The sequence below is a fragment of the Bolinopsis microptera genome, chromosome 5, assembly GCF_026151205.1.
Source record: "Bolinopsis microptera isolate Bmic1 chromosome 5, MBARI_Bmic_1.0, whole genome shotgun sequence".
NCBI lineage: Eukaryota > Metazoa > Ctenophora > Tentaculata > Lobata > Bolinopsidae > Bolinopsis > Bolinopsis microptera.
Window position 1 is genome coordinate 15,114,677 of NC_087076.1, and position 70,382 is coordinate 15,185,058.

General features: G+C 37.7%; 9 protein-coding genes and 2 long non-coding RNA genes across 11 annotated transcripts in view; 6 read left to right on the forward strand and 5 right to left on the reverse strand.

Annotated features, from left to right (window-relative positions):
* Window positions 1–1,660: 1,660 nt before the first annotated feature.
* Window positions 1,661–8,795, reverse strand: LOC134815476 (low-density lipoprotein receptor-related protein 2-like). The gene is made up of 6 exons (XM_063824011.1): window positions 8,747–8,795; window positions 6,640–8,538; window positions 3,567–3,774; window positions 2,366–3,174; window positions 1,863–2,128; window positions 1,661–1,684 (listed from the first exon to the last, which is right to left on the reverse strand). Exons 1-6 carry the CDS (start codon window positions 8,793–8,795, stop codon window positions 1,661–1,663), a joined length of 3,255 nt encoding a protein of 1,084 aa, XP_063680081.1.
* Window positions 8,796–21,160: 12,365 nt separating this feature from the next.
* On the forward strand, window positions 21,161–22,411 carry LOC134816127 (uncharacterized). The gene is made up of 2 exons (XR_010160356.1): window positions 21,161–21,239; window positions 21,366–22,411. It is a non-coding gene; the product is annotated as an uncharacterized LOC134816127 (long non-coding RNA).
* Window positions 22,412–22,434: 23 nt separating this feature from the next.
* LOC134816102 (uncharacterized) lies at window positions 22,435–24,818 on the forward strand. The gene is made up of 3 exons (XM_063824849.1): window positions 22,435–22,632; window positions 22,757–22,858; window positions 23,003–24,818. Exons 1-3 carry the CDS (start codon window positions 22,515–22,517, stop codon window positions 24,331–24,333), a joined length of 1,551 nt encoding a protein of 516 aa, XP_063680919.1. The 5' UTR covers window positions 22,435–22,514; the 3' UTR covers window positions 24,334–24,818.
* A 635-nt stretch (window positions 24,819–25,453) lies between these two features.
* LOC134815477 (uncharacterized) lies at window positions 25,454–26,116 on the forward strand. The gene has a single exon (XM_063824012.1). It carries the CDS (start codon window positions 25,454–25,456, stop codon window positions 26,114–26,116), a length of 663 nt encoding a protein of 220 aa, XP_063680082.1.
* A 338-nt stretch (window positions 26,117–26,454) lies between these two features.
* On the forward strand, window positions 26,455–28,396 carry LOC134816101 (GATOR1 complex protein NPRL3-like). Its single transcript, XM_063824848.1, has one exon. The coding sequence runs from the start codon at window positions 26,473–26,475 to the stop codon at window positions 28,108–28,110; it is 1,638 nt and encodes a 545-aa protein (XP_063680918.1). The 5' UTR covers window positions 26,455–26,472; the 3' UTR covers window positions 28,111–28,396.
* A 154-nt stretch (window positions 28,397–28,550) lies between these two features.
* On the forward strand, window positions 28,551–41,024 carry LOC134815600 (lipase maturation factor 2-like). The gene is made up of 12 exons (XM_063824153.1): window positions 28,551–28,683; window positions 28,889–29,109; window positions 29,321–29,418; window positions 29,603–29,744; window positions 29,864–30,016; window positions 30,169–30,422; window positions 30,555–30,788; window positions 31,230–31,376; window positions 35,020–35,092; window positions 38,265–38,354; window positions 38,501–38,691; window positions 40,270–41,024. Exons 1-12 carry the CDS (start codon window positions 28,551–28,553, stop codon window positions 40,568–40,570), a joined length of 2,037 nt encoding a protein of 678 aa, XP_063680223.1. The 3' UTR covers window positions 40,571–41,024.
* On the reverse strand, window positions 33,095–33,975 carry LOC134815601 (uncharacterized). The gene is made up of 3 exons (XR_010160254.1): window positions 33,897–33,975; window positions 33,415–33,548; window positions 33,095–33,217 (listed from the first exon to the last, which is right to left on the reverse strand). It is a non-coding gene; the product is annotated as an uncharacterized LOC134815601 (long non-coding RNA).
* A 1,808-nt stretch (window positions 41,025–42,832) lies between the features above and the next one.
* LOC134814984 (Golgi-associated plant pathogenesis-related protein 1-like) lies at window positions 42,833–45,804 on the reverse strand. The gene is made up of 5 exons (XM_063823378.1): window positions 45,535–45,804; window positions 44,963–45,073; window positions 44,682–44,781; window positions 44,324–44,462; window positions 42,833–43,199 (listed from the first exon to the last, which is right to left on the reverse strand). Exons 1-5 carry the CDS (start codon window positions 45,738–45,740, stop codon window positions 43,081–43,083), a joined length of 675 nt encoding a protein of 224 aa, XP_063679448.1. The 5' UTR covers window positions 45,741–45,804; the 3' UTR covers window positions 42,833–43,080.
* A 3,637-nt stretch (window positions 45,805–49,441) lies between these two features.
* LOC134815227 (uncharacterized) lies at window positions 49,442–52,655 on the reverse strand. Its single transcript, XM_063823742.1, has 5 exons — window positions 52,372–52,655; window positions 52,049–52,159; window positions 51,729–51,828; window positions 51,398–51,536; window positions 49,442–50,620 (listed from the first exon to the last, which is right to left on the reverse strand). The coding sequence occupies exons 1-5, from the start codon at window positions 52,575–52,577 to the stop codon at window positions 50,502–50,504; spliced, it is 675 nt and encodes a 224-aa protein (XP_063679812.1). The 5' UTR covers window positions 52,578–52,655; the 3' UTR covers window positions 49,442–50,501.
* Window positions 52,656–59,601: 6,946 nt separating this feature from the next.
* On the reverse strand, window positions 59,602–61,253 carry LOC134815478 (uncharacterized). The gene is given in 2 exon segments (XM_063824013.1): window positions 59,602–60,464; window positions 60,467–61,253. Coding segments are annotated over 2 exon segments (1,650 nt in total).
* A 7,212-nt stretch (window positions 61,254–68,465) lies between these two features.
* The window catches only part of LOC134815479 (sushi, von Willebrand factor type A, EGF and pentraxin domain-containing protein 1-like), an 11,847-nt gene continuing 9,930 nt past the window's right edge, over window positions 68,466–70,382 (forward strand). Inside the window, exons 1-3 of the mRNA XM_063824015.1 lie at window positions 68,466–68,493; window positions 68,720–68,905; window positions 69,270–69,485. Coding sequence (XP_063680085.1) covers window positions 68,466–68,493; window positions 68,720–68,905; window positions 69,270–69,485 — 430 coding nt within the window. The remainder of the gene's footprint in view (window positions 68,494–68,719; window positions 68,906–69,269; window positions 69,486–70,382) is intronic.

The following is a 70,382-nucleotide window of genomic DNA, read 5'->3' on the forward strand; positions in this document are numbered from 1 at the left end:
AACATGATGCTGGTACTCAGCACAAGCCCCGGATCGTATGAGAATTAATTTCTCATATTTAAGGCAGTTTTCCTTTTATGGCATAATGTCTCGTAACATCGGCATAGTCATGCTTATCATACAAACGTTATATTGGCTACCAACCAGGGATATTATAGCTAAGAGCAAGCTGTTGAACAATGAGGACATGCACACTTCAGATTCTTAGATATATGTAGTTCTTCTCTTTGAATCAGTAAATAGGGAAACAAAACAGCAGTGGTGATGTGTGTGATGGAGGTCAGGGTAGACTTTTAAAAGTTTAGTCAAGTTGTTGTAACCCGTTAAGGTGCGAAATTTGACAGAATTAAATTTCAGTTCCGCTGATTAAAAATTACACAAGATCCAGCATGTGTTCACAACTGTTGATCTAAATCCAGACTCATTTAAGAAAATTCTATGACCATTTAACTGCACCAGTTGTTTCGGACGACTTTGAGTTAAATGCATATATATAGAGTAAAACTAATAAATTACAAAAATTGTAATAGCATACTGCTAATATATAACTATTAAAACATAACAATGTTTCTGGAGTGTAGTCCGGGGATTAACGTCTCCAACTCTCTAACATCACATCTGGCTAACCTGTGATGCAATGGGGAACTGAGTGCGAAACTAGTTAGAGTTTGAACTTTCGACAAAGTCTTTAACTCTAGTTCTTCCTCTGTACTTGCTTCATTGTTCCGTTGAGTTTTACAGAGCAGATCGGTCAGAGTTCTCACCTTGGCCTTGGTCTTTCGGAAAATGTTTGTTATGTTTCGAGTAATAACACGATCGTATATAAGTGGATTTATCATTGAGTTTATGGGAAGGACTATTGTTGAAAACAGTGCATAGTATGGTGTTGCATCAATCAATTCAAGGTAGTTCAATAGAGATACAATGGCAAATGGGGTCCAACAAATGAAATCAGTTCCGATGATTATTGTTATCTTCCTCTGAAGCTTGCTGTTACTTCGTGTTGCATTTGAGGCTGATGATAAGGATCTTGCAACAGCTGTGACAAGACCATATGACACCAAAACTGTAAAGAAGCAAACAGAATTTGTAATCAAAATCACCGCCGAGAATCCTTTTTGAGGATCTGTGTTGTGGACAAAATACTTGAAAAGACACACTCCATCGTTTCCATAGAATCCAAGATTTTTCCCACCGATTGGTGCCTGATCACTTGTGAACATGCCCGTTATTAGTCGCCGGATCCTCTCCCAGGATGATTTGTCTCTAAGCTTGGTGAAGTAATAAGCCTCTATGATGTGCTCATGCTTTTTCATATCAGGAGAACCAGTGAAGAGTGGTATTTCTGTTCCATAATAAATTCCATTGATAAAGTAGTCTTCGAATACAGGCATAAGTGGAATGCATGACACTAGAAGAGCCACTATCATCATTGCAAAGAAAGTAAAGAAGATCCGAAGCTTTTCGGTAGTGGTGGGTGAACGGGGGACGGATAGTTTAGTGAGATTGTAAGCTCGAACAACACTTAAGAGGGTCATGGAATAGAGAGATAACAAAGATCCTAATGTGCTTATCACCCCTAAGAATGAGCAACTGCTACTTGTTAACCACTCATATCTTTCTTTACAATAGTTGTCCCTATTGATTTGATTTGCAATGCTTAAGAGAAGGAGGTAAAGTCCGACTAAGAAGTCACCAAGTGCTATGAAACAGACAAAAACAGCGTTAAAAAGAGCGATTGTTGTCGCTGAACTGAATGCTGCCCCTAATTGTTTGGCAAATATAAAACTGTTTGTCAACGTTGCTGTTATTCCAATGATCCAAGAGCTGGCCTCTAAATATGACCGGGATATTATGTGAACATTCCTATCAGAGTCACACTCATCACTTTGGTCTCTACAGTCAACATTACCATCTGCTTGACTTGAAAGAGGGATGAATTCTCCCGAACCACATCGGAAATGGTTGGCACAGTCCAATTCGTCTGAATCATCGCCACAATCGTTGGCAAGGTTGCAGACCTTTTCATATGGCACACAATTACCGTTATTACATGGGAACATCTCCTGGTGACTGTACTTTGTTTTAGAGTTCCCATCCTTCTTGACTAGAATCAAATCCTTTTTATCTTTGGAAAGTGTAAATACTTTGTGAGATAGTCCTGTCAAACAGCTCTTTGGGCTTATAGGTCTCAGGATGCAAGATATTCCAGGACATAAGCCAAGACAAGTTAGGTAAACGTAGAGTTCTCCGAAGGAATGTTCACAAAACGTGTTTGACAGTAAAGAAGTGGGTTTTTCAATTTGCACCTGCTCTACACCAAATGCTGGAACGAGTTGTTTAAACTCAGAAACTTTGCAGGTACCACTTATCTTTTGCAAATTGTCCAACCCTGGAAGACACTGAAGAATTCGTTTGATTCCATCAACATGAATGACTGCTGTTGACAGTTTTGGGATTCCTCTGGATTCTTTGCACACATCGTCTTCGTTCTCACACAAAGAAATGCCGTCACAAAGATGTTTGAGTTCAACAAATGCTGTTGAGCTAGTAATGTCGCATCTATACATTTCTTGGCAAGGCTTGCCTTTCTCAATACATCGTTCACGTGTCTGTGGGCTTCCACATACATTCCAGTTGTTTTTATCCTCATCTATACCATTTTCACAGTCAACTAGTCCATCACATAGCCAATCTACTGGTATTTGCTTCGGGGCTACGTATCCGTAGTTGACTCTCCGAACACATGTTGTATCATTGCTAACCATGAAATAACACACCCTCCCCTCATCGCTTCCATAGGGACAATCTTGAACTCCATCACAAAATGTATGTTTGTGAGTGTTACATCCATACTCTGGTATCTCACATACCTCATCCATGCGATCGTCACAGATATCAAAGCCCGTACACAAGCCAAGATGTGTAATACTTGTGGTGTAATTATCAACAGTGCAAGTTAGTGAGGTTGCAGATCCTGCAGTGCAATTGAGTTGGTCTCTACCATCTATACAAGGTCCAGTTATCCCTGGTTTAAGAGGTGTGCACATGTGGTTTTGTGTAAGGTTTCTCTTTTCAATGCTGTGTTCACTTGCAAAGTTAGCCTGCCAGTAGCACCATCCGATTACCCGGTCTTCACACAGCTCCTTAGTAAGATCTATCTCATCTTTACATCTGAAGTGCCATGATCTATACGGTTGTTGCAGACATATCTCGGAGTTTGCCACCTAGGATAGTCAGGATAGTAATATGAGTAACAATCCATTCCGTAGGAGTGGCCACAACCATACTCATCATCCGCCCAGTCAGAGAGACAATCAACAATGCCATCACACCTCTTTTCTTTGGGGATACGCTTCCGCGAGTTAAAACACACATAGGGATCCTCAATAATGTCACAAATCTTCTCATCGATGCCTTCATTTTCAGGGTTGATACAATTGACCTTTCCATTGCAGTCAAAAAACCATTCAATCGATCTTCCACTCCAGTACTTCGTATTATTTTTGGACGGAAATTGACAAACATGAAACCTGCACAGTGCATGTATCTGATTAAAATCCTACTGATTCTCGCAGACTGTGGCATTGATCGCACCACAAGCCTGGTAGAACACAGGATCATCCGTACACAAGGCTGAGTACTGTTGGTTTAGGCAGTATTCATTTTCTGGCCTGAAGATGGTGTAAGTTACATTTGACCCCCAGCATTGTATCTGATCTTGGTTGCCGACTAGTTTTAGGTATCCTTGAACTTCCCTCACTGCAAACGTATCTGGAATTTTGTTTAAGATTAGAAAAGCTTAGTGTTATATTTATGTTTGCGTTAGTATTAGATTATTAGAAAAGAAATTAATTTGCGGAGCACTTAGCAGCAAGGTTTGTATAAATTACCGGACATTTTAGAGATCAATTATTTAAAACCCTTTAGAAGAGATCATTGGGTACCTGTTGAAATAGCTGTAAATATTAATACTATGATGAATATAGATAGGTTCGCTGCGTTAGTCATCCAGTCAGAGCAGCAGTAGATTAGGAATATCTTGGCTAAAAATAGTACATGTCATCATTTCATCTTTGTAAAATATAGAAAAAAAAACAAGCAAGCAATTGTATTAACATGGGAAAACACCATGCAGCTAGACCTAGGTTGGAACAACCTTATTTACAACTACAAGATGAGCCCTGCTCTTCTTAAGTTCCACCTCAATGCAACCCATGACGTTGCAAATACTCCAGCAAACATGAGCCTGTGGAACTATGCTGACACAGGACACTGTCCACTTTGCGGATGGAGACACTGCAACATTAAGCACATTTTGGTAGCTTGCAACTTCTCGTTGAACAACAAACGATACAATTGGAGGCATGACAACGTGCTGCGGGTCATTGCGAAATCCCTACTGGATCAAATCGAGAAGTTCAACAACAAAGATTTTAAACTTGAAGTTCAGGACTGGACAGGCTTCAAGTCATCTAGCAGCTGTTACCAAAAACCGAAGACGAAGATGAAAAGAGAGAGCCCTTTTGAGAAAGACCAAGATTGGCAGATTATCTGGGACGAAGATGACCTCCAGCTCCCAGCACAGTTCCCCCAGCACATCTACGGAACTGCAGAACGTCCCGATATTGTAGTCTGGTCTGATAAAGGAAAGGTGGTCATATTAGTAGAGTTGACAGTTGGTGACGAGAGTAACTTTAGTGACCAAGTAGAACGTAAACAAGCACGTTACAACAGAGAGCTTATTCCTGGGCTGCATGGCAGTGGGTGGAAAGCTCAGCTTTTTACGGTAGAGGTTGGGTGTAGAGGCTTCTGGCATCATACCTTACCAGCCCTACTAAACTACTTTGGTGTTACAAAGAGAGTAAAGAAAGCAGTGTTCCAAGAGGCGGCTTTGGTTGCTCTCAGATGTTCCTATGCAATCTGGTTAGCAAGAGAAAACAAGAAGTGGAGTCCCTGCTACAACATCGCACAAAGACCCACTGTTCTACCATCAACTGAGTGAGCTGAGTGTTGGGCCCTTAAAACATTGTTTAAAGCCACACCTGGAATCTCAAGTACCAGGATCAGTGATGGAAGCTAAGCAGATACATAGATGGAGTTGCTATCGAAAGATATAGAACTCAGGTATCCAACATCGTACCTTGATTATATTGTAGTATTTTCTCATTAAATATCAAACAATTAATTTATGATCAAGCATCAAAGATATGATAATTTTAAAAAGTAGGAGATATTAAACAGAGACAAATATACTGAAGTAAGTTTCGATCATATCGGGAATTGATATTGTACAATAAATCTATAAATTTTTAGCTGCATTAAGCTGACTTATTAGATACCCAAATCTCCAAAATCACATTTGGCTGACCTGTGATGGCGAATTAAGAGCAAAACTGGATTGTGTTTTTATTTTAAACAACGTCCTCAGCTGTATCCCTTGCTCTACAATTCCGTCAGTGTTGCATTGAGCATGACTTTGAAAGCGGCTGGGAAGATGGACCAAAGTTCTCACCTTGACCTTGGATCTTCGGAAAAGTTTCGTTATGTTTCGAGTAATAACACGATCATATATGAGAGGATTTATCATCGAATTCATCGGAAGGACTATAGTTGAAAAGAAGGCATAGTATGGTGTTGCATCAATCAATTCAACGTAGTTCAACAGAGATACGATGGCAAATGGGGTCCAACATATGAAATCAGTTCCAATGATTATTGTTATCTTCCTCTGCAGCTTACTGTTACTTCGTGTTGCATTTGAGGCTGATGATAAGGATCTTGCAACAGCTGTGACAAGGCCATATGACACCAAAACTGTAAAGAAGCAAACAGAATTTGTGATCAAAATTACCGCCGAGAATCCTTTTTGAGGATCTGTGTCGTGGACAAAATATTTGAAAAGACACACTCCATCGTTTCCATAGAATCCAAGATCTCTCCAACAATTGGTGCCTGATCACTTGTGAACATGCCCGCTATTAAGCGCCGGATTCGTTCCCAGGATGATTTGTCTCTAAGCTTGGTAAAGTAATAAGCCTCTATGATGTGCTCATGCGTTTTCATATCAGGAGAACCAGTGAAGAGTGGTATTTCTGTCCCATAATAAATTCCATTGATAAAGTAGTCTTCGAATACAGGCATGAGCGGAATGCATGACACTAGAAGAGCCACGATCATCATTGCAAAGAAAGTAAAGAAAGATCCGAAGCTTTTCGGTAGTGGTGGGTGAACGGGGGACGGATAGTTTAGTGAGATTGTAAGCTCGAACAACACTTAGGAGGGTCATGGAATAGAGAGATAACAAAGATCCTAACGTACTTATCACCCCTAAGAATGAGCAACTGCTACTTGTTAACCACTCATATCTTTCTTTACAATAGTTGTCCCTATTGATTTGATTTGCAATGCTTAAGAGAAGGAGATAAAGTCCGACTAAGAAGTCACCAAGTGCTATAAAACAGACGAAAACAGCGTTAAAAAGAGCGATTGTTGTCGCTGAATTGAATGCTGCCTTTAATTGTTTAGCAAATATAAAACTGTTTGTCAACGTTGCTGTTATTCCAATGATCCAAGAGCTGGCCTCTAAATATGATTGTGATATTATGTGAACGTTGCTATCAGAGTCACACTCATCACTTTGATCCCTACAGTCAATTTTTCCGTCCCCCAGATTTTTAAGAGGGATGAATTCTCCCGAACCACATCGGAAATGGTTAGCACAGTCCAATTCGTCTGAATCATCGCCACAATCGTTGGCAAGGTTGCAGACCTTTTCATATGGCACACAATTACCGTTATTACATGGGAACATCTCCTGGTGACTGTACTTTGTTTTAGAATTCCCATCCTTCTTAACTAGAATCAAACTCTTCTTGTCTTTGGAAAGTGTAAAGACTTTTTGAGACAGTCCCGTCAAACAGCTCTTTGGGCTGATAGGTCTCAGGATGCAAGATAATCCAGGACATAAGCCAAGACAAGTTAGGTAAACGTAGAGTTCTCCGAAGGAATGTTCACAAAATGTGTTTGATGATAAAGAGGAGGGCGTTACAACTCGAAGTTGATCTATTCCAAATGCTGGCACAAGTTGTGCTACTTCAGAAACATTACAGGTACCACTTATCTTTTGCAAATCTTCTAATCCAGGAAGGCACTGTAGAATTCGTTTAATACCGTCAAGCTGAATTACTTTTGTGAATAATTTGGAGAATTTTCTGGATTCTGCGCAAACATCTTGTTCGTTCTCACAAGAAAGGACACTATCACAAAGATGCTTCAATTCAATAAATTGTGTTGACTCAGTGATATCACATCTATACATTTCTTGACAAGGCCTGCCTTTTTCAATACATCTTTCACGTGTAGAAGGGCTTCCACAGACGGTCCAGTGGTTCTTATCTTCATCGATACCGTTTTCACAGTCCTCAAATCCATCGCATAACCAGTCCATAGGAATTTTCTTTAAAACTTTTGCTCCATAATTCACTTTCCGAACACAAGATGTTTTATTACTTACCAGAAAGTCACATAGCCTTCCTTCATCGCTTCCAAAGGGACAATCTTTTACACCATCGCAAAAAGTGTGTTTATGTGTTTTGCACCCAAACTCTGGTACCTCACAAATCTCATCCAAACCATCATCGCAAGTATCAAAACCAGTACAGAGACCCAATTTAGTGATGGTTGATGGACCATAATGATTTACATTACAAGTAAGAGCAGCACCTGACGAGCAGTTGAGTTGGTCTCTGCCATCAATACAGGGTCCTGCCAACCCAGGCTCCAGCAATGTGCACATGTGGTTCTTTGTCAGTGTTCTGTTAGCTATCTTAATGTCACCGTCTATCCTTGCATAGCTGGGTCTCCAACGGCACCAGCCAATCTTTTGATCTTCACATAAGGTTTTGTTGACGTCAATGTCGTCCTTACATCTAAACGAGCTTTTGCTTTCAGCTGGGATGCAGACATATCGCGGAGGCTGCCATCTGTGGTGATCAGGGTAATCGTAATAGTTACAGTCCATTCCGTAGGTGTGGCCGCAGCCATATTCGTCATCAGCCGAGTCAGCTAGGCAGTCTACGATTCCATCACATCTCTTTTCCTTTGCAATGCGCTTCTTTGACCAATTGCAAATATAAGGGTCCTCCAATTTCTTACAAATTTTCTCGTCAATTCCCAAATTTTCTGGATTAAAACAGTTTATCTTGCCGTTGCAGTCATAATGCCATTCGATTGATCTACCGCTTAGGTAGACATTCCTTCCGGGAACAGATGAGGGATATTGGCAAACATGGTAGCCACAGAGAGAATAATCCTTATCAAAAACGTACTGATTCTCGCATGCAGTGGCATTAACAGCCCCACAAACTTGGTAGAAGAAGGGATCATGTGTACAGAGAGCAGAGTACTGTTGGCTATAACAGTACTCTTGTTCCGGTCTAGCAACAAAGTAAGTCACGTTGGAGCCCCAGCACTGGGTGTAACCGCGGTCGTTTACCAGTTTTAGATACCCCTGCACATCTTTCACTTGAAACGTGTCTGAAATAGGGATTACGTCATGAGTGGTTATAAACCATGCCTGAGATTACCATCATAAAGTCATTATTTTTTAAAACTATAGACTTGTAAAATATTCTATTCTTAATAGTTAACCGTGTGATGATTCTGTTTTGAATTGCGATTGAAATTCAATATTTCAAAGCTTGAAAAATCATAACTGGATACAAATTTGTACTTTTCGTTTTACCTGTTGCCAATGCAGTAACTGCCAAACTGATAAGAAGAACGAGGAACATTCTTTATTGTACATTAACATAGAAACAGTCAGTGTTGACGAATTTTCCGTTTCATCCGTCATGCTGAACTAAGATTTATTTATTTAGTCTACATTATTTCACCGGAGTCTAATCCTGATCACATTAAACTAGAAGAAACAACGAAAAGAGCAAACTAGAATAAGACCTAAATCACACAATTTTCATTGAATGAAAGCGGAAATTTAGCCGGACCAGCTGTGACACCTGGCTTCCATTATATCACGAGATTTATGAAGCTGCAATACGTTAAAACAATATAGCAGCTGCTGATTCGATTTAAATTGATTCTCGGTTAGGTTTAACGTATAGGTCACAAAAACGTTCCAAATCGTAAATATTTAAAAAAGCTTCAACAATTTCTTTGAACAAATGGTCTTTGTCGCGCTCTAATGCAAAAAGAAATTGAAACCATTCAGAACCGTTGTACCATGAAGCACTCACGGTAATGAGATCCCATCTCATATCAGCTAAACAGTAAAAAAAGGTCTAACCACACAGTTTGGTGTTACCAAATCGTGTAAACGACTGCACAGTACCAGGTGCATAGGTTATTGTCGCCGAAACTTCTTTGTGTTGGCTCCTAAAGTCCTAAAGTCATGGCCCCAAATAAAACTCGACCCTCAGCTTTACCAGGCATGTTATGACTTTGGTTATATTGGCTTGAATTAAAGTCACGTGGATCAATCGAATTCTTTGAGGTCTAGAAATATGTGCCAATTCGAGCTCGATCATCTGTAAAGGTATCAATAATCGGTGGCGTATGTCACGCTCGTTAGGTTTTACGATAAATGACAGGATATGTCATATACACATCATGGTCTGTTGCGTCAGACCACGCTAGAGTAATCATATGTGGGCTCATAGTTAATCGGTAATATCGGAAATTACTGAAGTACTAGACTGACAGTGTAAATATTATAGGTTTTCTAATAAAAGTGGCAAATGGAGCACGGTTAGTGATGTTGGGGAAAAACTATAATATTTATGATACACCTGTTCCTATAATTACTAGTAAACATTGTAATAAAATAAAAGTTTTGGACATCCTGTGATCGGAAAAGTTATGGGGAGGAAAATTAACAACATTATAAATTGGTTCGTGATATTGTAAGTTAACCATATTTTGGTTCCCAGTCTCCAAACAACTGCAAATCTTGTGATGAGCGTTAATGAGTCCGCCATGTCACCTACCAGGCTCCAAATAGTGAGATGTTGTAGGTCATAATTGCTTAAATTTATGCATTATGCAATCATAGAGTTAACCAACCATCTGTCTACGAGACTTGTGGTAAATGTAAGCTGGTCGTGTCATAACGCAGCTGAAGCCGAATCATTTGAACAAAATGCAGGAAAAATGTTTTCAATTCATGAGATAAAACCAGGCTCATGGCAAGTATTGTTCTCGAGATAACATAACACTTTTTTCAATAATCACGATTAAATATATAACCTAAATTAAAGATAACCTAATATCTGACTCAAAGTGTACTACTGTAGAATTAGGACGGTTGTACTGAGAGCATGATTGGTCCACGTTTCGCTCTCTGATTTTAAGAGAGCCACTTTCTTCTTACTGCTGACTCTTAGGTTTCCTTTTAAATTACAGTGTCCGTTATGTTAAGGAGAACAATTACAATAAACTAGAACATACAACATCTTAACCAGTGACTGAATTCAATGGTTGGAACAAGAAATGTCGTGGTAAATATTATCACTGAATATTCGTTTATTTAAGTAGCAAATACTTAGGCTCATGTCATCGGAGGCAGATGAACAAACTCGGAAGGTAAAAGAAAGATGGGAACAGAGAACAAAAACAAGTATGCTAATTTAAAATAGTTCCATTTTCTTATTCAGTAAATAAGTACACACAACTCTCCTGTCAGCTGGTGTGCAAAATGAATTTAGGGAAATTATCGCTGGAAATTATAATAACGTGAAAATGGCCCAGGTGAACTTGATAAGCTATTTGATGGAACAGGGTACATAACCATCGGTTACTACAGAACGGAGTCCGACACTCTGGCTCAAAGTGTCCGCAACATGACAGCTCGACTTGCTGAGATTTCTGAGATGAGATCAGATTCTCACGTGTTAGATTTAGGGTGTGGCCGAGGTATTCCTGTGTTGGATATTGCAGCTAATATAGGCTGTTCTATTGTAGGAGTGGACTTAGCTGAGGGTCACATAAACATGGCCAAAGAATCAGTTGAACAATACAGACGAGAGAAAATACCTGATCTAAGTGCAGAGTTCTATGCAGCTTCATACTTTGAACTTCCCGAAGCTGTTACAAAGCAAAGTTTTAGCCATGTCATGATGCAAACATCACTGCATTATTCTCACCATCGTATAAATGATATCCTTGGTAATATTTCTAGGGTTCTACGTCCAGGAGGTGTCTCGTTGTTACTGATTTTAATAGAATTTCTGATCTGGCTGATGTTAAAAGGTTCATGGAAATGAATTATATGCCTTTTATTCTCTCGTTGGATGAGTTGAAAGCCGCATTGGTCAGAAATGGGATGGAGTATTTTGGAGGAGAAGATTTGTATGATCACTGTATTAAGTGCAACGCTATGAAAGCAGTGAAAGTAGTTGAAGATTATATTCAGGGTTTGTCTGTAGAGATATTTAAATTGAAAGAAGAGTTTGTTAGAGATAGGAAGGTTTCATTTCAGATCTTAATGGCTAAAAAGATTTAGACGCCACTTTTTTGATATCCTTAATGAGTTTTAATTTAATTAGAATCGCCCATTATATAAATTCCCAGTTCTGAGTTCTGACCATATTCAGACCGTTTGGAAGAATAGATAATAGATATGCTTTTATTTTCGTTTCGTAATGTAAGATTTAGTTTCATGGTTTTAACGCTTGTATATTTTTTTGCCAGTGAAATTATTATGAGATGTTTGTACAAATCTTATACATTATATGTTATTCAGTTCGTAGGTTTCTTGTTAAATATTGATTCGATTAACGAAATCTGTCATATGCACTAATTTTCTTATAAAAATTCCAAAGAATGAAAATGTGACTGCATTTAGATTAAACTATATTTATTATTGTCTATTGCATTTGTGATATTTGTTCATTACGATACTTAGCTAATCTATCAAACCCAGGAAGTCGAATTCAAAACCATGGCTCCAAAAGTTCAAGTTCCAATGGATTTTGGGGTGAAGTACCTCGGATCTCCGTCCCACAGTAACCTAAAGTTTCGTCTTCAAGACGGCGAAGAGATTCCTGCTAACTCTGTTATTATATCCTACAACAGTCCTGTTATAGACTCTCTTACCACGGACCTGCTTCAAACTTCAATTGATGTTGATGACTTTGGTAAAGAGGTTGTGCAGGATTTTGTGACTTCTTGTTATTCGGGGGAACTTAAGAATATTTCAAAGGGCACTTTACGGGAAATGAACAAGATGTCCAACGTATTTGAGGTATCCTGGATAGCTGATAAATGTGTTACATTCTTCAGGACACTTGTTGATAAACTTGATGCTGAAAAGTATGAAGACCAACTGTACGTTTTCGAGGAGGCTATGTATATGCTCTTGACTATCAAAAAGAAGCATTTCATGGAGTTGGTTGTTGAGAAGTTCTCGACTGAGATAGCAAAATGTGATCGGTTTTTCGTCCCCCAATATTTGAGCGACTTCACTTCTCGAAGTCCAAAACAACTGAGTGTTATCATTGAGATGATCCAAAAACAGAAACATGTCTTGATGGGAGTTCTTATCGACAATTTTGAACGCAACCCATCTAATATCGATGCCAATAGTAGATTCTTGCTGACAAATGTTAGCTATTCTGTTTGTAGTAAGACACACAAACCATTGTACCTGAAATTACTTGACAGTTTAGCTGCCATTGGTTCACCATCAAAGGAAGACTACATGTTGATGGTGGAATTATTTCGACGTTCTGAGCTGACACGATCTGCGCTAGAAATTCAAGATTTTTGTAAAGTTCCTAATCTCTTCCTTGGATTTAAACCAATTAAAGATCACAAAAACTTTACAGAGTTACTTGACTTTTTACTTGATTCTCCAGTTGTAACAAATAGTTTAATTTTCTTCGATGCCGTATATTGTTGGTTATTCGAATATCGAAAAGAAACTCAAACTAACGAATCATATGATGTAGATAATTTTACTGAGACACTCGCCAAAGGAATTTCAGAAAAAGGTTGGTCTCCGCTACCTGTGAACTACATACAAAATTTCGTTAAAAAATCGTATCTCGGTGGTATGCCACAGGATTTAATGGATAATCGTCTTGACTTAACAACAATGACTGGTTATCGCTGTGTACGCTCTATTTCTGATTACACCCCTTTTGAGTTTTTTTCACAGGATCATGATGTCATATTTCAGTTTGAGTCACCAACCTCAAACGATAGATGTGACAGGATGGGAAGCTGTGGCTTCATACTGCATATATCATCACTGAAAGATGATCCAGGAGAAAATTCATTTAATATTCAACTTATCGTCAATCCAGAGTTGTATCCGTATGACTTGCACTTCCATGGAGAATTTGTTTCTGCTGCGAATATGCACTTTTCTCTCAATATTGATGAGGATGGCGGTTATCCGGTTACCTGGAGCAAAAAACCTTCTCGAGAAAGTACCAACAATTATTTTATATGGGATGCAGTTCGGTTTTACAGCAAAAGTCCAGGCCGTCACCCTGTAAACGATAATCATACATGGTTTTATCACAAAGGGGATGAAGTTAAAATAAGACCAGTTGTATATTACAGGATGAACTAAAGTTAAGTTTGATTTACCGATAAAGCTTTTGAAATTGTGAGGAACCTAGTACTGTAAAACCTCGATTAACTGTATCCTAATTTACCTTACCTCTTCCTTTTCCCCAAAATTTTAATAACCCTACATTATCGATAGCCTTATCATGTGATACTTTACAAAATGGTCACTGATATCAAGTGAGCTTGTTGCGCTCGTTACTTCTATTGACCCACCTACCTAATACGTGAGTGCTTGTCTGACAAACACTATGACGAGAGAAACTGTGTAATCCCACTGACACTCAAAAATCGAAACCCCATTTGCCGTAATATTTTTTCCCAATCTGTACGTTAAATCGGGGTTTTGCTGATAATTTGTTAACTTCCATAGTACACCTAATTTCAGAATGTAAAAATATCGTTCATAGGATATGTATAATTGTCCGATATGTTAACAAAACTTTTGACAGAAAAGGTGTATGAAAAGTATTGTTCGTATCCTTATTGGTAACCTATTCCGTTAACGTACTTGAAGTTAAAATAATTTTAATTTTAATTAATTAATAGTTGTAAGAATTTGTTTAACTCTAAAACATGAAAAGATACTAAATTTGTCTGTTAATTGTTTACAACAAGAATTTCGCCGCGGTTACACCACGCACGATTAATTTTCCCTGCTTAAACCGTTAATATTTGCAACGAAAAGTTAATTTCATCGATTAATAAAAATTAGATATTGGATTATTTTGTTGTTAAAAAGTTGCAATATTTTCATCGTAATTTGTCATTGCGCGCGTGCAGGATTTCGTGTAATCGAATATTTAGTACGCCGCGCACAAATTTTGGGCTAATTTGATTTGAACGGCATCGTTTGACAATTGAAATTCGCGTTGGATAATGCAATTAACTAACACATGCCGAGCGTCGCGCGCAGCATAACAGACGCTTCCTATACTCATAATTATAGGGGAGTGGTTTATATTGCGAAGGAGCAGACTTTTGTCATCATCGCAGGTCCATCGGGATAGCTCATATATCCAAACCCGATTACTTATTCCTTACGATCTTTTTGCCTTCGGCAAGAGCAAGGAAAAAAATTTATAATTGTTTTTAACTCTTGATTCAATAAAAACTATCTAAGACTAAACTTTCGCAATTGTCTATTGAATTTGTCATATTTGTTCATTACGATACTTAGCTAATCTATCAATCCCAGGAAGTCGAATACAAAACCATGGCTCCAAAAGTTCAAGTTCCAATGGATTTTGGGGTGAAGTACCTCGGATCTCCGTCCCACACTAACCTCAAGTTTCGTCTTCAAGACGGTGAAGAGATTCCTGCCAACTCTGTTATTATATCCTACAACAGTCCCGTCATAAACTCACTCACCACTGATCTACTCCAAACTTCAATTGATGTTGATGACTTTGGTAAAGAGGTTGTGCAGGATTTTGTGACATCTTGTTATTCGGGGGAACTTCAGAACATTTCAAAGGGCACTTTACGGGAAATGAACAAGATGTCCAACGTATTTGAGGTATCCTGGATAGCTGATAGGTGTGTTACATTCTTCAAAACACTTGTTGATGAACTTGATACTGAAGATTATGAAAACCAACTGTATGTTTTCGAGGAGGCTATGTATATGCTCTTGGCTATTAAAAAGAAAAATTTTGTGGAGATGGTCGTTGAGAAGTTTTCGAGTGAAATAGCAAAATGTGATCGGTTTTTTGTCCCCCAATATTTGAGTGACTTCTCTTCTCGAAGTCTAAAGCAACTAAGTTTTATCATCGAGATCGTTCAAAAACAGAAACACGTCTTAATGGAAGTTCTGGTCGACAATTTGAAGCGAAACTCCAATATCGATGAAAATAGCAGATTCTTGCTAAAAAATTTGAGCTTTTCTGTTTGCAACAAGACACATAATTCATTGTACCAGCGATTTGTAGACAGTATTGCTGCCATCGATTCGCCATCGAAGGAGGACTGGCATTTGATGGTAGAGTTGTTTCGACGATCTGAGCAGATAATATCAACGACCAAATTTCAAGATTTTGATGAAGTTCCTAATCTCTTTCTTGGATTTAAACCAATTAAAGATCACGACAACTTTACGGAGTTACTTGACTTTTTATTTGATTCTCCACTTGTAACAAATAGTTACATTTTCTTTGATGCCGTATATTGTTGGTTATTCGAACATCGCAGAGAAGTTAAAACTCCTAACGAATCATATGATATAGATTATTTTACTGAGATATTTGCTGAGGGAATTGCAAAAAGAGGTTGGTCTCCGCTACCTGTGAACTATATTGCCAGTTCAAAGAAAAGATCTTGTCTCGGTGGTCTGCGAAAGGATTTAATGGATAATCATCCTGACTTAACGACAATGACTGGTTATCGCCATGTACGCTCAATTTCTGATTACACTCCTTGTGAGTTTTTTTCGCGGGATCATGATATCAAATTCTTATTTGAGACCCATACTTCAAAGTATAGCTGCGACAGGATTGGAAGCTGTGGCTTCATACTGCGTGTATCATCTATGAGAGGGAGACTGGAGGATGATTTATGCAAAAATTCGTTCGAAATTAAGCTTCTTGTCAATCCTGAGTTGTATCCATATGACTTGCATTTCCACAGTGAGTTCGTTTCTGCTGTGAATATGCATTTTACTATCAATATTGATGAAAATGGCGGTTATCCGGTTACTTGGTGTGACAAACCTTGTCGAGACGGTACTGGCAATTACTTTTGTTGGGGTGTTCATCGTTTTTGGAAAAAGGGTGCAGGCAGTTCACCAATAGACGATCCTCATAAATCGTTTGCTCTCAAAGGAGATGAAGTCAGCATAAGACCGGTTGTGTACTACAGGATAGACCAAAGGTAACTTCCATCTTCCAATGAACGATTTGGCATTTTAAGCATCTACTGATCTACATTCCCCATCTACATTCCTCGTTTATTTTAGAGAACTTCTATTTTTGAATGTAAGCAGATCAGACAGACTCCATTTAATCGGTGTTGGATATGCTACCAAAACTTTGTATGGACTTTATTTAAGTATTTAGATACGTATAAAAAATGGTCCAAAAAGTGATAACGTGATCTACAGTAATACCCCGATTTACCGCAGAGTTTGGGAGAAAGGAAATGGCCGTGGTAAATCGGGGTTTGCGGTAAATTGGGGTGCGGTAAATCGGGGGGGGGGGGGGGGGTTAAATCGGGGTGCGGTAAATTGGGGTTTTATTGTTTTTGAACGACCTCTTAAACGAGTGGGTTTCTAAATTCACTTTCCAATATCACTATGATCGGTTAATTTTGCACAGTTGGCTCATATAAAAGTCGATTTACAAAATTTGTTTGCACTATCTATGAGAGCAGTGAATGTGGTCCAAGATAGTATTCAGGGTTTGTCTGTAGAGAAATTAACGATGAGAGAGGACTTAGAAAGGTTTCATTTCAGATCTTAATGGCTGTAATAATAAAAATGTCACTTTATTAAGAAATAAAACACTTTCTTCACAAGTTTAAATTATTATATCATACCGTTTCGCACAGTTAAGAAAATTAACATTTCATTGACGTTTTGTGATGTGAATTTTGGTCTCATATGTAGTTTGCATACTTTTTTCTGATAAAATATTCCTGAGATGATGGTTAAACTATCTTTAAAAGTAATAAACAATATTTAATAATGTACACGTTCAATGTTCATTGGTTTATGAGTTATTTTGAACTGTGTCGACGAATATTGTGTGCAATCTGCATCCATTTTCTCATTAAAACAGTCATAAAATAAAAAATGAAGTACATTTAGATTTAGATATCACAATTTTTGGATGCATTCGTGATTCTCTTACTACAATAATGTAATATTTAGCTAATCTATCGAACCCAGGGAGTCGAAATCGGAACCATGGCTCCAAAAGTTCAAGTTCCAATGGATTTTGGGGTGAAGTACCTCGGATCTCCCTCCCACAGTAACCTAAAGTTTCGTCTTCAAGACGGTGAAGAGATTCCTGCTAACTCTGTAATTATATCCTACAACAGTCCTGTTATAGACTCTCTCACCACGGACCTACTCCAAACTTCAATTGATGTTGATGACTTTGGGAAAGAGGTTGTGCAGGATTTTGTGACTTCTTGTTATTCGGGGGAACTTAAGAATATTTCAAAGGACACTTTACGGGAAATGAACAAGATGTCCAACGTGTTTGAGGTAGTCTGGATAGCTGTTAGATGTGTTACATTCTTCAAGACACTTGTTGATGAACTTGATACTGAAGATTATGAAGACCAACTGTACGTTTTCGAGGAGGCTATGTACATGCTCTTGACTTTGAAAAAGAAAAGTTTCATAGACATGGTTGTTAAGAAGTTTTCGACTGAGATAGAAAGATGTGATCGGTTTTTCGTCCACCAATATCTGAGTGACTTCTCTACTCGAAGTGAAAAAAATCTAAGTGTTATAATTGAGATAGTCCAAAGACGTAAAAACATATTGATGGACGTTCTTATCGACAATTCCGAGCGAAACCCATCGAATATCGATGCCAATAGCAGATTCTTGCTGAAAAATATGAGCTTTTCTACCTGCAATAATACACACAAATCTATGTACCAGAAATTGGTTGGATGTTTATCTGCCATTGAATCACCATCAAAGGAGGACTACATGCTAATGGTTGAATTATTTCGAAGATCTGATGTAACATTATCAACTCTTCAATATGAGAATGAAGCCTCAAGGCTTCGCAATCTTTTTCTTGGACACCGATCGATTATAGATAGTAAAAGCTTTCAGGAGCTTTTAAACTTCTTACTAAGTTCTCCTTTGGTTACAAATAGCCACATTTTCCTTGACGGTGTTTATTCTTGGTTGCTCGAATTTCAGAATAAAGATTACTCCCCTCACGAGACATTTCAGATTGAATCATTCACTGAACAGTTGAGGGTAGGAATGTTGAGTCGAGGGTGGCATCCCCTTTCTTCAGTCTGCTTAAATAATTATAGGGATAACCAGGGCACATTAATGCTAATGGAGAGTTTGAAGAATGACACAACTGGTTTAACCGATGATACTGTTTATGAACGTTTATGCTCAGTGTCTGATTATAGCCCCAGTGAGTTTTTTGTGAAAGATCATGATATAATATTCAACGTCAAAGCACAATCCTCAAACTTTTGCTGCGAAAGAATTGGAAATTGTGGATTCATATTACGTTTGACTTCATTAGAGGTAACGTCAGAAGATGAAAATAACTCTCTTTCAAATGTCCAAAATGACCAAAGCGAGAATCTTTTCAACATTAAACTTATTATTAATCCCGAATTGTATCCGAGTGACTTACACTTCCATGGTGAGCTCGTTTCTGCTGCAAACATGCATTTTGCTATCAATGTTAATGAAACGTACGATTATCCGGTTACCTGGTACAACAAGCCCTGTCAAGACCGTACCAAGAGTTATCTTCATTGGGGAATTCATCAGTTCTGGAAGCAAGGATCATGTATTCAGCCTAAAACAGGGCAATCTCACAAATGGGGATTTTACCTCGGGGAAGAGGCAAGAATAAGACCAGTTGTTTACTACAAGATGGACCACAATTGCCCTCTGTAATTTCAGTAAAGAATGACTTTTTTAATGTATTCTCCATATATATTATTATGAAGTGTGAACCTCTTTCCTATGTTTAAAATCATTTATTTTTCATTCACCAAATTTTTTGTCTTACATAACAGTAAGAATGTAAAGATCACCTTTTTTCCTTTTTAAAATACTTTCGTTTTGAAATATGAATGTATCTGAAACTTTAATTGCTCAATGAAAGCCAAAAGCAATTCGAAAATTTGAACCCGGAGTAGGTTAACTTAAAATTAATTTAAGGTTTCATTGACATTTGATTCAAGCTAGGCGTTTCTTAGCAATTTAAAAATAATTCATTATGTTTTATGCTTTTTCTTTTCTGTAACTGAATCACCAAGAAGTTAAAGTTCTAAGCCAGTTCCACATTTCTGAGAAATGGAAATGATTACGATTGGTTTTAAACTTGACGAAGCAGCAGTGACTAGTGAAGTAAATGCGTCACTAAAATGTTCTCCCGAAATGAACTGCTAGTGGTCAAGTTTAATACCCATATTATTACTCGCTCACTATTCCTGCATTTTCAATAGTTGTAATCGGTTTATCTTCCTATTCTTACGTGGTATAAATAGATTAATTCGTGTGTTCAAACAATGAAATTTTCGTGCCATTTGATTGATAATTAACAATGAGTATCGAGTTATCTTTGTTCTAATCCTATGCTAGGTATTTAGTATTGGCAGAAGTTAGTTAGCCAGTTAATCACTTTATTTAAATTTACGACCATTAAGGTAGACCATGACAATATGACATCAACTGACGATGAAAATATACAAAAGCTCAAAGAAAGATGGGAGCAGAAAACTAGAAAAAGTGAGTCCACCAGAGCAATCATTGAATTGGTCAGTTCAATCTCTTTTGTCCTATGAAAAAGGTCCACGAACACGATCAATTAAAGTTTTAGTTTTACTCGGAAACAATATTCAACGGGCTGGGTTACTTTCTTTACTTCAAGTACATATATTATGTTTTACCGAAGTATCTATTGATATATTAAGAGAAATATTACAGGCGGATTCGATCTTCTGTTTGACGGAACAGGGTACATGACCATCGGTTACTACAAAACGGAGTCCAACACTGTGGCTGAAAGTGTCCGAAATATGACAGCTCGACTTGCTGAGATTTCTGAGATGAAGCCAGACTCTCACGTGCTAGATTTAGGGTGTGGCCGAGGTACTCCTGTGTTAGACGCTGCTGTCAGGGTCGGATGCTCGGTAGTTGGGGTAGATCTTACAGAGGGCAACATTGATATGGCCAATGAGTCTCTGAAACTATACAAGAGTGAGAAGAAGTCTGATTTAATAGCTGAGTTCTATGCTGCTTCATACTTTAATCTCCCGGAACCTGTTCTGAATCAAATATTTACTCATGTGATGATGCAGACCTCTTTGTTTTATAGTCACAATAGGATTGACGAACTTTTTGGGACAGTTGCCAAACTATTACGCCCTGGGGGATATTTCGTTGCCACTGATTTCTGCAGAATTTCTGAGGTTGACGAGGTTAAGGAATTTATGACATGGAACTCCATGCCTGCTATACTATCTTTAGATGAAATGAAAGCTGCTTTCTTACGAAACGGACTGGAGTATTGTGGCGGGGAAAACTTGGATCGTCATTGTGTGAAGTGCCATGAAACTTTACGAGAAAAAACTATTCAGTTAGGTATCGTTGAATTTGCATCCCCTGATTTCCACAGATCACGCGAAAATTTTGTGAAAAACGGCTTAGTTACATTTCAGATAATTATGGCTAAAAAACCGTAAAGTAGTTTGCTCTAAAAATATAATTTAATGAATATCACTATTAAGTATTAGCTAACAAAACAAGTTTTCTATCATAATTCATAATTGGTCATTTTAATTTCAGATCTTATCAATACCTATTAGGCACTGATAGTTTCTTAATCCTGTTTCAATTCATAATAATTATACTTCACTGTAGATCATGAGCTCGAATAATGAGGAACTTGTCCAAGCTACCAAAAAAAAATGGAATGAGCGATCCAAAGCAAGTAAGTAGGCAGCTTCCTTGAGCCTGTGTAGTGTGTAGTACTAATCGTGTTTTCTTGTTTTTTATCATTATATTTTCCGCTGATAGCTGCGATTTACCTGTAGTTCATATCAATTGGTCCTTTCAGGTGGAATAGACAAGTTATTTGGAGGTACCGGATACATAACTATTGGTTACTACAAAACAGAGACAGATTCTCTTATCCAAAGTGTTCTGAATATGACGGCTCGACTTGCTGAAATTTCTGAGATGAATTCCGATTCCCACGTGCTGGATCTAGGATGTGGCCGTGGTCGACCTGTGTTAGATACTGCTGTTAGAACGGGTTGCTCTGTAGTCGGAGTTGATTTGGCTGAAGGTCATATCGCCATGGCAAACGAGGCTGCCGAGCTCTACAAGAAGGAAAAAAAGCCCGATCTAAAGTATGAATTCTATGCGGCTTCATATTTCGATCTACCTGAAGCTGTGACCAATCAAACGTTTACCCACGTGTTGATGCAGACCTCTATGTTTTATGCTCATCACCGAATTGATGAAATCCTGACAAACATCTCCAAAGTCCTGCGTCCAGGTGGGGTTCTGGTAACTACTGACTTTCTTAGGGTTTCTGATACGGCCGATCTCACCAAATTTAAGGAAATGAATTCCATGCCTGTGATTCTTTCCTTGGATGAAATGAAAGCTGCTTTTGTAAAGAATGGACTAGAATATTGTGGTGGGGAAGATTTGGATAAACATTGTATGAAGTGCAATGCTATGAAGGCTCAGAAGATTGTCGACGAAAACATTGAGGGTCCTACTGTTGCGTTTTTCAATATGAGAGAAGGGTCTGTTCGGGACAAAAAGGTTTCCTTTAAAATAGTTATGGCAAATAAAATTTAATTTTAACTATTTAGAATTCAAATACTCGTATTATATCAATATCAGTGTTAGCTAAAATTTATCTTTGTTGGTTTTATGAACTTATAGTGACCCTTTTTTAATCGTTCAGTGACGCCGAGTTGTTTATTTTAGCGTTACTTTAAAGTTTGATCTTTTTCTGTTTATATTTTGATGGTTTTTAGTATATAGTTTGACTGAATTTTATGTACAATTAACATGTAACGATTCATGGTTTATGCATAATTAGTTGATCATATATTTAAGTTTGACTCAATCAAGACAGCAGCATCATTTTGGTTTTTATTGCGACCACCGAAAACATTATTAAGTTATTACAGTGATGAATTATGAATCAAGATGAGATTTATAAGTCTAATGATAATCACCTTTCAGCATGATTGATTCTATTTTGGATTCGCACGGCAATGAATTAGCTTCTGCAGTTGATCCTAAAGAGACTATCTGCTCCAAAAATAAACATGTCTCGATGGAAGACTTGCAGGAATTTGCCGGTTAGTGGCTACATCATCCTAATTTTAAATTGTTTTGGAGACAAAATTATGTAAAACATGGAAATGTAACCTCACTTTGATGCTTCGATAATCGCTTTGAAAATTACTATACTCACAACTTCAGATCACGGATTGAACGGGTTAAGACAGTTGGTTGAGATATATGATAATCAACTTAGTGATTTTGTACTGGATCTGGTTCCTTACTTAACAAAATTCCACTATGGTTTGTGCCTTTTCCTCAATTCTAAATAATTTTCAATCTGCTTGACTTTGAAGAAATTTTTGGTTCAGCATACTACAGACTAACCACATTTTATGACGGTGTCCGGCATATCTAAATTGTTTATTTTACCCACAAATTTTGCAGAATACGACAGCAGCAAGCACTCTTGCATAACAGATAAACTCAAAGCAAACTGCTCCAACAAAGAGCTCGTCCTGGTGGCATCAGAGCAACTGTCCCTCTCAACCTGCCCCAACACATATCCCCTCCTCCTTCCCCTCTTCGATCTGTCTCAACCTTATAACGCTAGCTGGCTTGGTAGCACCCTCATTACCAGTGTAACTAAAGCTGTGGTTTGTGACCGCTGCTTAGAAAATTCTCTAGATATTTCTTGCTATCAGGCTGTGATCGATTGTCTGTCAGTTTTGGATACTTCACAATGTTCAGAAGAGAGTTTGACTGAATTTCAAAAGTTGGTTATCTTTGTGGTTGACTCGGATAGGACTCTTTTCAGTGGATCATCAATTGCAATGGTTCACCGGATCCTTGGTAAACTAGACCTAGATTTCTCCAGTATCCTGACTAAGTCCACTACTGATAGCTGGGATCCACGATGTGTCATGCTTGTGTCCTACTTCCCGAACTCTGTGCCTTTGGTGTACGATTTCTCCTGGTTGTTCAGCAATGTTCTGCCTTGGTTACTTCTGGTTCTTGAAGATATCGGTAGTTTTGTGGAAGGAGATGATGTTCGACCTGTCCTGAATACCACAATGTTCTTCACGAAACAAAGTTTTAAAATCCATTCGTCTGACCTTGTTAAGTTAAGAAACTTGTTCGATTCGCTTATCTCGATTGCTGTCAATAACACGATAGCTATGAATAGGAGCGATGCTTCAAAATCGATAGCATTGCTTTCAGCTAGATTTTTGCTTCAAGATCGTTTGAAGCTTGTCAAACATTATACGAATCATGAAAACAATAGTGTAGCCGGACTGTTTATAGATATGTTGAAAAAGACGCTGGCAAATGACGGAAATGGGCTGTCCTCCTTCAAGATCTTGAAGCTGATCAGGCCACTGCTAAATATAGAAAACTGTGATGTCCTTGAATGTTCTCACAAGATTTTAGCTATATTATCCTTAATTCAACTGGTTTCAACATTACCTATCCTGAAGGAAAAGTGCAGTAATCTTGATGTACAATTTCACCAGTTTACTAAGACCGTTGAAGATCTAGTGAAAATAAAGCAGATGGAAGTAAATGCTGAGGTCAGCTCTCTGGGCGAAGACACGATATCTTCTTCTGACAAGAAAGTGCCAGCAACTATATCAGTTCAAGGAGAAATGATAACTGAACCCTCTGCTGCTGAGCAACTGCAGTCTCTTCAGCTCGCGAGGTGTCGACTCGATCTTATTCTATTCAATCTTGCTAGGACTGGTGAAGCTCTTGATAATCTTGGTAGATTAAATGACTGACCGGTTATTAAAATTCATGATAAAAGGTCTAAAGATATTCTGTAAGGTTTGAGGTATTTCGAAAGGCTTGAGGTTGCTAACATTAACGGGGAGGGGATTTGCAGCCTTGCTTTTATGTAATATGCTTTAGTTGGAATTTTAATTTCTGGGCTCAGAGGAATAGCAATATTTTTGAGAAATATTTTTATGGTTGTTTTTTAATTCGGGAGTAGGCCCGAATTCTCAATTAAGCAGAGGGAGGGGGTTTCCCCAATGCATACGGTGGCCAAGGATATGAGTTTTGAAATGCAAAAGACACTCCATAGTGCAGTAACTAATCATAACGGGATTCAAATTGAATTTTTGAACTACTAGCGCTGTTTGAGTGTTTGACTAATTTGATTTTTATTTGTACTTTTATGACTTAACTTAATAACTTTATTTATTGTGAATCATGGGTAGACATTTTACAAGATTTATATTGGATTAAACTTGCTAATTTACTGAAGAAAAGAAAAAACTTAAAAACAAATTGCTTTCATCAACTGTCCTAAACATTTACGATTCTTTTGTATCTTAATTTGTTTGAAATTTTATAGGCCCAAGTTTTTGTTTTTTTCTTTTTGAAACTGATTCTTATTACAATAGCAATGATCAGCTAATCATCAAATAATCGAAGTGACGCATCAACGTGTAAGTGGTAAGTAATCTTCTTAAAAGTTCAATCTGCAAAAAAAGATACATTGTGTGATGATCATTGTCATGATTTTATAAGTCACGTACATGCTTTTGTGCGGCCGCTTCTGTTATCAGCGAGAATATCTAAAATCTAATTTGAAATAACTTCATCAGATCATGAGCTTTAGTAGTGAGGAAGATCGTATTGAAAGTATCAAAGATAGATGGAACATTAGCACCAAATCAAGTTAGTTTTCTAGTTTTAAGTTACTTACACGTAGTTTTAAAAATTTAATCTTGCTGAAAATATATACATAATCTTGCAGCTTGTAACAACAAGAGACTTACTCTTTAACCATTTGGTTTTGCAGGTGTATTTGATGAACTATTTGGAGGAACAGGGTATCGTACTGTTGGTTACTATGAAACCGAGTCAGACTCCCTTGCGCAATCTGTTCGCAATATGACTGCTCTGGTTGCTGAAATTTCTGAGATGAAATCAGCTTCCCATGTCTTAGATTTGGGATGTGGCCAGGGCATCCCTGTCATGGATATCGCCGTTCATATTGGTTGTTCTGTTGTTGGAGTTGATTTGGCTGAATGCCATATTGAAAACGCTAATAAATCGGCAGAATTTTACAAGAAAGAAAAGAAGCCCGATCTTGAATCGGAGTTTTATGCGGCTTCATATTTCGATCTGCCTGAAGCTGTGACCAATCAAACGTTTACCCATGTGATGATGCAGACCTCTATGTTTTATGCTCATCACCGAATTGATGAAATCCTGAGCACTATATTTAAACTTCTGCGTCCCGGTGGGGTTCTGGTAACTACTGATGTTCTTAGGACCGGTGAGTCAGCTGATCTTAACAAGTTCATGAAGATGAACTTTATGTCTGCCTTGCTTACATTAGACGAGATGAAAGCTGCTTTGCTACGAAATGGATTAGAATATTACGGTGGAGAGAATTTGGATGACCACTTTATTAAAAGTGCTGCTAAAAAAACCGAGAAAATCGTCACGGAAAACATACCATGTCCATCACTTCCATTCTTCAAGCTTCAAGAGTCGATTGTTAAGAATAAGGAAATGACTTTTCAAATAGTAATGGCTAAAAAAATCTGATGTAGACGGCCAGGTTTCATTTGTACTGTAAATTACAGTATATTTATGCATGGTTTGATATATTATCATGTCTATTTGTGTGGAATAGTGTTTTGTTGAGCAAAAATTTGTGATTCTTATCAGTTTTTATTAATATTTAATCTTTTGTTAATAATAATGAATGTTTTGCTTATGAATATTTTTTTAACCCTTGTAAGATTACTGAACATTTTTACCTGAATTGGATTTATTACTTAGTAACAAAGTATATTTATTCCCATCATGTCCAGCACGAACATTTTTAACCATGCAATACTAACCTATATTTATTACTATCTATCGAATTACTCTATTAATTACAGTAGAAATGACGAATAATGGCACAGAAGCAAATAACAGAGCTAAAGAGTTTGTTGAGTATCATCTTCGTTGTTAACGCTAACGACGGACCCAAAGTCCTCTTCAGATACCCCCACGATGTAGATAACAGAAGTGAAGACCGAACTATCCCCACCGGGGTTTTCTCCAAGAAGGGAGCCTCAGTAGAGGAGCCCGCTGTAGTGGACAGTAAAATGGTTTTAAACGGTCTAAGGGATTCAAGTCTAGAGAGTCTCCTCATACCCAGGACACCTCATTGTTGTCATCGACCGTTCCGTGTTTCTGTTGACAGTTTAGTGTTCTTGGGGTACCCGTTTCAGCCTGATAGCGAGGTTAAGTCTCTGTATAATATCATCTTTGTGGTTGAGAGGGACACGGAACCACATATCATGGAATCTCTGATCAATCTATCGACGAGGATGTCTGTGGCATACGCTTATGAGGAACGTAATAACTCTTACATTTCAGAAAACCTAGATATGATTGGAAGATACTACAGAGAAGCCGATATACCCACCAGAGAGCATATTAATCCTCATGAAATAGATGAGATGGAGATTTCTATCGTGGAGCACTGTCCGTTTAGTGAGATGATAGACGAGGAAGATAGTTTACCGGCTAATCTCAGTGAGGTTTTCGACTCCATCAAACATGATTTATCCGCTAAAGTGCTGATAAACAAAACCATTAACTTCAGTTTTTTCATTCAGCTCCACGAGGCGCAGAACTGTGCAATTAAAACGAGCGTGGCTCCGTTTGAAAGTTTCATTATCTTGGAGGACCATGTGGAAATAAAGAAAAACTTAAATCATGACAGCTGTCCTGGTCTGATAAAACTCCTCGACCTGCCCAGGCCGTATTTCAGAAGTCTACGTGATATAGCGTTCAGTATTGATCTGGACTACCGTGAGGTGTGCAGGGCAGTCCTGGCACTGGTCCGCTGGAGGAAAGCCCTGATCGTGTATCCGGTAGTCAGCACCAATGAGTACATGGTATCCCATGCTGTTCCCATTTGCAAGTACCCCGAGCACGATGAGATATTTAGAGAGGAGTTCCCCGGATTTAACTTTTACGATGAACTGAGCAAGTTTTCTGTGAGGAAGAGTCTAAGCGAGATCTTGGATTGCTTCAAAGACAAGGAGACGATTGAATCTTACAAAATGATTGTGGTTTGGTTACTGAGACGGAAACTTCTGGTGCAGCTGTTTGCCCATGTTTACATCAAGCCTGCCCATGACTCCAGCTCGGAAACAAAACTCATATGTCAGAACCAGATACTACCAGCTGAACTCAGTGAGACTCCAGACAAAACCGATCTGCAAACTCCTGAATCTCCCTTAAAAAATTGCAGCTATCCGAGTCTAACCAGAGGTAGTTACATCAACGACCAGACCAGAACGAATAACTTCAGACAGTATCTTTCACCACATCAGTTCCGCAGGTTGAAAGATATTCAAGATGTCGACAGCACTGTGTTGACGAACTTTGCTAAAGTTTTACCTCATGCCCATGCCGGGAGAACATTCGAGGAAATCTTGTGGAGAACTAATTTACAGCAGCACGATTTACATGACATAATTTATAGAACATTTAGCGAATTCCTGATAACTGTTCGTCATCCGACATCCACGTATTGATTGAACATGTCTTCTGATTTTGTATGCACTTATTATGAATGCTGAATGCTCGGGTAGATAATTTTGTGAGTTTTTTTGTTTGAGGCCTCATCGTCCAGACGTCCACCATCCAACCACCGTTTTTTTTTCTTTGTCCCGAATTTTATAAATCTCAACTAACCATCTTCAAATTACTGGATAACCGTTTTAAGGTCAATCACATATTGCTGGGTGGTTGTGTGTCATTATTTTAATTCTTAGAGTTTGTTAGTGTATTTAATTGTATACAATACTGATTGCGACTGTATTCTGAGTTTTTATTTCCCACTCTCTTCGCCTACAACTTGTTAAAATTGCTTGAATTTATTGCACACTTGAATATGCCCCTAACTCCTAATGAAAATTTCTTTGTTTCACACCACTAAAAAATGATAATTAACTAACCTATTACTCCCAGTATTATGGGTGTTAAGACTCAGAGGATGGCAGACAACACCCCCGGTACACCCACCTACAGGGTTAAGCACTGGTTCCTCTGTTGTTTGGCACTCTGCCATCTTGCTGCCTTCTCATCGCTCTACGTCCAGTGGCCTGGTTAGTACACTTCTGTCGGAGTTTGTTTAAAAACCATCAATCATAACAAGCAGTTGAACTATGACCTATTGTACGCTTTATTGGATTTTAAACCGATCAAAGTTTTAAATTTTAAATTTGTTGAAAATAAAACCGTTCTAAACTGTCTGATAATGTAGTGGGAAGTGGCTCCCTCCCACTTTCATAACTACTTACATCCTCCCAGGTCTGTACGGAGAAGATGGAGTGATGCCAGCTCATCAAGCCACCCCCACCGGGTTCAGTTTGAAGACTCTAGCTGCAACCTTCAATCTGCCTCTGAAAGAGACGGCCGAGTTAGTGTGTTTAGTTGGAACTGTTTTAGCTGGCCTCTTGACCGCCTTCCCAGCTCTGAGGGTCAGTCCTGCTTATGCCTTGTTGGGAGCACTCTATTTCAGCCTCTATCAGGTTAGTCAGACTCTGTTATTACCTTTTATGGTGTCTTACGGATATCCTGGTGCCAGGATAAATGATATAAGTTGCAGCTGTACCATTTTAGGTAAGAACAGTAGTGCCCACCAAATTTCCAGTAACTATAATTTGAACTATTTATATTGTTCTACCACTTGTTCTACCTGTATTCTAGACTAAGTGGAATACTTGACAGTTATCACTACAGGTGGGGAGGAAGTTCCTTTGGTTTCAGTGGGATATTATCCTGTTAGAGACTACTTGTCTCAGTGTTCTTGTAGCCCCTCTCTTCCCCTCCAAAAAAAGGTATCAGTGTGTCGTTATATTATTGGATCTAGTCTATTTGTAGTGGATTTCTGTTATGACCTTAGCGTTGGTGGAGCGATAAGTGCAGCGTTTACATTTCACAATCAAATCCCCACAATTTGCATAACTTTTAAGGAAATCTGCGCATTAAGAGTTAACTTATTTTACCTTACTCCACCCTCAGTTTGCCACATGACAACATCACGTTGTGGCTGGTGAGATGGTTGGCGTTCCGGCTGATGTTTGCGTCGGGTGTGGTCAAGTTAACCAGCGGCTGTCCGACTTGGTGGGGCCTTACTGCCATGAACTGGCACTATGAGAGTCAGGTCAGTTACTTTATTTCTGTTGTTGTTGATATTTTACAATTTATTTTCCTTTTTTTGCTCTCTTCTCTAATTTAATCTTCTAGTTATTTTTAATGTACTAATTATGATTTATCCCTCAGTGTATTCCGACACCGTTAGCTTGGTTTTCTCACCAGTCCCCCGACTGTTTTCACAAACTTGAGGTGATCGGAGCATACCTCATTGAGATAGTCTTCCCCTTCCTCTTCTTCGCACCTATCGCTGCTATGAGAGCTATGGGTGTTTACGCTCAGGTAATAGTCATGCTGAGATTTTGCAGCACTGCAAATTTCGATCATCAGCTAGGGTTCTGATGAAAAGCAATGCCTTTCCTCTCCTAGCAGACTCCATGTCTATAGCTCACAAGAATCATAAAATTATGTTTCAATAACTTTAATACACACAGGTGTCCCTGATGTTGATGATCATGTTAACGGGAAACTACAACTTCTTCAACATGATAACATGTGGTCTGGTGATCACCTCCCTTGACGACTCCTACCTCCCCTCCGCTGCTACTCTAGTCACCTACCTCTCTCCTGTCTCTAGTGGGGGCCTGGGAGCTGTTGCTGCTCTTTTCAAACTACCGTTCAAGTTGCTGGTTGCTCTGGTGAAGATGCCGTATAGGGTTGTCGTTGGAGCTAGTAAATGTCCTGTCAGGTAGGAATATTTTGAGTGATTGGAAAGTCGGTGCGTTCTAAAGCATTAACTGATCTACATAGTTCTGTCATTATACCCCAATAGTCGAATTAAAATTCCCTATCAATAACACTAATAGTAAATCCCCACCAGGGCGGTGTCCACAATAGGTATCCTGTCTGTTGTGGCTGGAGCGGGCTGGTTAATGAGGGTGCTGGGTGGAGTGGGGGTAGATGGTAACTGTGGTAAACTAACGTTTGCTAGACCCGAGTTGGAGTGGTTTCTATCCCACTCCGTTCCAATGGCTATTGTTATGGGCCTGGTGTCCCTTCTTGGAAATATTATCAGAGCTTACTACTTCACTTTGAGATCTACTGATAAGTCAAAGTTAGTGCAACATTTGGTTATTTAGTTTTATTATTAACTACAGACCCCTGACTGTTTTATAGCTCCGACTACAACAAAAAAATAACAACTGTTTAAACTAAGTTGTTAGCCCATCCTTTTTGTATTGCAACTTTTATTTAATAGCTCTAACGAATGGCAAGTTAAAATATTAACCCATCCTTTTTGTCTTACAACTTTTGTTTTATTAACCCAGACTTTTGTCACACAGTTTTTGTGCTACGAATGTTTACTGTGCACTAGGTAATGTGCCACAGACAGCCACACTAATGTTTGATGTGCACCAGGTAATGTGCCATACTAATGTTTGATGTGCACCAGCTAATGTGCCACACTAATGTTTAATGTGCACCAGGTAATGTGCCACACTTATGTTTGATGTGCACCAGGTAATGTGCCACACTAATGTTTACTGTGCACCAGGATGATAAAGCTGGGCGAAGTGATACAGACAAGTATAGTCTCGTGCGCTGTAATGACCATGTTTGCGGTGTCCTTGATGCCCATTACCGAACTTGACAGAGATACTCAGAACAAGATACCACTCTCGGTTCAGGAGCTCCATCATAGGTTTGTGGGGGGGGGGTCATCATAGGTTTGTATTTTGCATATTTATCATAGGTTTGTAGGGGGGGGGGGGGGCCGGGGGTAATCATAGGTTTGTATTTTGCATATTTATCATATAATATATGCTATTTGATATCATAGGTTTGTATTTTGCGTATTTATTATTTATGTGTTATTTAGTATTGCAATGTCTATTAAATAGTTGAGTTTTCTGTGGAAAATAGTATGTTAGTTTTATTCATCACATTTAATCTGCTGTGTTATCTCAATTACATGTAATTTACAAAGAAAGAACAAACAAATATTGCGGTAACAATTATTCGAATATCTGATCGTGAAGCAATCTCCTGGTACAGACTTCTTAACAAGCCAATCTTGCATATTATACAGTAACTTAGTTAAAATTATTGGCATCGAAGAACAAGTCATGTAATTCTTAACAAATATAATTGTGCTTGGTCATCTAGAAAATATTTTGAGTTCATATCTCAGATCATATCTCGTCACGGTATTGCCAAGTACAAGTTCTGCTGATGAATATTCCTCTCCAGATCAAACACACTCTGTTCCATGACATCTGTCAGCTGGCTCAGCTGCAAACTCACTCTCTCCCCCTCACACCTTATTCCCTCTAACTTACTGAACTGGGCCTGGAACTCTGCTCTTTTATACCTCTTACCAGACCCCCGGCCCTCTCCTTCATCACTCCATTCCTCGCACACTATAAAATTGTTTATATCCTCCAAACCTCCCGTCAGATCCCGGTTAGCCTGGCTGAGTCCCTCGTATTGTTTGAGCATGAGTTTAGAAAGGGTGTTGAGGACCCGGTCTCGTTGGAGCTGGGACGACACACTCCGTGATTTGCTGGATATGATCTCCATAGCTCGCTCTACTGCTGATGGAATGAGCTCCTTCCCTACTTCCAGCTTTTTAAACCTGCAGTATTGTCTTGAAATGTAGGTTTGGTGAAAATCTGCCATTTTAGGGGGATCCCTGAGCGGAACTGTGTGCATATATTGAAGTTGAATTCTGAATAAACTAACGAGAACAAACGATAATCATAAATGCGAGAACATGAACATTGCAGAGGCTTGCTTGATAAATGGTGACCGATTATTGCTTCTACTGGTGGTTATTTAACTGTAAATAAAGACGGTACGTCTATTTGTTATACATAAACGGGATTATAAGTTAATAGCTATCAAGCAACTTTAATAGTGCATCAAGTAAGGCTACTTCGGTTATCATAGGAGGAGTAGTTTAAGTTATTATATAACATATATAGTTATTATATAATGTATATATATATAAATATATATATTATATAATAACTTAAACTATATAACATATATACATATAACGGGCAGAACTGAAGTTGGGGAGAAGAATAACTCTAGTTGTTCAAAGAAGATTACAAGTTTGGTTTTCGATAATGTCGATTTGCCATGCTCAACTGCTAACTTTAAACCCGTCTGCTATAATATTAGAACTGTTAGTTTACGTTGTGCTAACTTTAAACCCGTCTGCTATAATATTCTAATATTAGAACTGTTAGAGTGTTAGTTTACGCTGTGCTTGATGTCAATGACTGGTATTAAGCAATTGTAGGGATTGGCTTTTAATGAGGCCACCGCATAGTTTGGAGTTAGGATTCGAACATTGAAGTAAAAGCTTTTATATATAAAGCTTCTCGAAAGAGGACTGAATAAAGAGGCCGCCACTAGCCTTTTCTTGATGATCTTGCGGAGCTCTTCCTTGGTACAATACCCAGAGTTGGGTGACAAATCGTCAGCAGTCTTCTGTATCGCCTCCTCAATTCTGACCACGATGTCGTCATCTTTTATCTGTAATGTTAACATTCGATGAGTTGATTGATGAAATGACTATAGAATAATGAAATGTGCTAGCATTCTTTTATACCACGTGACTTAACTTGTAAAATTCGCAAAAGGTCCGATATCGAAAATTCATTAATATTTTTAGCATTAATATCAAACATATTAAACATCACGGATAACAGGCATCTCCAAAATGCACTTACAGTAAAGTTGTCCGGTTCTGGAGTCGTGCGTTTCTTGTGACTTGACTTACAGTGAGAGGACTTTAGAGGGGACCTTGCTCTGGGGTTGCTGTTGTACGGTCTAGCCGACCAAGTCATTGTTATAACTGTACAACCTGATTTGATCAGACTATTACCCGAACATTTTAGATACAGTCAAACCTCCCTGTAGGTTGTATATTGGGGGGGGGGGGGGGTATAGTAATTTGTATCAGAAATATTTTGATTTTTACCGATTAATGCAAATGGTGCCCATTTTGCCCATGTTTTCCTCAACTTCCTCAATATCGACGGGGTAATAATGTCGCCTCCTCCCCTCCCCCCCCCCCCCCCCCCCCCCCCCAACATGTTGTTTCCCCCGAGAGGCCCGGTATATATAATGTTGAATGATGATATGAATTGTAAGTTAATTGAACTATTTGGTTCAGCAGTTACGGTACTATTATATTGACAAAAATAAGTACTTCACTTAGAGAAAACAAATAAGTCATCCGATGACATCCTGCTTAGCACGTCTAAACCAAGACAAAACAAATAACTTAAAAGTTAAAACGTGCGGTCTGTCACTCAGTGACTCAATGACTGAGCTCACACTCACACTACTGAAACTAGCACTGAAACCTATCATTGGCACTACAACTGATGTTTTTTGAGATGCAGCTTTTACTATGGTTCGCAAGCATTGCAGATTGTCTCTCTCTCTATCTCTCTTCTCTCTCTCTCTCTCTCTCTCTCTCTCTCTCTCTCTCTCTCTCTCTCTCTCTCTCTCTCTCTCTCTCTCTCTCTCTCTCTCTCTCTCTCTCTCTCTCTCTCTCTCTCTCTCTCTCTCTCTCTCTCTCTCTCTCTCTCTCTCTCTCTCTCTCACACTCTTTGTCGTGGTCCTTCGCACTGTGTGTCCCGTAATTAATTAAATTCTAGATTAAAAGTATGACGATATTATGATAAGTATAACTTATAAAATCCGGATTGTATAAGTATAACGATAATAGAATACGTGGCTAATGGCAATACGACGTTAAAATTAAATTAAAATTAAATCGAATTTCAAAGACTTTCAATCAAAGACTAAAAAATGATAAGAATCCACCAGCGAATTACGGGGCTCCTGCTTAGGATTTCAGCTAACTACTAAAATATTAAGTTAGAATTGTATCATGTTTACATAATATGATACGCCAGGCTCCGGTTCTATGATCCGTTCACTCAGTATTTGCACACTATAAAGGCCATCTGTACACGTGTACTTTAGAACCAGAGAGCCTTTTAGAGTCATTATTATTATCAAGCTTCGCTCTTTATACCAGAAATTTTTAAAAGTCTGTGATGAAAATGGCAACGAACCCCTTACAAAATTAAACAGTTTTAAGTTTCTGATAATCTGATGGTATGTAAAGAAAATAAACGTATTCCGGGCTAACAGCTCAATACAGAATTTATCCCTTTCTAGGGATAAATTCTGTATAATTCTTGATACGTTTCTTGCTAAGTATGGGCTTCAGTCTGGGTGATTAAAATGATAAATATATTTCATAACAATTTATCATGCCTTCTGACGGTACGGTTGTTATAATGGTGGATTATTTTCAGGACACGCCACTACCACGTTGCAAACAGTTACGGTTTGTTCAGAAGCATGACGGGGGTCGGTGGCCGTCCAGAGGTATGTTCCACCAACCATTGTTCATTAATTACACACTCAGCGTGAGTTATCTGTTTACAGCTGATATGTTAAATCTATTATGAGCTCTAGTCTCCTACTATAGGTTCTAATCGGACGTATCAGAGCTACTTCAGCTAGTGAGTGATGTCAAATTTAAGGTTAAGACTGGATCTGGAGAAGTCATTTTAGGGCCTACGAAATAATTTCCACCGGTATTTTGTCGAACTGAACATCCCACACCCTTTGAACATCCTCGATTTGCTTGAATCTCAAAAATGGCGAGCTGGAGGCCAGTCTTACAGGTTCTACTTACTATGACTGAATCTGTGTTAGTTAAAGTCGAACTACATATTTTATATAAAGTCACCATACAGTTGCTCGATCCGGTCTGTCTTTTTGTTAGAGACGACTGTACTGCAGCATACGGGACACTGCTATAAATATTGGTACTTCTATTTCACAGCACTTATACATATGAGTTTATAATTTACTTTACAAATATTTGGATTTCATCATTTCTCCATTTCGGCACGAAAATGCCTCGCGGGTTGTTCTTAGCAACGACAAAGAAACAGCATCTTGTTGGATTGTATGACGAGCAAGATTTGTGTCATTTACTCCTTCTTTCTCTCCAGCCTTCTCTGATACTGTGGCATTGATCCCACAATTATCTTGTCAGTGATCTACTCAACATATTGTTTTGATATTATATTCTCTGTGTGATCGCTCCGTTTTCTGTTGAATTGTACAAAATTTTGACGGAAATGTAACACGGAAACACTTTCATAATAATCAGAATGTTCCAAATCTCGCTGAGAAATATTATGGTATTATTTGTGCGCCTGATATTCTTTGTTGATCCTCTCGAATCCTCTACTCTAGTAAGATGGACAATAATTCCTTAATGATTCACTTTACAACTCAAATGGAATTGATGAAGATATGGAAAATGTCTTTATATTCCTCGTCCCGTTCAACATTCCGTTGTGTATCCTCGTATTGGCTGTTGGTACCATAGTCCTATCCTACTACTGGAGAAACCGTGGGACCCTCACAAACACACTATTTATCATGATAACAGCTGCTGATTTGATCACGTGTGTTGGTCACCTGATCCTGATGATATGTGTTGTCCTCCTATCATATAACGTGATACCTCCTATCTCTGCTACCGTGTGTGTGGTGATGCACGGTGTACTGTCACTTCTCGGCTACGCCTCATCTATTTTCTTCAATATGGTACTCGCTGTTTTGAGGACGGTTAAAATATCCTTCCCTTTCCATCAGTTCAATGTTAGAGCTCTGAAGATAGTAATAGCTCTTGTTATCGCTTTTTTAGTTTCATTGACTGTAGTGGATGTGTGGTACGACATCTACGAATCATCTGCATTCCTTGATTACCCCTATCTTCTCCTCTGGTTGAATGTGGATTTAGCTTTTGTTGGTCATAATCTGACGAATTGGCTTGATATTTTTATAAAGCTAATGCCCCTCACTGCGTATACGATGATTGGAGATCTACAAGTAGGGTTGCTGTTTCTAGCTCCGATTGGTGTTGTTCTGATCTGTCTTGTGGTCCAGTTTGTAGTCACACGACTCAGAGCACGTGCTCGTGACCCTGACCACCCTGCACTCACTGATTGGTCACATGTGAACATCACAGTTGCGATCCTTTCTGCTGTTTTCCTGGTCTGTAACTCAGGAATAGCAGTCCTACTGATTTACACTAAAAGTAAAGCTTTCATTTATGATGACTTTAGCTGGAAAGTCATCACATTAATGGTAAGCACGACGCTACCGCTCTTGAACGCACTTCTGACACCGCTCATCATATTTGCTAGAAGCAGGGAGCTGAGGGGGAATGTGATGATGATGTTAAGAAGAGCTGTAGGGGTCACACCAGCAGTGAACTAGAAAAAAGAAGCTAAACTAACAGCTGAATTCTCGGACCGAGCTGCTCACAATGGGACAGCTGAGACGGTAAGACAGTGACAACTAACACTACCGGAGCAACAGACACTTAGAACATCTCTAGTGGGGGCATCACACTACCGGAGCAACAGACACTTAGACCATCTCTAGCGGGGGCATCACACTACCGGAGCAACAGACACTTAGACCATCTCTAGTGGGGGCATCACACTACCGGAGCAACAGACACTTAGACCATCTCTAGTGGGGGCATCACACTACCGGAACAACAGACACTTAGACCATCTCTAGTGGGGGCATCACACTACCGGAGCAACAGACACTTAGACCATCTCTAGTGGGGGCATCACACTACCGGAGCAACAGACACTTAGACCATCTCTAGTGGGGGCATCACACTACCGGAGCAACAGACACTTAGACCATCTCTAGTGGGGGCATCATACTACCGGAGCAACAGACACTTAGACCATCTCTAGTGGGGGCATCACACTACCGGAGCAACAGACACTTAGACCATCTCTAGTGGGGGCATCACACTACCGGAGCAACAGACACTTAGACCATCTTTAGTGGGGGCATCACACTGCCGGAGCAACAGACACTTAGACCATCTCTAGTGGGGGCATCACACTACCGGAGCAACAGACACTTAGACCATCTCTTGTGGGGGCATCACAATTTAAACTATCCAGGACATTCCATCCCTTCACAATTTGAACTTGATTTTGGACTCCAATTTAATGAAGAGTGTTTCGAATTACGTTTCGAAATATTCAGAATTGTGATTAGAGCTTTGTACCGGCACGGTACAAATGAATTATTTATTAACTGTTATTTAGTATTTAAAATTTACGGTATATATGAACTGTGCAACATTCGAATTATTTTTACAATATTTTGCAAAGGTTATCAATCACTTTTCTTCGGTTAACTGTGGAAATATTGGGTTAATACTATAATGATGCTTGATCATCGTTCTTTAATCTTTCCATGAAAACAGAGGTTGTTAAGCAGCTTGATTATAAAGATAAATATGTAATTTTGTGATTTGTTTGTCTTCAATATGTTCATTTTAACATTCAATTATTTCTTTAATCTGTGTGTAACTTGTGTCAGAAAAGTATTGTTTGCATTCCTTTTTAATACAGTGTACATTGTATATTGTACAGTGGTCGATATTTAAAAGTACGGGTTGCTTCTTAATCTAAATCAATATCTCATTAAATATCCCTTTTAGGTGATCCTAGAAGGCTCAGACAAACACGATGGGGGTTGGCAAGAGTTCGAGTTTCTCTACAAACCAGGCGACCTATCTCGCGCTCCCCCCGTACGTTTATTGATATTTTGGTTGTTAAAGTTTAACATTTTAATTGTTTAAATACACAATTGGAACAATGAGTTATTTATCGTATTACTTTTAAACCCTGTTAAGTGCAGTGTTTGTTTTCTCCCAATCACACTAACCCTCCCCAGGTAGTGACGCCCCACCAGCCTCGATTAGACTGGCAGATGTGGTTTGCAGCCCTCGGATCTTACAACTACAACCCCTGGATAATAAATCTAGCGTACCGCCTTCTTAACAACAGCACGGATGTTAACAACCTTATCAAACACAACCCCTTCCCAGACAACCCACCCAAGTTTATCAGAGCTCTCAAATACAGGTTATTCTTTTAGAATTCGATACTTTGAGATTAAGGGGAGATACACCAAAAACGTTTTTGCTCCGAACATCGATTTTATTTTATATTATGGTTAAATAGACAAAAAGAATAAGATTGCACACCTTTAAAATTTTCTAAAAATATTCCCTCATCGAGGAAAAAAATATTTTTCTTTTTCGAAAATTTTTAAAATTTTGAGAAGTCTGTCACTGTAATACCGATAGTTCGGTCATTTTAAAAGTTTTTTAGCTGATTTTTTACTAAACATTACTTACAATCCGTACAAGAAGTCATTGAAAGGATTATATAATTTAACGATAAATGACGAAGTTACAGACCAAACAAGGTCAAAAAAATAAAAATTGAAATTTTTCCCACTTCTAAAGTTGTACATTTCACCAATCACCTGGGTCAGCAGATATCGCTTCAAAAATTCTTGTGAGTGTAGCTGATGATCATATCAAACTTTTTGGAGTAGGATTTCTCTCGGATTTGAGTTTTAAGCTATGCAATGTGGCCTCAAACGACTTAGTAAAATTCATCGTAAAAAAGGGCAAAAAAGGCAGATTTTAGGCTTAAAATGCCTATAACTCAAAAAGAATCAGTTTTTTTTGAAATAATTTTTACAGAATCGTAATCAGCTTGGTAAGACGAATCTTTTAGTACCAAATAGGTGCTTTTAGAAGACAAATTGTCTTAAATAATTTTCTAGCTCGAACACAATTTTGTACAAATTGTACACATTTTTTTACAAATTTTGTGTCTTTAAATATTATAAATGTCGTACTAAAAGATTCGTCTTACCAAGCTGATTACGATCCTGTAAAAATTATTTCAAAAAAACTGATTCTTTTTGAGTTATAGGCATTTTAAGCCTTAAATCTGCCTTTTTTGCCCTTTTTTACGATGAATTTTACTAAGTCGTTTGAGGCCACATTGCATAGCTTAAAACTCAAATCTGAGAGAAATCCTACTCCAAAAAGTTTGATATGATCATCAGCTACACTCACAAGAATTTATGAAGCGATATCTGCTGACCCGGGTGATTGGTGAAATGTACAACTTTAGAAGTGGGAAAAATTTCAATTTTTATTTTTCTGACCTTGTTTGGTCTGTAACTTCGTCATTTATCGTTCAATTATATAATCCTTTCAATGACTTCTTGTACGGATTGTAAGTAATGTTTAGTAAAAAAATCAGCTAGAAAACTTTTAAAATGGCCGAACTATCGGTATTACAGTGACAGACTTCTCAAAATTTTAAAAATTTTCGAAAAAGAAAAATATTTTTTTCCTCGATGAGGGAATATTTTTAGAAAATTTTAAAGGTGTGCAATCTTATTCTTTTTGTCTATTTAACCATAATATAAAATAAAATCGATGTTCGGAGCAAAAACGTTTTTGGTGTATCTCCCCTTAACGCTCGACTATAAGTATGAAGTATAATGTAATGCTTTTTTCTACGTCGATCTTCAATTGGGAAGATTTTGTAAAAAGCATGGAATGTTCCTTCAAAACACTACAAACATCAATATACTACAAAATTAATAATTGTGTTTTAACCCTACTCTCTTGCCAGATACCACTACACCAAGTTCGGTAACGGAACACGTAACTGGTGGACACGTGACAGTCAGGAGGAATATTTCCCACCTCTGGCACTGTTCCAACCTACCTTGAAAGAGTTCCTGGATTACCATGGATACATTAAACCCCTGCGCGAAGACCACGTGGACAAGACGATTGTTCCTTATATGGGCATGATCAGGTCAGTGGTTGATAAGGCTGACCCTGTGGTGTTTATTTGGACACTGTGTCTGGCCTCGTTTTTGCCTCATTTTAAGGCGTTGAGGTTTAGGTTTAGCTTGTTTGGTATCTAATGACAATTGCAATATCTTTATGGTTTATGGATTTCAATAAAGAGGGGATTTTGGGATTAAAGACAGCTATTTTTTCAAAATAGTTATTTCAGTAGTAAATTAGTATTATTAATAATAATATTATATTTTTGTATTTGCAATTTTCGAATGGATAAATTTTCATATTAAACCTAACAGTAGTATAATGTAAACAACAGATGCTGGATGTATGGTTCATGTCACCAAGTAAATAGTGTTTTAAGTTTCGTTTTTCGCTCTCCTGAGTGGGTCGATAATGATAGATTAATGGGGACAAGACATGATGTATTTTGTGGAGCCTCTCATTTCGTCCCCAGTAAACTAAAGAGTGTTTTACGTTGAAAGGTGTTCCAATGTTTGTGGCTTTTATTTGAACGGGTTTTTATTCCAGGTTGTTTGTGTAATGTAGCTTTTCCGATAACAATATTTAGCAGTCCTGTAAAATAAGAGGCAACATTAAGGGGGCATACCCCAAAACAGTGGTTTGTGCCGTCCAGACCAAATGACCTCATAGGCAGTTCAGTGACCTTCTAGCGCACCGTTTCCACACAAAAAAAAATTATTTTGAGAATTCCCATTTTTGTAATCGAGCATTTCCTGGTTAAGAGTGCGATTTTCGGAAAAAATTATTTTGTGGTTGAGACGCTATAAGTTAATTATTTCTTGCGGTATCGGGTTGAAATTTTGCTCGCCATTTATTCACAACTATGTCAAGGTGTGTGTAAAATCTTGATATCGTATCTAAAAAGGCTGCTGTGTTATGAATTTTTAAAGTCAAAAAGCTAAAATTGTCCTTTTCAGGCTTATTTTAACAAAAAGTCAGTCAGTGAAGATCGGATTATTTGATGCTTGACATCAAATTGTTCTCTGAATTCTGGCGCAGTTTTTGATGCCCTCAAAAATGTTCTTACTCATCACCTTCTGATCTATTGGACCTCAAAGCCAAACAACAAATTTAGGCACGTTTTTCGTTTTTAATATTTACTGATTTTTCTAAAATTTTGATAGGAATGTGCTAGTGACTTTTTGAAGGGTGCAAAATAACCGCAACTAGCACATTTATATATGAGTTATGAACAACAAAACACCCTAAAATGCTTCCCTTTGAAGTTATGGGAGAAAATGTGATTTTTTGGCTTTGCAGATGGCGGCCAAATTCTGAAAAATGCCCGGCAAATTTCAGAATTTGGCCGCCAAATTTTTTTAAAGGCCTAACTCAAAATTCTGTCCGAAAACTTAAGGTCAAAATGCGATTCTACGTTGATTCTGAAAATTTCATGTAAAAATATTGAAACCCTATTGAGTTCTATTGTTTTGAGCGAAGTCAGTTTTGCAAATATCGCGAACCGAGATATGGGCAGTTTTGTTCATTTTTTGCTATTATTTGAACACAGAATCCACAGTTAGGTAGATATTGAGCTGATGTTCATAGAGAATGTGTAGAATAGGCTTACCTTCCATATAAAGTTGGTTTCATTCAAAAATATTGATATTTGCCCAATTTATGGGCCAAAATCGATCAAAATTGGTGCGTATGCCCAAATATGGTCATATGGTTTTTGGCTCATAACTCAGTCATTTTTTGTCCAATCTTGATGAAACTTCATATACGAGTTCAAGGGACCACTAGCTACAAGTAGAGCACCTAAAATCTGGGTTTTGGGCAGGTTCAGGGTATTTGGCTAAATTGGGCCTAATTTGGGCAAAATATGGGCGTGGCTGCCCCGCGGGCACCGTTTGGCGGTTGGGGTCCGGGACCCCCTCAAAAGTTCGGTCACCGGTCTTAGTTTGTTGGTCAATTGCTATCTCGAAAACAAGTTTCACAAAAAAATCAGGGTGAACCCCCCCCCCCCCCCCCCCCCTTAATACCTGGTTACGGTCCGGTTTAAAGTTTAAAAGCTGTTCAGCCGGGAAACAGCTTAAAGTGCGAAAATGTGCGGAAAACGGCAAATAGTACGCTTCCGCACCTGCCGCACTTATATGTTGCCTCGAGCACGGAGCATCATGCTCAGGATTGTAAACATTTTTTAATCAAAATCTTTCGCCATTGATCATTAAGGTCATTTTGTTAAAGTCATTCACATTGTAATCATTCTGCTGGGAATGGATTAATGAATTTTGTTTATATTTTATTCGTTTTGAACTTACCATTTTGATGCTGTAAAGTTATAAAAAATTAATATTTCATTATCATTATTATTCATTATATTTACTGTATTCTTTTTACAAAGTGAAAAACTAACAACAAAATTCAAAAACCAGCATTCCAAATAAGAATCTGTTATAAAATAGTCTCGAAAAACCGAAAGACTCTGTCATGCTGCACTCCTAGTCATGCTCAACTTTTTTATTCGATCCTCCAGAAAAGTTCAAGATATTAAGAGATTTATTTAGCTAAAATATTTAATTGGCTAAAATATGTTTAAACGAATTTATTTTGATAAATTTTAACATCTAATTAACCATAATCTGTGTTCGGATACAATTCCAATCTACTTTCTGAGAACGTTGTCGATAAACCAGGACTGTATGTTCCCAGCGGGCCAGTAGTTAGCCACAGTTACAAATGTGTTACCAATCTGAGCGGTCGCCATGCCAATCTTCCACGATCCTGTAAGAATTTTGAAGTGAATATATTAACTATTCAGGTTTCCTCGGGTTTTAATATGGCCGCATGTTGGGTATTTTGTGGTAATCACGAAAGAAAACAGGTTACCGCAAAATTGAGTCGTAACTTAGTCATCTGTACGTGTTTTTTATTTTCTACTTTGTTAAGCTTAGTCATCTGTACGTGTTTCTTATTTTCTACTTTGTTAAGAGACCAAGTTCAGCTATTTAATTGTTGCAAAACTTCTGAGGCTTCCATGTTTTATTCCTTTGGTACTACTTCGTGAAAGAAACGTTGTGGCTTATGTTACGACACTCATATAATATTCGTGCAACAATCTGTAACAGGCACTGAAATGTCTTCCCCAAATGTTTGGAAACCTCAGTTCATACCAAGTCTCTGTGATATTTACAGTGAATAGAGATTACTGTAATTAAGGAGCTGACGTTCTGTTGAGAGGTGGTAACTAGAAACATGTGCTTATATATTCTACAAGTTGATGACAAACCCAGCTTTCTGATCCATATTTCGTATGTGATTCGCCCTTAAACGGACCTTCCCATACCTTGTTAAATTACGAGCATGTGGCAGACGTTTCCAATTGACCGTGTAGATACCACAAATTAGAATTAGAATAGCCTCCTTGCAGAATAGAAATACAGGTACAGCTAAGATAGAGAATACTTCAGATTATAGATGCTATCACAATTAGTTGTGGACACAACAAGAAAATTGAGAATAATCTTGTGCGAGGGTAGGGACCCAGATGTCGTTTCTAACCCAAATAAACTAAGTAAGAAACAATTGGATCGGGTTAAATGTATTTTGACGAATTTGCCATGGCACCCTACCATTTTATTTCTAGACGAGAATAGTAGAGTGCCACCATGTACACCCTGCCTAGCGCTTACCTTTCCAGACGAGAATAGTAGAGTGCCACCATGAACACCCTGCCTAGCGCTTACCTTTCCAGACGAGAATAGTAGAGTGCCACCATGAACACCCTGCCTAGCGCTTACCTTTCCAGACGAGAATAGTAGAGTGTCACCATGTAAACCCTGCCTAGCGCTTACCTTTCCAGACGAGAATAGTAGAGTGCCACCATGAACACCCTGCCTAGCGCTTACCTTTCCAGACGACTTGAGAGAAATGAGATGTATCGTGGGTAAACTCGTTAGCATCATAGTCGAACTCGTCCTCCTCGCTGTACCAGTTGTTGGTTACTCTGGTGCCTGCTTCGTATGCAGACAGCGTGCTCCCACAATACTAGTTGATTGATTAGTTTTAAGAAATCTTGTGGGATTCAATTAAATCAGGGTTCAGGGAATATTCTGATGGTTATTTCATTTCTGATCATCTCTGTAGGACTCAAGATAAAGAGCAAGTTAAATTTCAAGTACTGTAGTCGCCTTGAAGCTCATTAGCCACTTAAATCTCTAAATCCATCCAAGTTTCAGGATGAATCATGTTTGTTAATTCACTAACCTGTACATACAGGCACTCCCCCATTCCTTGATAACTGTCGTGCTGCAGTTCCATCTCAGTGGCAGATCTACCCTCGTTTAGTTTCAGCAGGTGAGCCACCCTGTAAGGGAATGAAATGTGACAGTGAAGCGTTCCTTCATATAAATCGGGTATTCAAAAGGAGGTATTTTTCTGCGGTAATCTGGCTCAATGAATTAACCATCTCCAACAGTTTATCAGATTGCTAAGACAGTTGAGTTCGTCTATAGGAATTCAAGTTTTAAATTCTTGTAGAAAATTACCATTTCTTAGCGTGATCCTCAAGTTTGTTGCTCCAAGTAAGAGGGGGACTATGGTGGAGTGCTCTTAACCGGTTGTGCTGCTCCAGACCAACTCGTTCAAACTCTCCCAAACTGTGACAAAATGGATGGTTATTAGTTAAGCTATATTTGTTCTAGTCAGGTAGTCTTCCGTTTAATAGAAAAGTTAGTCTTAGCTGCGTTAATTTCAAATTTACCAGAAGACCTGGCGTTGGCGTCAATACAAAAATATCCAGTGTCGAGACCGGTTAAACTGAACTAAACCAATGGTGCTTGTGCACTGCTTGTGCACATATATCATTGGAAACAGGAACCTCAACCTGGTCCCGGATTATTATTGCTTCGGGGAAACCCTAGAATCAGGATTCTAGAATCTAGATCTTAGTCACCAGTCCTAGCTAGAAAAACAAATACTAAGGGTCGGGTAGTAACTCTATTAAGTCAAACTTATACTCTAACCTGATAGACTCCTGGCTTGATAATAGCCTCATATACATACTCCTGTCTTGACTATGGTTGTCTAATGTATATGATTATTGCCTAACAATGTTAACCTGTTAGGGTTGGTTGCTTTTTCGAGAGCAATAGGTTTCTCCAGCGGTAGACTTATCATGATACACTGGTAGTGGTACATCTCCCCAGTATCCGGTCTAGTGTAGCATGGGGCTAGCGAGGCCGCCTTCCCACATCTAGCGCACTTTTCTCCTGCCATCCCGTTCTGCAGTTGTCGGTGAGGTTTTGTTGGAAGCGACGCAAACATATTTAATATTGTAGTAGCAGAGGAATTGGTAAAACGGAAGGGTAACAGTTGTTTCAGAACTAAGCGGCTCTGTCATAAACTGTGCTATTGAAACCATCGGATTGGAAGGTTTACCGTGCCCATAGTCATTAAATTATAAGTAACAGCTTGATAATTGGAATTAGACGTTCGTTTGTTGACGAGTGTTGACAGAAACTGTTCGGATGTACGGTCATCTCGACATGAAGCCTACTCTAAGGAAACTTCGTGCAAAAATAATCGGCTTTGCTTGCCAAAATTACGTTAAAATCGTCCCCGACATCAACACAACCCGAGCAAAAGAAAACTGTAAATGATTGTTCGTGTCGAAGCGAAGAAAACGTGTTGTTGTTGGTACAGAAGTGATATCTAAGGAATTTTGCAGCCATACTAATAAACGGATTTATTATTTACTTTTAGTTCCTATAAATCATGAGCTGACTCAGGAAAAGCAGGAAGTCAATACGATGTGCACCTTTAATTGGTGTGATACAACTTTTAAAGGCTAGACTAAATCGAATGATCTAGAGGATTGAGCTTAGAAAGAAGGCAGAAATAAACTGAAGGCTAACAACCAGCGTGACCGGGAGACCAGTGTATTGAATTATGACAATTATCGAGCTAGTTATTATAATATTACATGAGCTGTGGACACCTAACTCTAAGCACACTCAGTGTAATCATTGTGGTTCTGAATAGCTAGCTGTTTAGCGTACTAGCTCTGTGATGAGTTGTACATTTCACATGCAGAGTGTAGACTGTAGATGTACATTTCATAGAATTTAGCTGCCAGATGTTCATGTAGCTGTACATTTCATAGAATATAGCTGCCAGCAGCCAGATGGTACTAAGCAAGAAATATTTAAATACCATTTGCAACCTGTGCTCACTGTGTGTGATCGCTGGAGAGGTGCTTCAACTTAATCCAAACTTACTCAGACTCTAAACCTACTCTACACCTACTCTAAACCTAAGCTGCCCAGTACAAGTATAGTTAATTATGAATTTAAGGAGGATTATTTTAATTTTAGTTCTTTTTGTTGAGGACCGGCCCGAATAAAAGTGCCAGCCAATGTTTACTAAAAATATATATGATATAATTGTAATTATTATCTATCAAAAGTCAAAACTCACACAACATTAAATATTGTAAAAAACTGTTCAGAATAAAGCTTTTAATACAAGCATAGCTGAGCACAGTTAAAGTTAATAGTGGCCTTTAGGATTTGCTAAGCCCATGCCGTGGTTGGTGGTGAATTTTTGATATTGTAACTATGGTGGTAATTGGTATCCAGTGAAATAGATTCAGTAATGCTTGTGGACGTGCATATGGTATTAAATTTAATACTGGTTTGTTATCAGCATTACGGTTATTGTTGCGCTTTGATTTCCTCAGTCCTGCTATATTATGTAACATAAAGTTGCAATCGGGGCGTTTTAAAGCAGTAACAGCTACGGCCAGGTACAGCTACAAAGTAAAAACAGATAATTATATTACGCTAGGCTTGGATCAGGTGCAAATATTGATTGACCGCTGCATTGCCGAGGTGTCATTTTTCAGAGTGTCGACATTTAAATCTATAGAATGTGAAAAGTTTCAACTTAATTCTTGACCATATTATTAGATTATTGTAACCCGACACTGAGTTGTTTTATTATACTTATTAAACTTATTTTTGTGGATAATCGTGGATGCAGCAGGCAGCTCCCATGGATTTATCTTATTAATCATATATAAAATGAAATGAAGCACGAGTATCACTCTAGTGTGTAGGTCGAGGAAATCACTAATGAGCATTTATTGATATTCAAAAGAAGAGTTCACTGTTTGTATTGCAGTATAATTTTACTTTTGAGACACGTTTCGGGCGGGGGCCTTGCAATATAATAAATTCAACACGTTCTTGATGTAAATATAATGAAATTAATAATATGACGAATAATTTAATAAACATCATAATAAATAATATGATATTTATAATATATATGGTAGACAATAAGTTGTCAGACGCTGTCCGACCATCATCTCATAGATGAAACGTAGCCGGGCCGGCGAAAAGGGTGCATGCGAACTGCGAAGCCGTACAAAAATTAACAATAAGATAAATTTATAATAATTATAATAATGCTCGTAGTTGAACGAATAACTTAACTGGTCGCCGGTAGCTCAATTGGTAGAGCACCAGGCATGTAACTCGGAGGTTGGCGGATCATACCCGCCCCGGCACTATGCCGGCCCATGATTTTCCGAATCGCTTACCAGTGGAAATCTAGTCAATTCAAATATCTGCTTGCTTGGTACTCATGGTCGATACAATCACAGCCCAACCAACTATACTTGATCAGACCGATTCACCTACATGTGCATACGCCATCTGGGAGCCGTCAGTTGAGCTTGCTCTCTGACTCGTGGGTTGAAAACATCGTGTACAGTACTTCGTGAGTAGTACAGTACTTCACAACGATAACCCGCCTCCCCAACCAAATCTCTTAAACTTAACTGGTTGTTGTTTATTAATAATAAAAGCCGTAAAACGGAACCTACAGGCAGCCCTCTTCTAACCATAGACTCTATATTGTCTATACTAATAGATATATGTGTAACTTAATTATTATCCTTTGAAATATTGAGTTAAGTTTAACTTTAACACCAAGAGCTGTACCTATTGTATAAAACAGGGAAAACAAAGCGTTTCATCCAGTGCATATCCACATGTAACGTAATACCCCTCCTGTCGCATAATAGGTGGCCCTTCCACTGCACAATATGATGACATCCGGACTCCAGACTAATGCAGATTAGATTTCAACGCTCTGGTATGATTTTTAAGACACCTGATTATCACACTTATGAGAGGGTTTAAAAAATATGCTTTGAGAAAAGTCACTTTCACCAAAATCACGTACTAAGATATTGGTATTTTTGGGAAAAAATGAGCGTAATTTTTAATCACCCCGCGGGCACTAGTATTTATATATATTTATTATACTGGCAGTAAGCGGTCGCGACTCGCGCTCTGTATTGGGTTCGTGCCTCCTTGGATTAGACGTGGTTTATTAGCTAATTGCAAGCTCAATATTATGTATTATAAAGGTTCCCGAAAATTTCAGGCAGAAACTGTTTGTTATAGAGTTTATAGAATTAGATAATTGAGTCTGAAGGTCGACCTAAATATGAATAGATTAGAAGAGGTCATTCTTAGAATTGTTATTATTTGACAGCTATCAGAGGATACTTATTCACTTATCTCAATTATAAGTCTGTCGAGCTAGCCTATTGTTTTAGTATTTAGAGGAGCTTATAAATAAATTTTATATCTTGTACCATCAACCCTCTGATCAACAATAAGAATAACACAAAACATTCCCCAAACTGAAACAAATGTTCAATAAACCGTGACCCACAAAAACTAACACAGCTGTGGCCTGTAGATTTGTGCTGATAATTTGTGTATGTAATTATGGACAGAATCTTATTTATTAAATAATTTTCTACATTTTTAGAAAAGGTATTATTTGAAAATTATCATAATTTCAGATAAAGTTGTGCTTAAAGGCTAAAACGAAAAAAACGTACACACCAAGATTGAATATTGGCCATCTAATAACATTAAAATCTTATCTTAGAAATGATATCCTTGGTAAATAAAATTACTTCGATGTAGACAAATTAAACTCACTTTGATTTTGTAGAAATAAGTCATCATTTATCATTCAACCAGTGGTCAAGAATTATTAGCAATAATAATCATTATTTCTTTGTTAAACGCTTCAATAGGTAAACTCGGCACATCATTATGATTAAGAGCCTCAAATCCAAAAAAACCGTTAAAAATATATATTGGCTGCTGTTCTATATAATGGATAAATCTCTTCAAATAATTTAAAAACTTCTTATATAATATATAGTGTTTATATAATTGATGAAAGGTCAGTAAAATGCCAGGATACAGTGCGTGGTGGCGAAGGAGAATAACGTACAAAAATGCTCGGTATTCACTGTAAACACATTTCTAAATATTTTCAGGCCGGAGTCACTTTTACCTGACGTCCGCCGGCGGATAAAATCCGTCTGACAACTAAATGAAATGTTCTCTTGAATTGAATATAATATATAGTTCATTCTCGTCGTTAAAGCCATACTCGTGCGTTATCTTTTGAAAATTTCGAACGTCTCTTATCAAAAATACAGGGAATATCCACATCCATGTTGAAACTTGTAACGTTGTAAAGAAAGCATCACTTTACTAACTGAACCGCGGTGTCTCCACAAATAATAGCAACAAGAAATTACTCAAATAGTATGTCACATTCCATTTGTAAACCCTACAAAGCATTGCTTGATCTTCTTAAAATATAAAATATCCTGATCACGCGTTGCTTTAGCGCTAAACTTTTATGTTATTAAACTTATCATAATTCTAATTCTAAGACATTCACAGTTCTATATTTTTCAATATAAACTAATCGTATCATCTCAATGTTCATCTTCAGACTTAACTCAAAACAAAATTGTGAGGTTCTGAGTACCAGTACCAATGCAAGAAAAATACAAAAAGTAATAATATCTTCAGCGCCAATATTATAGCCGCTTTGCAATGAAAATAATTCTGTGAAGTATGGACGATAAAGTTTGTTTGCAGCAGAGTTTGCTGGCAGAACTTGACTTAACAGACATAAAATTAAGTAAATTCCCAATATTGTACATTTAAAGGTCTATTAACATATTTTCAGGCTTCTAAATTACTTTGGTAGAACGTTGTCGATAAACCAGGACTGTATGTTCCCAGCGGGCCAGTAGTTAGCCACAGTTACAAATGTGTTACCAATCTGACCAGTCGCCACTCCCACTTTCCATGATCCTGCAACAATTGGTTTGAAGTATTATTTGTGCCGATAAAAAGCTATACTATGAACAGGAACATTTTATGAACATGTATATTTTATAAACAGGTACATTTTGTGAACAGGTACATTTTATGAACAGGTATTTTGAGAAATTAAAGATGTAGATTGCAAATTTAAATCGTAAAACGTCTTATTATAGTCTTATTATAAAGTCAGATAACGAAACTGTCAAAAATTAAGCTTAGACCTTAATAAGCATAATGATTTGTAGTTATCAATTGAATCTTATGGCCTACCCTTCCAGATAATTTGACAGAAGTGTGAGTAATTGTTACTGTACTCATTACCTACCCTTCCAGATAAGTTGACAGAAGTGTGAGTAATTGTTACTGTACTCATTACCTACCCTTCCAGATAAGTTGACAGAAGTGTGAGTAATTTTTACTGTACTCATTACCTACCCTTCCAGATAAGTTGAAAGAAGTGTGAGTAATTGTTACTGTACTCATTACCTACCCTTCCAGATAAGTTGACAGAAGTGTGAGTAATTGTTACTGTACTCATTACCTACCCTTCCAGATAATTTGACAGAAGTGTGAGTAATTGTTACTGTACTCATTACCTACCCTTCCAGATAAGTTGACAGAAGTGTGAGTAATTGTTACTGTACTCATTACCTACCCTTCCAGATAAGTTGACAGAAGTGTGAGTAATTGTTACTGTACTCATTACCTACCCTTCCAGATAAGTTGACAGAAGTGTGAGTAATTGTTACTGTACTCATTACCTACCCTTCCAGATAAGTTGACAGAAGTGTGAGTAATTGTTACTGTACTCATTTGCTTCGTAGTCAAATAATTCCTCCTCCTCATACCAGTTATTGATTACTCTCGTAGCTGCCTCGTGAGTAGACAGGGTACTATTACACGACTGTGAAGTTTAGTTGGTTTAAATCTGCTTTAATGTTTGGGTATAGTTCCAAGAGAAAATGCAAGTTCAATGGTTTTACTTTTAACTCAATACTCATATACACTGTACAGTGTACAGGGCCCACGAATTAGGAGTTTATATCATGATATTAGAATTTAGTTTAACAAATGATCATAATGATAATACCCACACCTGCACGTAGAGAGTCTCCCCCATTCCTCGATAACTATCGTGCTGTAGTTGGAGCTCGTGGGGCTCTTTACCCTCGTTTATTTTCAGAATATGTGCCACCCTGTAGGGGATTAATGTGAAACATGTGTTGGTGTGAGGTGCGGTGGTTAAAGTTTTCCTGACCGACTCAAACCTTTGGACTCAAGACAGAGAGTTCATTTTTAGCACAGGAACTGATTATTAACATGGTAACTGGCATTGGCAAGTCCATGACTTCAATAATTGTGGTATACAGATTACCATTTCTTTGATTGATTTTAGGATTAATTGCAGTATATTACCACTTCTTTGCGTGGTCCTCAAGCAGTTTGCTCCAAGAAAAACCAGGACTGTGATGGAGGGCTCTCAGTGTATTCATGTGCTCCAAACTGAACTGTTGGAACTCTCCCAGACTGAGATATTAAATTTAGTTGTGAAGTTTTTTGCTAATTAACTACAATTAACTAATTTTGTTGCTAATTGATTAATTGAAGTCTCACACTTCTCTTTTTTAGTTTAAACACAAATATTGTGAGAAAGTCCCAGAATACGGTTAGAAAATACTGTGTCCCAGTGTTCCATTGTTTTAATACCGGTTAAAGCTGGTCCAGGTCGTTTACTGTACCTTTCAACATCAGTAACTGGTTCGAGAGCAATGCTTTTCTCCAGTGGTACGCTGATCATGATGCACTGGAAGTGGTACACCTCCCCCGTATCTGGTCGAGTGTAACACGGAGCAAGCTGGGCCCCTTTGCCACATCTCATACATTTCTCTCCTTCCATCCCGTTCTGTAGTTGACGGTTGGGTTTTGTTGGAAGAGCAGAAAGCATAACCAGTTTCACTCGTACGAAGTAATACGCGTACGCCACAAAATACGAATAGAAGAAAACCGAAGTTAAAACGTTACGATGTGTGATCGAGATTGCAAAATCTCAAAGGGTTAGGTGGGTAGGGGAAGTGTGTTGACAGAATGAAGAATTTCTAGCTAAAAGGTGACATGAAGCCTTTAGTAAGCAGTATTAATAACATATACTTGCACCGTGCTCCGTGTCACTGGATCAGTCACATTGTGACTTGTGTGATCATGTATAATATGGTAGGCTTAATTATTAACATTAATTATACTCCAAGCAACATTTGGAGTAGACTATTAGGGATCTTAAAGTCAAAATCTAATTTCCACATTTACAGTCAAAATGACACAAAATGACACAAAGTGAGCACAAAATGACACAAAGTGAGCACGAAATGACTCAAAGTGAGCACGAAATCACAATAAAACCTCAAACGATGCGTTTATAATCGCTTGAAATATTTCAAATCAAGAATGATGAGAATATACTGGAAAGAACACGAGAGGATTACTATATTAAAACACTTTCAGGCACATATACATGATAGTTAAAGTCATTGTACCTAAATCGTATAATGGAACAGTGAACAGTCATACTCTTAAAGGAGATTTCGCACCTTTTCCTACATTGCACATTTGTAATACTGATAATGTATGTACTGTATTTATAGGGGGCCGATCAACTAAAAGGATGTTTATGTTATATTTTGGCCTATCAAATCTATATCCCATTATATTTGGTCAGTATATGCCAACAAGTCGGAGTGTACGAAAGGACAATAACCAGATGAAGTCGGCAAGCTTGATTATGACGCTTGTTTAATGTTTATAACACTTGATTATAGCAGTTGATTATAACACCTCTACAAACTGCAACTAGAGCCAAATTTTACTCTGTTTTGGAGTTAATAATGTATTATATTCAAATCGCATGAATTTGGCAAAGACTGATTTTGACTCTAAGACAACTATATTTTATATGCCCGCATGTGTTTTTTTGTGTTTTTTGTGTTTTTTTTTTCGAGTATCCACTTCTTGTTTTTCTGGTTTTTATCGGTGTGTCAATAAAATCAATTATGTAATATGTATACTTTAACGGCCATTTTTTGCGACAGTTAATCTGATATTATCTCCTTAACATTATTTAGTATTTTTTGATTTATGAGACCCGTGTTTTGTTTTTAACTTTCTGCTCCGAAGAGAAGAGAAAGTTATTTGAGGAGAGCCGCTCAGACATGGGCACCGTATTGTGTAAATTATTTAGTTATCTTTATACAATATCTTTGTCGCATAGTAGCGGGGTAGTAAATACAGTGTTTCGTTTCGTTTCGTTTCGTATGCCCGCATGACTACAACACATGTATGATGTAGGAATGTGTGTTGAACTTGGAAAAACTTGAAAGTGTTTCTAGATTCTGAATGCGTGCATGAAATTTACGAAGGAAGCAATAATAATTTAATTATGAAGCGCTACTAATGGCTTCTACAAATTGAAATAGAGAAACGGATGATGTTTTCCGCTGAATCAAGTAAAACTGAAGCTATTACAATATGTTGTTATCCAAAATTGACTCGTCTGCTATTATGCATTCGGGATGTGACAGGGACAAAAGGATTTCGCGGCATGTACGAAATCGCGAAATTTCCCATTCTCCGCGACAAATTTTATGTATAGTTTAATGTATAGCCTGTTAAATTTCGCGGTACCGCGATTTTTGGCAAAAATAATCGCGAAATCCTTTTGTCCCTGGGATGTGATAACTCAAAAGAAGGAAATTAGCTAGACAATTAGATGACAGACAACGATTACGAATATACTGATGAAAGTCTTTCAAGTATCTCCGATTATGTTTAAAGTCTATTTACTAATAGTAACCCCCACAGTTATGGCCATCATGAATATTTTCTGGGAACTAGTTTGCCACAACCATTTCTCCATTTATGTGGAGGAATGTGTTGTTTCTCAGAAACCACCCCAAAAAGTTGATCTCATATTTGCTATTAGGAAGGCACTCAGGAGCCCAGTATGGGCCGTATGGGGTCAGAGCCGGGTGTTAAATGACAGCTGCGAATGAAAGTGTTTGAAAACTCTGAGGGGTACCACTACGGGCTTCTAAATCAATATTTATTAAATAACAACAATCTAAAAACAAACTGTAATAATATAAATATCTATCATATTAATATATTCATGTCGATGACTATAATGATATAATCTTTAGGTAAAATAATACCGAGTCACATTAAGATATAATGTAAATTTAATTTAAAGTGTTTTTACCATCACGAATCCAGACATTTTTTACCTGGGGACCCCAGGCTAAATTAAATATTCATAAATTGCCTTTTCCATCTTCATAGTTTATTAATATTATTTCGACTATAACTGTAACTTCATAAGTTGTGTTTAGTTGTATATAATTATTAATTATAAATTATGGCCATTGCGAACGCACTTTAATTTTTCGCTAAATCACAATACCAAAAATCAGATTTATATTACAATCGTTCACAATTCTCATATAAATGTGCTAGTTGCGGTTACTTTGAACTTCCAATTTCGATTAGCGATGGTCAGAACACTTTATAAAAACCCTCATTCGTCTGCCCTATAATGTGCCATTTCCATTGAGATCCTAACAGCAAACATTAAACCCTATACTCTGACTCATACAGAACCTTTGAGGTAGTAGTCGAAGAGAAACATAATTATTAAGATAATAAATTAACAGTGAGAGATAAAAATTAGCAGTGACAGATAAAATCAGTATCACATTTTAATGTGCTTATTAGAGTAAATCTAAACTAAATCTAATTGGTAAAAATTGAAATGCAGCGACGAGCGAATTCAGTTTCCATGAAAGTTGTCGTGTGAACGTGGTGTTTGTGCATTTTTTTTTGCAATTGCAAGCACTGTACCGTTCAGCTCAAGTTTAAAAGTACGTACCTACCGTACAGCTATTTTTAAAGGTACGTAGGTACCGTACGTATTTCTCATCTTAGGACGATATATATCTGTATATATCTGTTGCTATTTTACTGACATGCCACGTCATCAACTTTAACACAACTTTCCGCGAAAACCGTGAGAGATATTATTGAAACATTTTTGACTGGGTCGAATGCTTTTATGGCCTTTTGACCAGTATGAAGACTGAAGAAATTAAAAATTGGCCAATGAATAAGAAATTTGGACCCCCAAGTGGTGTCAAAACCTCTAAATAAATAAATGTTGTCTCTAGACACCACTTTAGAGTTAGAACTTAGACGGGTTCCTGCTAGTAGTAATAGTAAGGGGTCGTTCACTTATTACGTAATCAATTTTTGGCTAATTTTTAACCCCCCCCCCCCTCCGTAATCAGTTTTACACATAGCTATTGTGGTAAAATTACACTAGCGTAATCATTTGGGAACCCCCCTCCCCCCTCAGCTGATTACATAATATTTGAACGACCCCTAAACGGATCAACGGCCATTTAGTTTTAAACTATTACTATAGTCAAAAATTGTTACTGATTGAAGGCAAAATGGTAAATTTAACAAAGAATATTATTGTTTAAGCAAAGCATAGAATGCCAAGTGCCAACATGTCCAATATCGATCTGTCGCATATATTAAGTCTGGAAAAGACTACGCAGGATTTATTTATACGTCGGATTGTGGATGTGTCATGCACTGAGCAGTGGGAAGCATACATACTGCAAACGACATTTCAAGTTTGATGCATATTTTGAGCTCTTTTCTTGATCTCACATACTTTAGAATTTGCACCTGTCTGGAAGAAAGCAGAGACACGTACCTGAATTCCCTGTTTCAGAAGTATATATATATATAATTTAAACTGAATAAGTTCACCTGAGCTTATAAAATTATAAGTGTAAAATGTAACATGAATCAATCCAAAGCTGTCATAAAACTAAAAGCTGCTATTTTTGCGAAGTATTCTGAACGTAGGTTGATAATTGCTGTGTTATTATCGTCACGATAAATCGAGACACGATATTATCGTGTCTCGAATTGTGTCCATATCATTTACATTTCACTGCATGAAGGAACGTTATATTTTCTCACCGGAACTTCAGTTACAGCTACCACTCAACTGTTAGGCTTAAAGTAGAGCATGTAATTAAGTATCACCGTGACATTGATAACACATGCTCAGGAGTCAGGAGAGAGAAATTGTAATTCGAATTGAAAATTCAGGATGGTTGTAATCATTTCTAATCTTACAGCAGTGAAGTACGAAGCCTTTTTATAATTATTGTAGTTTACAACTACATTTGTATTTTGTGTGTCTAGATTTGAGGCCAATGTTTAAAGATCGAGAAGATGACTTTAGCCAAGGAAGAAGTGACTTAATGAAAAATGACTTCAGTGAAGGAATTCAGTCTGGAACTAGCTTACAGTAGCGAGAATAACACATAACGAAACAAATTTAATGAATAAACTTTAACGAATGAATTTATCATATCTGGCACATATACGCTACGAACTAGCGTAACTTTTATATGTTGAAAGTCAAATATTTCTTCAAGCAACTGCTTTGTTAAACGAAATTATACGCCGGAAAATAATAACAAATAAAAAACTATAAATCATATAAAATATACAGCAAAATAAGTTGCCATACCGAGAACTGTACAAAATTTACTAACACTGGATCAGACCCATGCCCAAGCTACCAAGAAGAAGCTTTCTCAGAACACTACAGGGTGAAGCATTTAGGTCAGGTACCTGATTTTACATTTGAACTATTGGGGTCTGAACTCTGAGCATAATACTATACTAAATATTTCTTATAAAGAGTTCTTGAGCACATTTTACATTTGGTTCAGTGTGGTGTGTTGTACGTACAATGTAATATGCGGCTAATAAACAATCTCCCGATCATTAAACTTGTAACTATTATAATACAACAACAATGTACAAATTCGCAAAATCGAATAGACTGCACGCGAGGAGTGATTTGTGTGCAGAATAATGTACAGCTGAAGTACAAAGTAGAGTGCATGATGTTGAGTAACAGTTATTACATGACACTTAAACATTTTATCTGTAATGTTAGAATGTTTGGTCATGTGCGATACATATCACATAATACCTCTTGATCTCCGATAATTCGTTAAAAGAGTTATCTGTTTATCAGATAAAAATCTTACGAAAATAATTGATACCATCGATAAATACCAGAAATTCTACTTAATCTGTCTCAATGAAACAACAATTTTAAAAACCTTATACCTTACAAGACATATTTATGGCGGCCTAATTTGCGACGACCGAAATTTTGGCGGTCCGAAAATATGGCGAAATTGAACAAAAACCGTCAAATTTCGGACGTCACAGAAAATAAGGGTATTTTTCATCATTTTTTGTGACAGTAAGCAGTAAGGAAATTTCTGAAATTCGGTAAAATCATGTCCAAACTTAGTCTGTATTAAGACTGTAAGACTTTCATGTTAGCACATACATGTATTTTAATGCAAATTTAAACTGTATTGCTTGACATTCAATTCGTCATTGGTGGGGTGATAATTTGTCCCAAGATGCCAGAATTTATTTATTTTATTTCAAAATTCAAATAAACTTTACATCAATGTATTACAGTTATATTCAATAGAAAAGACCACAATATCTCCTGTGAAGCAAAAATTTTACTTGATATTACTTTTTAGAAACAAAATAAAGCAGTGAAGGCACAGTCATTGAAATAAGCTAAAAGATAATGCGACGGATTCTATTACGACGACCGAAATTTTGGCGGTCCGAAGATATGGCGAAATTTTCGGAAAACCGCCACATTTCGTACGTTATAGATATGTCTTGTAAGGTAAATGACATTGCAGAATGTTCAGCCATTTTGCACAAGCTTTTTAAATTCAGTAATCTCCTCTCTAACTAAACTCAGTGCATGGAACGTTTCCTCAGAACACTCCATAACGGATAACCTAATACCATCAGCTTTGAGGAAAATAAAGAATGGCTGGAAATTTACGGGTCAATTGTTTACAGGAATTCCGTCTTCTTCAAAGGACCACTGTTGTATAATATGATTTTAAAAGCAGAACCAACCCCACCATCAGCATATCACTCAATATTGAGCATCTTCAAAAATCATACAAAAGAGGTCCTGATTAAAATACAAAAACGAGGAGAACTTCATAGCATAGCTGGGAAATTGAAAATTTTACCTTAAAATATTTGTGGACTCCGTCAGTCCTCTATAAATCACAAAATTCCGACTTTAATGTACACGGAGAACTAGTTGCCTAACGCGATAATTAACTCTGCAATTTTTATATCACTGACCGAATGTTAACACATGTAATGTTCCAAAAAATACCTATATATTATTGATTATATTATATTGAATGGATTTCAATTGTGACAGAATTTTCTACCAACACATGCATGAGCGCTTCTGGCGACTAACTCGATTAAAAACTTTTTAAATTTACACCTTATCTAAATTTTCTTATAAAAACTATGTTAATTTAAGATTATAATAAGAAACATAATTTGAACAAAATACCATGAAGTCGCCAGGGGTACTCCTCACTCACCATTTTCATACGGATCATATTTGTGTGCTTTTGTACGTTTTTATATTTTTCTATGATTGATGTAAATAAAATTGTTGAGGCGTTAGTGCCGAGTTTACTTCTGGTGAACTCCCCGAATAAAACAAACATCTAGATAAAATAAATTTGTATCAGTATAAAAACTTACTAGAAATAACCAAAAATACTGCAACAATACAATGAAATTTGAAGAAAATACTAGTGGTTTTGTCTCCAAAAGATTTTAAACCGATAATGTACAGCTTACCCACCACACAACCAAGACGAGCTGCACTTAAATTGAAGACCAGCTCTGAATCTTTTCTTCTCAGCTAGCTCAGTACAATCGCAGGTCACTGAGTGGGGCGTCTGCAATTTGCCGGACAAATCACAGGAAGGGTAATCTTTCGGGAATTCAGTTTGGGAAAACATATAGTTTCCTTAGTTAATGACAAAACCCATTCCTTCCAGCAGATGTACATGCGCGTCACAGTGAAAAAACCAGACGACAGGATTGTCAGTGTTAATTCTTAGGGCAACAGCTCCTCCAGCGGGCATGATGACAGTGTCTTTCAGAACACCCTGAGTTGGTCTCCTCATCAGCTGCTCTATTGGCTTTGAAAATGCTGTTGCTGGGTCTAGAAGTGGACACGCTTTGTTAGCACACGTTGCAGTTCCTCTGGTGGCGATCTCTAAAACCTCGAAGGTATGTCCATGAAGATGCATCGGGTGATTGCCGAAATTTTTATTTCTAAGAACTATGGTGACTGATTTATTCGTAGGTAAAGATAGGACTAGCGAGTGCGGGCTCAGTTCATATGTAGCAGACGCCATAATACTCGGTTTTTGTGAGAGTATATTCTGGGTAAATGCATTCTTATTTATTGAGACGAACCATCCTCCCAAGAAATCGAAATCAACCGTATGAAACTCTTCTGCTGAATCAAGTGAATCCTGTAGCACAGCTGGAACAAGATCGGTAACAGGATGACACCTAAAATCGGGTTCATCGAAATATTTACAATTAAGGATTTCCAACTCTTTCATGTTGACTTTTAGATGCTTGCCTGGGGGAACTAAGTCGTTGTAATCTACGGATTTGTCTTTCCTCACTCTTAAGATACCCAAAATTCCTTTGTCTTGGTTCTTTGACGTTGTCATTGCTCTAACCCAAATATTTTCAGCCGGATTCGTTATGTTAAAAGTTACTAACACATCATATCTCTCTCCAACATGAACCTGTATGACATCAGTTTCAAAGGGTTCTACAGAATGTCCATCAGTGGCAACCACGGTAGCTTGTATCCATCAATACTAAAGAAGTAGGCAAAATTGTCACCACCATTTATGATTCGAAACCTGTATTCACCATTTCGTATCTTCATTTCATGCTGTTCTTCTCCATTTAGTACCCCAGATGCCCATGCAAACACTCCGCTTCCACTAGATCCTTCGAAACTCTTATCAGAAAATTTAACTTTGGAACTCTGCAACAATGGGAAGTCGAAGCCTAAATAGTTTGGATAGAGGTCCCTGTAGAAAAGAATTATTTCATTCCCCATTTGGTATGAATCTTTGAGCCCAGCCTGGTCATGATTGATGGTTGCGTCGATATCATGAACGACTAGAGGTCCCCTGATAAATTTTTGGCCAGATGGGTTCCACTTATTATGGGAGTGGTACCAGTAGGTACCGGGCTGTTCATTGACCACGAAATGGTACAGATACGATTCCCCTGGGGCTATGGGACACTGTGTAACACCTTCAACGCCATCATATATTTGTTGTCCTTTCATGTGAAATCCGTGCCAGTGGATGGTCAATCCACCATCTGTTAGCCCGTTTTTCACATTCACAGAGAGGGTCTCACCTTTTTTCACGTGAATGACTGGCCCTTTAATATGTCCATGGATGGTGTTCACAATGTAGGTTCGATCACCGATAATTTTAGCTGTTTGTTTAGTTTCAAAGTTATACTTTCTAACACCTATTTCGGAACCAGAGCGTACCGATACAAGTGCAACAGCAATAAGAGCACCCGCTAGAACTAATGCTAGAATGCCACCGATGATAGCCAGTTGCAGTCTTCCCATCCTGCGAGATTTCCCTGGTCTTGATCCTTATAGAGGTAGAGTTTTACCAGCTCCAGGACTGGAGGGACTCTCTTCCGGAGGAAGGTCCGCCATTTTTATTCCTGAATTGTTGCTTATGACTTGAGTAAAAAGAATAGGGTACAAAATAATTATCGTACTTACAGCTTTATTAAGACTGGTATAATGACATTTCTTGCCTAAGACTGGTATAATGACATTTCTTGCCTAACGGTATCTCAAAAGTTTAAATAACTTGTGCAACTCTCGTTCCTAATGTTTTGATTATCAAATATTATATGATAGTAAACTAATTGTTTACTGTACGTGACGATTGCTTACTGTACGTGACGTGTTTGTTTACTGCACGTGTGATGTGCGTTTTTACTGCACGTGTGGCGTGTGTTTAGACTGTACGTGACGTGTATTTACTGTACGTGACGATTATTTACTGTGCGTGACGTGTGTTTTTACTGCACGTGTGATGTGTTTTTATACTCTACGTGTGATGTGTGTTTAAAAAACTATAGTTGGTTCGTGCGCACTTTACACATTTTAAAAACACAACACACCAAATTGAAACGACCTAAATTCACGCATTTAAGAAGCTTATAAAAAAATTTTAAATTTTTATCCAAACCTACGTGTGGCGTGTGTTTAGACTGTACGTGACGTGTATTTACTGTACGTGACGATTATTTACTGTGCGTGACGTGTGTTTTTACTGCACGTGTGATGTGTTTATATACTCTACGTGTGATGTGTGTTTAAAAAACTATAGTTGGTTCGTGCGCACTTTACACATTTTAAAAACACAACACACCAAATTGAAACGACCTAAATTCACGCATTTAAGAAGCTTATAAAAAAATTTTAAATTTTTATCCAAACCTAGGATCGCCTGCAAGATCTAAGGCAAACGCACATTACGTACTTTTCCCGAAAAAATTACGCACAAACCAACTATGAATTTAAACAATTAACTGCAAGGTTGTAAATATTAGAGGCAACACTCTATTTATATATGTGCGACGGGTACAGAATCGCACTTTTAGCCGTTGGACGCATATATTGATATATTCGCACTAAACTTGACATTTATCCGCGTTATCGCACATATTTGCACACAAACAAAATTTATTCAATTAAAATTCGTACAGAGATCAGCCATGAAGGATGGTTCAGAAAATAAAAGGGAAAAAGTCGAAAGAGTTTGATGGTTGAGAAAGTTGTGCAACTTGTACGAGGGTCTGTGGCTTTATACCAGGACGTGACGTGACACGTTACCTATGTAATCGATAACGTGACACGTCACCAGTCACGTATCTAGTATAACTATAAATAAGAAGGGTTTTTTATTCCCTATTAGTTTATATTTATATTACCCTAGCACTAAAGCTAAAGTGAGTTACCGACGATGCGATGATATGCACTCCTCGAGATTAATTGAATTTGCATTTTTTTCTTTCTATGTCAATTTTCCATCCCTATACAGTCACGATCGTTTCCAACCGTCACGATCTTTTCCGACCGTCACGATCTTGTTTTGCAATCAGAACTGAAAGTTCTTACTTCTTGCAGCGGATCTGACCAGGCCAATGTCTATCGTCATTTAAGTGTCTTTTTGCTTTTGTGACTGACCAACTTTTCCAAACTTTTAAAAGCTTTTCCACATGCTAAAGGCCATTCAAATTAACAAAATAATTTTTAATTCTTAAAGTCATAATACAGCGTTACTTACTTGGGTTACTTGGGGTTGCTTCATAGATCCTCTATCGGGTCATCAGAACGGCTGACCACCCGTGCAGCGAAGTTGCTGTCTTTTCTGCGCTCCAGTTCAATAACGAATTCCCGTTCTGGCAACAATATCCAGTAACAGGAGGTTCGTCCGGATGATGTAACAAATTCCGTCAACAATGACTTGAAGCGTAGGGGGTCCTCGATAAGGTGCAGGTTTGCGGGAATGATGTTCCACAATCGAGGCCCCATCACTACAAATGAGCTGTCAAAGATCGATTGATTCCTTTGGCTACTGGACGTTGACAAGCTAGGGACTACTGCTTTCTGGCCATAACGGAGTGTATCTGTAAACTGAACGTTAGCTGGTTACACTTACAGGTTAAATTACAAGTGGTCCTTAGGTGCAAAAAACGATGTTGCAGGATTAGTGAATAGTGCAACTCAATTGTTGGCCAACAATTTCAAAATTTGTATAAGTTTTAAGTTTTAATAATTAATAATTTCTCATCTTCCTGTAATTAGTTGGAGTTTGACCAATATAAAGCTAAAAAAGAAGCTGATAAAGGAAATAACGCACATAAATTATTTGAGTTTTCTTGTGGTGTACCTGCGACGAAATTTTTTTGCCCTTGATAATGAGCCATCTCGATCTTTGATTTTTGTTTTTAAACATGAGTTCTGTTTTTTGGTTTATAGCGGTTCAGAGGAAACTCCGGTCATGATCATTTTTCAACGGATTCTGGGTATGACGTTAGCACGAAGTTACCACTTACCAGCCTTCGAGCTATTTTTACATTAGGTACGTGTTCGCATTTAAAACCTTTCTCCTGGTCTTTCCTGGAATGTGAAAATTTATTCTCAATTTCGATCAAAGTTGTAGATGATTCATTAGTTTACACGTTTTCTGCAGCTGCATTTTGCAGAGTCATAATTTGATCTGGATCATATATGTTTTTTATATTAATTACAAATTAGGTCAAGAAAGATCACAAACACTGTTCATTTTCATTCCTAGCCCGGTCATGAACTAAAGTTCGACACATACACTAAATTAATGGGCGGCGCTTAGCCTGTCATTCTGCCGCATCTTTATTCGGTTTATTATGTTTATGAACATAATAGATTGAGATTCCCAGGTAAAGCTGTTCCTAGGCAACGACGCAGTTAACCTTTGCTAAAATAACGCCATTATTTTAACGTTAATTTTACCTCACTTCCAACGTTAATTATAAAAAATCTAAAGCCTAAATTGAAATTCTAAGAATGCTGTCTCCTATTCTTTTGTCTATAACCTTGCTAAAGATAAAAGTATGAAATTGTGTACTGCAAATATAATCATATAATGCATACGAGTTACCGGTAACGTACTGGGTGGCCCAAAAGTAACTGCCCACACGCAACCCTTTAATAACTCACGTAATTCAATTCTTAGAATTGCACAGAAATTTCAGAGATTATGGATACTATAGCAGGAACCCGTATGGTGTGAAGACTCAAGAGACTAAAATAATTATTACATATTTAATTCGCGTGCAGACTAACCTACCTGTGGCTAAAGCTCTAATAATAATATACAAAAACAATACATTGACACCACTTGGGGGTCCAAATTTTGGGCTCTAAAACTCCTATTCCTTTGCCAATTTTTATTTTTTCATGCTGATTTGGAGGCCATTAAAACATTTGACCCAGTCAAAAAATGTTTCAGTTGTACATCTTTTACGATTTTTGCGGAAAGTCGCGTTAAAGTTGATGCAGTGGAGTTCAGTAATAGCACATTCAGTTCAGTAATAGCACATTCACATTTGCTGCTGATTTGTTGCTCTCTTATCGCAAGGCTTATCTCTACTGTTATCACGACACCGCTCAGCCTGTCGCTCGTCTTGTATTGTGTAACTTTAACTGTAATCATGGAAAAGATGGACTTGGAAAGTATTAACTACAGGTGGGATGAGATTTATTCTTGGAGCAAAGAGCAGTTGCGGAACTTTGGCAAACCGTACGGAAAGATGACGGACATAGCAGATCCGAAGTTTGCGAAATCAGTGAATAAGCCAGAACTTGTTGGCATTTGTAGTCGGTCTTATGAGTACATTGGCTATTTAATGGAAACTTTGGAGTCGTACCGAAATTGCTGCACAACTCTTCAGGCAAAGTTGATTCAGAACCAGGAAACTCTCATCAGCGTTCAGCAGGAGCTCTCTCAGTGTCAGTCCGAGAAACTGGAATCTATGAAGAAAATCGTGGAAACCTCAGTCGCTGATTCATTTAAAGAGGAGATTAATCTCATTAAACTATATAAAAAAAATAAGTATAAAGAATAAGGAAAAGGAACGGGAATGAAGCCAATACCAGAAGTGAAACCCCACCAAAGAATAATTGATCCTTAGGTAGACCTGGTGAAATAAAGTAACTGAACTGTAAGTTTAAGAAAAGACGGAAGGAATAAAGGAGAGAGGAAATAATGTTATGTGAACATCATCAGCAGATGACTTGGCACACCGGTTTCGGGGGTTTAATACCTGTACCGGTTTAATGTGCCAAGACCCCCTAGCAATCACTCGTCAGTGATCACCTGTTCACGTTAAATGTGATGTCAAGGATGTCGCTGACATCAAGTATACTGTATTTGTACAGAATACTAGGTCGGTCTTTCAGAAGCTTTCTGAATTTACTCTTCAGGAGTCTGTCATTATAACATCTTGAAAGAAGTGTCCTATAAAGGGTGTTGGTAGAACACAGAAAAGAATCAAGGTCAGAGATAATGGAAGAGTAACGAAGGACCTGACCGTAAAAAACATTATAACCAACAGAAGAGGAAATATTACTGTTAGGAAAGGTGTACATGACCACAGGAAAGTTGAAGTCATCAAGTTTGTTGTAAAGCTTGGTGGCGACGTGTCCGGAGTTATTCATCGAGATGTTGATGTCGAGATAGTTTACGGACTTATTGTCGTCACCACTCCTCTCTTACAGCGCAATTGTCAGCAATTCACAGACGGTAACTGCCCCAGTTATCTGCCCAGAAGCCCTAAAAAATGTTGTGAAGACCGTAGTCGCAGAAGAGGACCGTAGTCGAAATCTTCTTGTTTTCGGTTTGCCGGAGGAGGAGCAGGAAGAGTTAGAGGTAAGAATCGGCGAGGTTCTAGAGGAAATAGGGCAGAAACCGAAGGTGGAAGTAGAGCGACTCGGCAAGAAGAAAACTTCTACCTGTACTCGCCCAGTGAAAGTCTGCCTGACCAGCTCCTTGATCGTACATCAAATCTTAGCAAACGCTCGGAAATTGCGACAATCAGCCAAGTTTAAGACTGTGTTTTTGAGCCCTGACAGATCACTGGAGCAGCGGGAAGCCCGAAAGGAGCTGATTGCCAGCATGAGAGCTAAAGCTTTAGCGGAGCCGGACAAAAAGTTTTACATTAAGGGGAGATACACCAAAAACGTTTTTGCTCCGAACATCGATTTATTTTATATTATGGTTAAATAGACAAAAAGAATAAGATTGCACACCTTCAAAATTTTCTAAAAATATTCCCTCATCGAGAAAAAAAAATTTTTCTTTTTCGAAAATTTTTAAAATTTGGAGAAGTCTATCACTGTAATACCGATAGTTCAGTCATTTTAAAAGTTTTTTGGCTGATTTTTTTACTGAACATTACTTACACTCCGTACAGGACAACCCTTTAAAGGAGTATATAATTGAACAATAAATGACCAAGTTACAGACCGAACAAGGTGAAAAAAGAAAAATTGGGATTTTTGCCTACCACCAAAGTTGTACATTTTACCACTCGCCTAGGTCATCAGATATCGCTTCAAAAATTCTTGTGAGTGTAGCTGATGATCATATAAAACTTTTCGGAACAGGATTTCTCTCAGTTTTGAGTTTTAAGGTATGAAATGTGGCCTCAAAAGACTTAGTAAAATTCATTGTAAAAAAGGGCAAAAAAGGCAGATTTAAGGCTTAAAATGCCTATAACTCAAATAGTATCAGTTTTTTTTTGAAATAATTATTACAGAATCGTAATCAGCTTGGTAAGACGAATCTTTTAGTACCAAATAGGTGCTTTTAGAAGACAAATTGTCTTAAATAATTTTCTAGCTCGAACACAAGGGTCCCCCCTTGTATAAATTTTGTACAAATTGTACACATTTTTTTACAAATTTTGTGTCTTTAAATATTATAAATGTCATACTAAAAGATTCGTCTTACCAAGCTGATTACGATCCTGTAAAAATTATTTCAAAAAAAACTGATACTTTTTGAGTTATAGGCATTTTAAGCCTTGAATCTGCCTTTTTTGCCCTTTTTTACGATGAATTTTACTAAGTCGTTTGAGGCCACATTGCATAGCTTAAAACTCAAATCTGAGAGAAATCCTGTTCCAAAAAGTTTGATATGATCATCAGCTACACTCACAAGAATTTTTGAAGCGATATCTGCTGACCCGGGTGATTGGTGAAATGTACAACTTTAGAAGTGGGAAAAATTTCAATTTTTATTTTTTCGACCTTGTTTGGTCTGTAACTTCGTCATTTATCGTTCAATTATATAATCCGTTCAATTGCTTCTTGTACGGATTGTAAGTAATATTCAGTAAAAAAAAACAGCGAAAAAATGTTTAAAATGGCTGAACTATCGGTATTACAGTGACAGACTTCTCCAAATTTTAAAAATTTTCGAAAAAGAAAAATATTTTTTTTCTCGATGAGGGAATATTTTTAGAAAATTTTGAAGGTGTGCAATCTTATTCTTTTTGTCTATTTAACCATAATATAAAATAAAATCGATGTTCGGAGCAAAAACGTTTTTGGTGTATCTCCCCTTAAGGAGGGACAGATATTCAGCTGTAGTCGCAATTGAGTGTATTTATCAGTACATGTGTGATAATGCTTGTTTTTCAGTGTGAGTGAAGTTTTAGTTAGTGCTAAGCGGGTGCCTACTAGGCTTTTAACTTTCTATACAGGACTGGATAGTCTTCAGACTGTTTTAAAGCTTATTTTTAGTGCAAGAGTTGGTTGCTAGGCATTGCATTTATCTAAGCAGCGCCTGTATTCAATAATTAATGAAATCTTATTAGCGGATTTAGGTATATAATTATTGTATATATTATTGTATGTATAAATTCTTGAGTAAACATTAACCAGTAAACAAAGCTGGTTCCCAATCAATCAGTAAAATGGCACGGATACATCCATTTATAAATGTATATATCGTCTCGCTTTATATACAGTAAAATTAAGATTTGTCAATGTTCCATCGTTTAACTGTAAGTCGGGTGAGCGACAGGCTTGTTCAAGAGCTTTGACTCTTTAGTCTTTACCCTTGGTGTAGGGCTCTTCGAATAGATATCGGAAGGGCCTGCCTGTATTTATAAGTTAAATGTTAAAATTCAAAGTAAGTTTTATCGTACAAAATGTGTCCAAAATGTGTACGAAAAGGGAAACAGGGCACATATGAGGGGAGTAGTCTTCGCCATGGAGCAACTTCCTACTTGCACCATAGGTTTGTTAAATAGTGAATGCAGATCGTATGGGTACCCGTACTGGGTAGAAATAAAGGCCCTCTTGATATAATTTGATTCTTTAAAGTCTGTTTCAATTATTCTCTATTGTTTTGAAGAACAATTATTGTTGCATTCAATTTAATTAAATTATAAAAGTCCCGATCCCAAAATATGAATCATTTCGTTATTTTTATTCCCATCTTTAATTTTCATTCTGGCCCTCAGATCAATGCAAAAGATTGCTGACAGAGAACTATCTCATCACTAACTCGGGTTTCCTTGTCGTATACGGGACCACGATCTCAGTGTCCTGTCAGCCAGGTTACTCCTTGATGGGGAGTAAGGAGATCACATGTGAGCAGGGAATATTTTTCTCTCACCAATCCACCCGTCCTAAGTGTGTCAACCCAGGTGAGACTTAATTCATCACTATCTCAGTTCACTGGATGTAAATTTCCATACAAATACAATTACTTATAAATAATATTCATCTTGATGTTTCATTGATTAGAATTTGTCTATCATCTACACACTTCAACAAGTAGTTTGACTGTGTAGTGGTTTTGTGTTCGTACAATTACTGTGATCAACCTGTCTGATTAGTGATTATTGTCCTGTAGTTATGTTCACCTGTCTATGTACTCCCTTCAAAGGCGGCGTGAGAGATACACTATCATCCTAGTTTGGAAGATCTATAACAATCTCGCTCCAAACAGTATGAACATCAACTTCCGCGAGACCTCACGATACGGAACTACGTGCATACGACCACTAGGATCCTCCAAGTACACTAGTGTCAATAACCTGAGGTTCAACTCCTTTGCCTCTAGAGCCTCTGCACTGTACAACGTGGTCCCTCCTAGCATCAAGTCCCTCCTTACCTTGACCACTTTCAAACCTGCTCTTGATGCTTTCCTCAATGAATTCCCTGACACTCCACCAACACCTGGGTACACTGGACAGAACAGGAACTCAATGCTGGAGTGGGCCGGTGGCACGTGTCTCTGACGCGCTACTACTTGGCGGTGGAGATGCAAGACATTCTTGGCTTGGTAGCACTCTAGCTCGGAACCCAACCCAAGTAACCCAAGTAAATAAATACTATGATTTCGTATTTCGGATATCTTAACAACAGACATACCCAAATTCAAAAAGTGAATTTGGGAGGGCTCCACAAATTGGGGTAGTAAATAAATATGCTGATTTACGATCCGAGCAACAAATATGCTTTTCTGGTGAACCACTAAATTAAATGTTATAATGATTATTTTGTGTTTTCTTATAAAGTATAGCTATCTGAAAATGAAAGCCTTCAAGAAGTGATCCGTAATGTGGATTAAGTTTTTAGTGGTTAAACCAACCACTAAAAATGTATGAACACGTCGAGTAAATGTACGGTAAAGTCTAAGTACACGCGTGACGTGAGCTTGTTGGAAGTGGAACGTTCCAACAGAATTTTTGTCTTTTATTGTTATCTTACAGCCCGCTAATTTCGCATTTTTTGTATAGAAATTTGTTCTGTAGTATGTCATAAAAACGTTTATTGCTGTGAAAAGCTTTTTTTATTTACCGCGGTTTTCATTTCTTGGAATTGATAAAGTTTGCCGTACCGAACCAAACCGGTTAAAATCAGCCGAAACCCGAACCAAATCGGAAATTCGGTCGTTATCTAGTTATATTTATAAGTTTCAAAATTCAAAATTGGTGGGAAATAGATTCATTCTGATTCAGACAGAAAATTAAAACCAAAAACGGAGAATTAAGATACTAATTCTGCCTTTTTTAAATTATCATTCATGAAAGTCAGAGTATATCATTTGTGACTTTTTCACTATACACGCTGTGACACACTGTCACTATTATCCTCACCTTTAAATTGTATTTGGCA

What these genes read in the sequence shown, in the direction of transcription:
- LOC134815476 (XM_063824011.1), bottom strand. Translation starts at nt 8,795, where the DNA reads ATGTTCCTCGTTCTTCTTATCAGTTTGGCAGTTACTGCATTGGCAACA. An exon ending in GCCACAGTCTGCGAGAATCA is followed by an intron (nt 3,175 to 3,566) that starts GTAGGATTTTAA and finishes ATGGCACTTCAG; the next exon opens with ATGTAAAGATGAGATAGATC. An exon ending in CAATTTGCAAAAGATAAGTG is followed by an intron (nt 2,129 to 2,365) that starts GTACCTGCAAAG and finishes CACTTTCCAAAG; the next exon opens with ATAAAAAGGATTTGATTCTA.
- LOC134816102 (XM_063824849.1), top strand. Translation starts at nt 22,515, where the DNA reads ATGATTGATTCTATTTTGGATTCGCACGGCAATGAATTAGCTTCTGCA. An exon ending in AGACTTGCAGGAATTTGCCG is followed by an intron (nt 22,633 to 22,756) that starts GTTAGTGGCTAC and finishes TCACAACTTCAG; the next exon opens with ATCACGGATTGAACGGGTTA. An exon ending in CTTAACAAAATTCCACTATG is followed by an intron (nt 22,859 to 23,002) that starts GTTTGTGCCTTT and finishes CAAATTTTGCAG; the next exon opens with AATACGACAGCAGCAAGCAC.
- LOC134815477 (XM_063824012.1), top strand. Translation starts at nt 25,454, where the DNA reads ATGACTGCTCTGGTTGCTGAAATTTCTGAGATGAAATCAGCTTCCCAT.
- LOC134816101 (XM_063824848.1), top strand. Translation starts at nt 26,473, where the DNA reads ATGGCACAGAAGCAAATAACAGAGCTAAAGAGTTTGTTGAGTATCATC.
- LOC134815600 (XM_063824153.1), top strand. Translation starts at nt 28,551, where the DNA reads ATGGGTGTTAAGACTCAGAGGATGGCAGACAACACCCCCGGTACACCC. An exon ending in GGGTCGGTGGCCGTCCAGAG is followed by an intron (nt 35,093 to 38,264) that starts GTATGTTCCACC and finishes TATCCCTTTTAG; the next exon opens with GTGATCCTAGAAGGCTCAGA. An exon ending in ACCTATCTCGCGCTCCCCCC is followed by an intron (nt 38,355 to 38,500) that starts GTACGTTTATTG and finishes AACCCTCCCCAG; the next exon opens with GTAGTGACGCCCCACCAGCC.
- LOC134814984 (XM_063823378.1), bottom strand. Translation starts at nt 45,740, where the DNA reads ATGTTTGCGTCGCTTCCAACAAAACCTCACCGACAACTGCAGAACGGG. An exon ending in GAGGATCACGCTAAGAAATG is followed by an intron (nt 44,782 to 44,962) that starts GTAATTTTCTAC and finishes ATTCCCTTACAG; the next exon opens with GGTGGCTCACCTGCTGAAAC. An exon ending in CTCTCAAGTCGTCTGGAAAG is followed by an intron (nt 43,200 to 44,323) that starts GTAAGCGCTAGG and finishes AAATTCTTACAG; the next exon opens with GATCGTGGAAGATTGGCATG.
- LOC134815227 (XM_063823742.1), bottom strand. Translation starts at nt 52,577, where the DNA reads ATGCTTTCTGCTCTTCCAACAAAACCCAACCGTCAACTACAGAACGGG. An exon ending in GAGGACCACGCAAAGAAGTG is followed by an intron (nt 51,829 to 52,048) that starts GTAATATACTGC and finishes AATCCCCTACAG; the next exon opens with GGTGGCACATATTCTGAAAA. An exon ending in CTGTCAACTTATCTGGAAGG is followed by an intron (nt 50,621 to 51,397) that starts GTAGGTAATGAG and finishes CAATTGTTGCAG; the next exon opens with GATCATGGAAAGTGGGAGTG.